At 50.4% G+C, this 60,948-nt stretch overlaps 1 protein-coding gene across 2 annotated transcripts; it reads left to right on the top strand.

Annotated features, from left to right (window-relative positions):
• The first annotated feature begins 13,355 nt into the window (after positions 1–13,355).
• LOC144142294 (pancreatic lipase-related protein 2-like) lies at positions 13,356–45,275 on the top strand. 2 transcript variants are annotated; one of them, XM_077673693.1, is made up of 10 exons: positions 13,405–13,520; positions 24,863–25,030; positions 25,632–25,686; positions 27,203–27,291; positions 30,847–30,984; positions 39,429–39,728; positions 40,378–40,630; positions 42,548–42,742; positions 43,882–44,108; positions 44,172–45,275. In XM_077673693.1, the coding sequence occupies exons 3-10, from the start codon at positions 25,662–25,664 to the stop codon at positions 44,205–44,207; spliced, it is 1,263 nt and encodes a 420-aa protein (XP_077529819.1). In that variant the 5' UTR covers positions 13,405–13,520; positions 24,863–25,030; positions 25,632–25,661; the 3' UTR covers positions 44,208–45,275. The 2 variants fall into 2 exon arrangements, with proteins under 2 accessions (XP_077529826.1, XP_077529819.1); XM_077673700.1 differs by lacking the exon at positions 24,863–25,030 and having other exon boundaries at positions 13,356–13,465; positions 43,882–45,275.
• The last annotated feature ends 15,673 nt before the right edge of the window (positions 45,276–60,948 follow it).

Below are 60,948 nucleotides of genomic sequence, written 5' to 3'. Positions count from 1 at the left end.
AGGTCACTGAAAAAGCAGCTGCGCCTTCGTAGAGCATGCGATCACCTGCAAGATCTACCCGGGGACACGGTTCTGCGCACTTCGTCGCCGCACTTCGGGGCGTTGGCGACGGTAGCAGCACATCACCCCTGTCACCTCCAAATACGTCAGGTACAAATGAATTATACTGTCGCCTCGTTTAGACCTGATACTGGCACAGTGAGAGGTTGGCTTCATTTTGCAGCGTGGACAACGAATGCGGCTTCCTTTCGAATATATACGTCGCAGAAAAATATGTTTCGGGGATGTGATTACCCAATCCCGGACAATAACTTATGCCTTTTATCAGAATATAAACCATGCGAAAATGCTAAGTATATTCGAAGCCTGTACGTCGTTAAATATGTGCCCACACACGCATTATAGCAAGAACCAAGGCAATCTTATATGAAACCACAGAAAAATACATGATGTGCAAGTACGGAAGAAACATAATAGCTCTAACGGAAATATAAACAAAAATGCAGGGCAGCTTCTGACATACGTTCGTCGAAACTGAGGCCAGGTAGGGCCCAACGCAAAATGCACTGCTATTTCGCGAGACATAGGGGGGGGGGGGGGGGGATAGGGAGGGGGACGCTGTGTGCAAATCCAGAGCGGGATCAAGCAACGAACATTTTAGTAATCACACACACAAATCTCGCGTTCACTGTGGTTTTGTTTTTCGACTTCAACGAACAGCTGATCATTCGGCGGACGCATTTTTGGAAGTATACAGGATAGGCAGTTCACAAGTGATGAAAGGTGCTCTTAGATGAGTGTGGTAATAAATAAGGCCCTCTGATTTCAGTTTGTGCTTTATTGTTCAGGCTGCCTGTGCCATGTGACGATATTTCGAAGAAGAGTTTAGTCGCGGATACTGATTATATTCTAAGCCCATCTGCGCGCTGCTTTCATGCTTGCAGAGGATATATGTAGCGGATGAATGTTCGCCGGCGCTCACCTCACGACAAGACAACTCTTTGTCGTGTGCTGATCCCCAAGTATAATTTTGCATTATCTATCGTACTTACGTTGAATATTCCCGAAATTAACACACATTGGCTTCTAAATGGTGTTGATCAATATCTGAAGTTTATTATTGGCAAAAGTAACTGGCGTGCTGTCAGGTATGAGTGTTCCGCTGAATATGTAAGCGCACAAAACTGGTTTACATCGTAGTGTATACCCGTAGCATGAACATCAGAGGAACCGGTGGTTACGGAGACACTGCTAGGAAAATCAGGGCAGTGTAACTACAATCGGCTCCATCATACGCCGGTTCCGCGACGCTGGCCTGTGACACACACCTGGAGCTTATACAGACCGAATATACCACACTAAGATCGCGTCAGAAACATTTACACCCTCGTAAACACACCTTATCTGCGAACAGAGTGACTGCTCCACATAAACATGGATTTCAAACGCCCGCAAACGATAACTCTCGGTCGTGAACGTGGCGCAAAAGCAGCGGCGACAGTGGGGAGCGGGACGCGGACTCCCGCGGCTGCTTTCTGAACGGGCCGCTAGGGGGATTTCAGTGGCGCCCCTACAGGCCGCGCTCGAGGCGTATACTGGAATGCATTCCAAAGACCACCACAACTCGGCGAATATAGCTCAATAAAGGTGGGTCTTGTGAATGCGTTGTGGCCTACGACCGGGAAATCTGTAGGAAACATGTATTCAGGTCTACATGAGTAATTTGAGTATGTTAGTTACGGAAACATAAAATACGCGAGTAGCAACGTGCGGCACTCGCTAAACATTTCCTTCGCTTGGGCATGCCAACACAGGTACATGCCGAGCCATTGTAATAGAAAGATTAATAAATAACCCAAGATGATAATTATAAAGTGGGACCTATTTAATGCGTTATGGCTTTTGACGTAAGCATGTGCGGTAGAGACGTACTGGGGCCTACATGAGTAATTTGACCATCAATCAATCAATCAATCAATCAATCAATCAATCAATCAATCAATCAATCAATCAATCAATCAATCAATCAATCAATCAATCTTTATTTGGTGTCAACAACCGCACAGACACCAGGGGCACAGACAAAAAGCCTGAGAGAGAAGGCTTGACGGGTTCTGTGCCCCTGACGTAGCAATGTGCAGTAAAAATATATATACATGGGAAAGGGTAACAAACTTATACACACAGTTGAAACTTCATCAAGCGAGTATTGTTGATCTGCACAGGCGCGAAGACACGCTTCAAACAGAAAAATGAGGACTCCTCTATGACAGCAATTTCACAAAAATGATATCTACTGACCCAGCGAGTTCAGTAATGACGCCAGTGTAAAGGCGAGCAACTGGCGACCATAATTTGTTCGTGTATGGGGCATCACCCGTGTTTCAGCATGGCGAGTATGATTAACAGGACAGTTTCGTTTCATAATTGGTAATTGATCGATGATAATGTTAATTACAAAAATAGAAACTAGGCTAGTGGCTAGGTACATTCCCGCTAGAAGTCCTTGTTGATTGGCGATACGAATGCGGGTGTGGGCCGAGTACATATAGTGACCAAGAGAAAAAAGGACACAGAAGGCATAGGATGACAGTTATAGTGGAAGGACAGGTGCATGTTCGGCAATGGAACACTCGTGCTTTTGCAGTCTCTACATCATCGTGATGGTTTAGGTGTCCTCGTAATTGTTTGCGCACTTATTGGCCAATGGCGGCGAAAATATCCTGTCGGATCATTTCCCGGCGGCGGCGGCCGCTTTTCTGATGGAGGCGAAAAGCGAAAACGCCCGTGGGTTCGAGATTTCGGCGCACGTTAAAGGGGCACTGACACAAATATTTGAAGGCGAGATAACTTGGGAGGAACACATATACATCATCTGCAAAATATCAGCGGCGAATACAGCCTAGAACATATTTAAAATCGATTTTAAAGTGTGCGAAACGCAACCGAGCAGCCAGCAGAGGACCCCGCGCCATCGACATCCCGAGGATATTGTGTAAATAAACAACGTCCAAACACGTCACGAGTTTGTGTTTGCCGCTTCCGCACTGCCGGCGTTTTTCGCCGGCTCGCCCGGCTCGGCGCTCCAATCGGAGGGCCGGAGGGCGGAGCTTCTGCTCTCGAGAACGAACGACCCGATCGTTGGCGGCGGAGGCGCCGTGATTTCGTCAGCTGTTCGGGCAGCTGGCCGCGACCAAAGTTCTACAGCGATTCCAGGCACTCTGTTTGTATTACTGTTTATTACCATCGGATGCGAAAACGCGCCGGAGGCACGAAAAGCCCACTGAGCTAGCCGCACGGTCGCTGTGCAGGCGGCGGCCACGGCCGCGAAGTGGCCCAGGCCGGCGCAGGTAGCTCGAGTGATAGCTTGTTACCGCTGCACGAAATTGTCCCCAAGTCCCGACCATGGTGGCTTACATGAGAAAGGAGTTAATGATGCGATGGCAGGTTGCATTAAAAATTGTCATCTGCACCGCTTACGAGAGCGGCACTCGAATATCCGCCGCAGTGCTAAGTAGGCGGACCTGTAGGCAGACCGGCCGGCTGCTCCCAGCGCGCGTCTGGCCACCCACCGTCTCGAGCGTCGCGCGTCGTTCTTTACCCGCGGTAGCATTTGCACTCGCAGCGCCTGCGTCACATCCACGGTCGCTTTTTAATTAAGCGCCTCACGAGATCAGTACGTGGGGGCATTCGCAGAAACTGCCGTCGATGCGGATTCGACAGTGCTACGGCGGCTCTGCTCTGTGATATCCCTCCGACGGTCACGTGGTCAGCTTTGTTCACACAAAATCCACAAAATCCATCGTTTCGCGGCACTCGCTGAAACCGAAACTGCGACTGGCCGCATTGAAAATGCCTCTAATTAAACAACCGGCGCACGCTGAAGCAAATGAGGTTTCTACAGGTTATAAGTAGGTCACTAGCTACTTATCGCAACAAAAAAAAACAAGATGCAAAATTTTTGTGTCAGTGCCCCTTTAAAGGTCCCGAGGTGGTGAAAATTAATCCGGAGCCCTCAACCACGGCGCGCCTCCTCGCCTGTGTTGCGTCGGCACGTTAAACCCCCACAATCAATCAAATAAATCAAAATATTCTGTCCTATGGTGACCTCGCCTTGACGCATTTTCGCCAGAAAAGGGTGGTTTGATAAAACACAGATTTTCAATGGTGTTGAGGTCAATCTGTTAGCGCTTTGCGCACGCACCCGGGTATAGAGGTGTGTGGTAGCTCACACGGTTTGGTGGTCTTATTGTTGCAATCCCTCTAATACTTTCCCATGTTGGGTGGACACATTTGTCAGAATGGGGCGAAAATCCAGCCTTTTCTACATATTTTCTTGCTTCCTTTCCTTAGCAGGCTGCTGATAAACGCTGTTCAAATTAACGGTAAATAATTCTGGTACGGTGATTGTCTTTGCTCTACTTTTCATTCGTTTAAATATTCCCAGATAAATCAGAGAACTGGGGGTATAATTTACGACAAAGTCAAGCATTGATATTCGATTAATGCGAATTAGAATCAGAATCAATTTATTATTAATGCAAAAATACATAGCATCTTCAAAATATACAGAAGGAGGTCCCACAGTCGATGACTGTAAGGGGACCTCCTGTACAATGTAGAAGTGAAAAAAAGTTTAATAAACACCGCAGAAAGACAGAGAGAGAATTTGTTTAATTACTGACTGACATTTCTAAGGTGAAGCATGATAATGTTGAAAAGAGAGTTGTTGAAATTCGCGTCTGGTTGGGATTCGAACCAGGGACCTCCGGAAGACCTCCGGTCCTCCGGAAGTCTGTGAGAGTCATGTCTTCCTAAAGTGATACCTATTCTTCGAACAGTTCTACAGGAAAAATGTCTGTCTGTTGGTCTGCCTGTCTGTCTGTCTATCACTATAATCATGTGTCCAAAAAATGTTACTTCTGTTTCTGATGCGAGGAGTAAAACGAAAGCTTCGCTTGCCTGGTCCGTAGCTCAACTGTAACTCGTCAACAGGAGGCTCCGTTCCTTCGTCGATTCTCGGTTGGCCGACCGTCTGAGGTGTACAACTGCACTCGATTAAGACTGACGCGTGGCGAATTTCTTGTCGTCGTCTGGCGGGCTACCACTGCGGAAAAGCCGGACACATCTACCACCCCTAACCCTACAAACGACTCTGGCGGCGTGGCCACCCCGTCAACGCGCTTCCTCCTTTTCCCGGGCAGCTGCCGAACCGGAGTGATCAGTACCTGTCTCACACCAACCTCAACAAAGCGCACGTCAACCGTTCTTCGTAGCCCTATCCGTACGTGTCGCAAAGCCGCCACAGCGCAGGCTAAATCTTTCGATTTCGGGCGCTGCTGCAGTAATCTTGCTCAGGAGCACGGCTCGGTTTTTAGAGCGAAGCTTTCTTTGGCTCTTCAGCAAAGTTTGAAGGGGGCTGCTTCTGTCTGGCATCGTGCGCCGCTGGGTTTTATCTTGTTGCACCCGACAGTGCTACGCCCGCTTCTTATGACCGCCCCTGAGGGCCGTCTGGGGCAGCGACTTGCCGCAAGGGGGTGGGGGAGGAGGGGTGCCTTGGGAAACCGCAGTTCCTGCGTATATCACGTTATCTTCTGTAGTGGCGTCTTCGCCAAGGAGACTGAAATTTTGAACGTTTCCCCCTTACGTCTCTGATTTGTCGGCACAGTCGCCACCGCTAGACGTTTTGAAGTCAGCAACTACGCCAAGCACAATAACGCCCGGAACAATTCCGCGCGGAAGCTCATTTCAATCCAGCTTACCACGGTCAAAGCTTGGCGTTACTTCGATTCCTATCTCTTCGTGGGATCTGCAAACTTTCACACCACCAGATAACGCTCTCCTCCGCCCGCCCAGGCCCTCGCCTACGTGGCAGCATCTCATATCTTACAGACTGCCACGGATTTTTCAGTCGGCCCAGTCGCTTCCCACAAAAAGAAGGTCCAAGCTCCTTCTCGCTCACGGTGTGGGAGACGCGTACGTTGCGCGAGTTAAGTCTGGGGACGTGGACATCGCTTTGGCCACCCTTTATATCAGTCCGGCAGCAACGATTGCGCAAAATAAACACTTCCTTGCCCTGCGCTTCGTTCCGCCTCCTCCAAGTACGCCTCCTCCAAAAGAGATACTCCAATCACTTACATACGTGGTGCATGTACGCCGCAGATTATCCCAACCGACCAGCCCATTGACTACCGTGGATCACTCCTGACATCCGCCACCATCGCTCCTGCCACTACGACCGCTGCTGAGGAAACCCCCATTGCACTGCCACCACAGCCCGGGCGGCTACATCGTTGTTACAACATACTCCCAGCAAGCAAGCTGAAACCACCTTATGGGTCGCTTATCCACACCAGTCATCAAGGGTATCCAAACAATTGCAGCCCTTCCCTACAACTAAATCAAATCATGCGGACTCCAGGACACACCTCCATCCCAGTAAATGAGGCGGATCACGCCGACACCACATTACCGTCGAGTGGTAACGGTTAGGCCGTACTTCCTCCCGTTCATTCCTCCTATCTGCACTGACATTCCCTGCCACTACCGACACAGCCGCCTCCACTATCCGCCACCTCACCCGTTTAACGCTTTTGGCACACACTACAAACCCAAACTTACTTCAACGCCCCCCTTCCACACCCAAATACTGCCCTTCCTATCCGACTGCCTGCCTGCTCATACCACCTATAGGGTGGGATGCCCTTACCACCTCTCCCTTCCCCAACTTCGTAGCAGTGGGAGTGCGTACTCCCCTGTCCGCGTCATAAAGGCCAAGAGCACGTGGTCTGACGGGCCTGAGCAGTGGCTACAGGTCAGGGCTTGCTGGACTGAGAAAAGGGGACCCTCTTTTTTAAAGACAATAGTCATTTTTTGGCTCCTTAAACGCGAATATTTTGGTCTGTCTTCGTACCTGCCCTCGATTCAGCCACCCGGTCAAAAGTTAAAAGTATACGTGAACGAGACGTCTATAGGTAAAACATTTCTAAACTACTTTAATCTCTGGCAATGTTCATACTTGTCAACATTGTTGAACAAAAAGAAAACATTGGGCGTATCTGAGGCAAGATATCAATACATAAGAGGTATTTGTATTGTTTTTTAAAATAAAAATACATGGCTGTTTGATTTTTCTGACTTGAAAACAACGTTTTGAGCTCAAAATACAAAAGGTGCACACGGCGTCTATATACTCGTAGCAACGTTCAAAGTTCAAAAGTAACAAAAGGTCCCAGTAGGTTGCGCGAGCAGTGGAACGCGGCAAAATTGAATTTTGCCGCGACGACATTTACAGCGAAGTGAGTAGATCAGCGGCCAATGTTTTTTAGGGTCGAAGCACTTTAGGGGCTCGGGCTGTCGGCGTCTGATGTATACTCACGGTACTAACACTGGGACACCCGTTTTCGAACACCTCGCGCTAGGACACTTCGTGTTTCAAAGACACGAGACTTACAGCCAAGCTGCATACTTCCACCCCCAAATGGTTTCATCTCCGTTGGCAAAAAATCCAAGGCGCCAAGGCCTAAGACTCCGAGCTCTCAGCATCCAATCCGCATTACATTCTTCATCATAACTTCGAAACTGCATCATACATCGAAACCACATCATGCATATTTCGCCCCTCCTAAGTTTTCACGTTAGTGGAGATGGCCCTTTTTTTTTTGTTTAGTTTTTCTTCGGCTCGAATACGCGTTTTACTACTCGCTGACTCAATCAGAAAACGCAGGTCATGCGGTAGGGCTTCATACAGAGGATAAAGACCCATTAAATCATTTGGGCTTTTGGTATCAGGCCAGGTGGTGCGTTGTGACTTTCTGTTGTTTGCGGATTTTATTCCCAGCCTAGGCAACCGAGTTTCTGACGGATGTAAAGAGTGAGAGCTCACGTGTTTGTTTGTATCTCCCGGCTAAATACTCCCCGATCATTCCTGCGCGGTAAAATCGCATCGTTCCAACCAGGAATCAGGGTTTGAGGAAGGATTAGCCCGGCCTTTAAGTTGACGCACTTGGCGGAAGGCGTTCTTTCTCAATAATTGCCCGAAGACATTTCGGCTGCGAACCCTTTCACACCGCTTTAAATGCTAATGACAGCGGCAGCGCAACTTTAAATTATTATTTCTGTGTGCGTTTCGGCGACATCCGGAAAATATATATACGGGGGCGTACGGCTACGAGCGTCACGGGTTTTCTTTTTCCTCTGGCAGAACTGCAGCTGCCCATTGGAACACGCACCAGAATTGCGCAAGAGTTCTACGTGAGAAAATACCACAAAGTGGAATATACCCCGCGGCAACGACACCGGGGGAGAACCGTAGAGCAAATGCGCACGGCTCGGATTTTCCCGCCTAGTTAAGTGATGGTATCGTGCAAATTACGGTGAAATCACGGAAAGCAAAACGCTGCAAAACTTTCAAGCAGGTGTTATCTTGATAGCGCTGCGACAAAATGTTAATGTCTCCTAAAAGATGGCTAGTGATAACTGCTGTAAGAGTGGTTCCTCCCTGTGATTGACGAAGATAAAAAACCAGGGAAGATCGCACTCACGTCCAAGACTTGAATGACGACGCTGCTGAAGGTGATCACTGCCGTACACACAGTTAAGTTTCAGCATCATTGTTTATTTGCATGGTTGCGGTGCTAGTAATCGTCTTTATATGCACCGAAGAGGTCGTCGTCTGCTTCGCGGCGAGTCGTGGATGCAAGGTCATCCTCAGCATTGTAGACTTCCACCAGGTCTTCGCCATCTACTCGAAGCAGCGGTGGCGGGATCTGCAAGTCTTCTCAGGAAGGAGGGGCATACTCGTAACCATGTCTACAATTATCCGCAATGGCTTCTAGAGAAAGCGGCGGCCGTGGTGACGTCTCCCCAGCAGGGTGTCTTTAAATCTTAGCATTAGCGCAGAAGTGTTTTGTGCGTGTGTGATAAAGGCACTGCAAGAGTTGGGGAATCGGTGTCGCCGCGAGGCACGCGCTTACGAGCGCTCGCCATTTTCTCACTCCTCGGGTTTTTTGTCAGTCTTTTTTTTTTTTTTTTTTGCTAAAGCCACTGCGCGCGTCGAGAACGCTAGGCGGCCGCCGCGAGTCACGCGCTCACGAGCGCTCGGCATTTTCTGTGTATTTTTCCTGCAACGGCGAACTTACGGCTTGTACGAACGCTCCGCTGTTAAATCAACGAAGCAACATCAGCTCATATTGGTTTACAGAGACAACAAAGAGAGACTGGGCTTTCAGCAAAGCTTAAAATATCAGCCCAACTAACGCCAGGGCTTGTTACTCCTTATGTAGGTGAACGAAGACAGGTGAAGACGCACGAAGAAATAAAAAAAATTAAAGCCGTTACACTCAGTGAGATCTGTCGGAAGTGCAGAGCAATGATTCGCCATAATGGGCTGCAGCGCCGTTATCCGCTCACTGCTGCCACCCAATGCATTTCAAATTTCCCGCCTTCGCAGTCCGCGCTCGCCCCCTGCCTGAAGCTGCACCAGCGGGAGCTGTTCTTTTTGTGCTTGCTTTGGAGCAGTTTTACGTTATTTCGAACGCGTAAATTTTTTTCTTGTGCGGCGTGAGCCTTTCTGCGGCATTTCAAACGCGCCATTTCTTTTTTGCGCGGCCGCTTTTTTCGCTTACTATCGTAAAAACCAACCGAACGAGCGTTCCTAACTAAAGGAACGCGGGGCTACCGGTTATATACACAGATTTTGCCTGAAATGTACCTGCAGTTTTCTTTGCGCTAAATAATGGGGAGATGTATGACAAGCGCCAGCAGTTCACGAGGTTTGAACGGTTATGACTATTTAAACCGCGCGGTTTTCGAAGCCTCAGCGTGACTCCCTGACTCCGGTACTGAAGGCTCTACTTGGGTCCGTCATCTCGCTGCGCCGCCTGATTCCGGCAGTCGCATCGAGCGTTAGCAAGCTAAGACGACAAGGAGAGCCCATAAAGTGCTCTGCACTTAAAAAAGCGGTAACAAAATTGTAAAAAAAAAAAAAAAACAGGAAATTTACGTCACACGCTACCACCACAGGAACAATAACTCTTTTTTACAGTATACAACAAACACGCAGTAAAATCCCAGCACGACATATGTACGAGAGTTTATAACGGCACACGTACTCATAAGTAGCAACACATGACGTGTCTACAGAACATTTTGCCGTGATTCAAGCCCTGTGATAGCCCTCACACCGCTCCTGGGCTCCTAGACAAAACTTTTTGATACATTGAGGGCACTAGTATCCAACCTGCATGCCTGAACTTTGCAGGGCCCGGCCCGCTGGCTCGCCGAACAACAGCCTTTCGAATTTACGACTACTGCCGGGTAAAAAAAGTAAGTACCGTATTTACTCGATTCTAAGCACCGCCTTTTAAGGGCGAAGCACCCTAGAGGATCGGGCTGTCGGCGTCTCATGTCGTCGTCATCGTTCGTCGTCGTATTCTCATGTGGTCACGGTACTAAAACACTGGGACACTCGTTCTCAAAGGCCTCGCGCTAGAACGTAACGCGTACTAAAAGAGCACACCGGGACACTTGTTTTCCAACGCTGCGCGCTAGAACACTTCACCTCCATGGGAAAAACGCGCACTAAAAGAACACACCGGGGCACTCGTTCTTAGTTCACGCTTACTTGCTTGCTTGCTTCTATTTCGCTCCGTACTCACTGTAACTTCGCAATTCGCAGTTCCCGTTTCGAATTTCACTTCTCCTCCGTCTTCCTAATTAGGATGTCGCGTATATCAGCGCGCGCCGTGCGGCAAGAGAGAGACTTACAATCTTTGAATACACTTGCACACTGCATGCTTCGCCCATCCCCAGGTTTCAGGTTAGTGGAGACGGCCCCGTTCCTTCCCCGATCGCAATGCCCAAAGTGACGGGGGTGCTTAGATTCGAAAAGCCTAAATTACCCCCCCCCCCCTCCACTCTTTTTCGCGGACCTATCCTCACCAGATGGGTGCAAGGAACAATGTTTTATTTGGCAAACATTCAAAAGAAAAATATGCAAAGACAGTGAATCCACCGCTTACGTCTGATACTCTGTCCACCTCCCTACCGTTCGAGTCCGTACGTTGTGCCATTTTGGGCCGCTGCTCTCAGTATCCCCCAGCAAGTCGTCTTCTCTTCCGTTGAAGTTGTTTGTAATTGACCACTTCATAAACGACCTGGTCACAACATCAACTTTGTAAATTTCTTGGCCACAACGTCATCTCGGGTCTGATTCCACGCGTCTGAAATCCACCTTGCGATGGTCGGTGCTTAGATTCCGATGCAAACTTTTTTTTTAACTTTTTTCCCCAAAGTAGTGGGGGGTGCTTAGAATAGCAAAAATGAAATGCCCTTGCACTTTTCCTAGATTAGCTAACGTTAACTACCAGTCTTCAAATTGGGCCACTCAGCCGAGCCATAGCAGGAGGTGTTGCTGATTGCTCAAGCGGCCTGCGTGCCCAGACGAGTGTTCTTACAAGGAACGTGCAAACTGCATAGCACACGTTCTAAACCGCGTGTCCGCTTGCCGGCGCGTCGGCATCCCAGCGTGGTGGGGCTTGCTAGGATTTTTGAAGATTTACAACGGTGTGCATGTGCGTGCACGCACACGCACACACACGGACACGCACACGCACACGCGTACACACACACGCACTCACACGCACATGCACACGCACACACACACACATACACAAACACACACACAGACACGTACACACACGCACGCGCGTGCGCGCACACACACACGCAGACACACACGCACACGCACACGCACGCACACAGGCACACAAACACGCACACACGCACATACACAAACACACATATACACAAACACACACGCACGCGCGCGCACACACACACACACGCCCACACAAACGCACGCACACACGCGCACACGTACACACACACGCACACACAGACGCACGCACACGCACACACACTGGCTAACGCCACAAGTCTTCCAAAATGATCGAAAAGGTTCGAATGGGGGGTTGACGAGGACTTGTCGCAAGCGTCGCGGGTTTGATTTACCATCACAGGTTGCTGAAAAGAGGGCCGCCTAGATATGTGGCGAACCAAGTTTTGTCGCTTTCTACAATGGAACTGTACGCTGCCGCTTTCCCCACGCACTACGCTGTGGCAGTGTATTCGTGTGGCTGTTATTAACACCGTCAAAAAGGTTAAATCTATAACGCTTTGCACTACACCAGCCTTTGACCGCAGGTTGCTGAGAAAAGTAACATTGAGGAATGTTTCGACATAACAGGAACTGCGATGGCAGAAATGTTCTGCTGTAGCAAAATCAGGCACTGCCCATGAGTTTGTATCATCTAATTAAAGAATTGTAAAGATTTTTTTAACGCCGCAGGAGCTACATAATGCACGCCTTGATGTGATCAGTCACTGTGTATTGCAGGACGCTGGTCAACTGGAGACGACTTCACTGATAGAGAGATCGCAGCAGATACAACTGATCAGAACGTGTGAGTATTCTTTTTCGTTTGGCCTTGACCGCGCACTGCACAGACTCACTGTTCCTACGGTGAACCACCAGTTACGTTGCCAAGACATGCCTTTCGCCAGTTAAACACGAACAAAAGTCTATTATCCATAGTTCTCTCTTCAACCAAAAGACAAATGTGCTTGAAACTGGCTTTGAAGCACGTGTTGCATCATACGAAATTCGTGCATTTCCCGTTAAAGCCACTTAAAATGAAATGTAACCATAAATACCAAATAATGCCTAAAAAAATCACGGCTGTGTATTCCAGGCGTCCTATCAAAAGTGATCTAGTTGGAGCCCGTTTAATTGTAACGACAAAGCACGCGACTCCTTTTAGATCAGAACAATCTAAAGCGCCTAAGTGGGTCAAGGAACGCGCGCACAAAGGTTGTCGCAATTGGTCACCCTTCGCCAATGTTGGCGAGCCTTGAATCGGATGCTGGCGATGAAATGATAACTGTAACCGCCAAGCGGTATGCGTGTGACCAGCGCGTGAACAGACGGCCGCTGGTGCATGCTTGTTCTCCGCGGAAGCCGCAACAGCCCGTCGGTCCATCCGGGAGCACTGCGGCGCCCGGTGGCGTAACAAATTCGCAACGTCCTTTCCCGGGAGCACCCAGTCCGCACACATCCTCTCCAGCCTTGTGATACTCGCGGCATGCTAATCTTTCCTCGACGCCCCCAGATTGAAGGAAATGAAGCCGCCGTCCTGTAATCCGCCCTGAGCGAGGGCTGCCCTTCGGATCGAAGCCAATAAAAAAATTGGACAGAAAGACAAACTGGAGGAATAAAAACGAAACAAAACGTGGCAAGAGAGAGAGGGGGGGATGACGGCAGTTGGTCGCTGCGAGAAAGCGGAGAGGTACGGACAGGAGGGGGGGGGCATCGACAGGAGCATTCGAAGGTGAGTCCAAGTGCGCATATCTGTCCGCCGCAGGGGACCAAGTAGTCATCACAAGCCGGATCACAAGCTTCGCTCAGGTGGGACACACATTCACCTCTTCACCGCCGCACTTCGCCCACTGTCTGCAAAACGGTACTCTGTTTTTCTCTCCCGAGATATTTTTGAACTTCGCTGCCTGCGTATTTCGTCTATACGTTCTAAGTGTACAAGCAATGGTGACAGCACTAGTTGCGACTGTGCAAATGTGGGCCGTTTGTTGTATATCGGCGCGACGAAAAAGCTAGGCAAGGATGGGACAAACAGAAAGATGCAAGGATGAAGCAGCACAGCGTCTCGCCTTGCCTTGTACTTTTGTTCATCCCATCATTGCGCGAAAAGCTGCGCGGGGCAGCAGGACTGCAGGACTGCTCCGGAAGAATTTCACATGGACCAGTTCGCGGCTGCGTCTTCTACATGCCGACGTGCCGGGGAGCTCATTTCCCACCGTGTTACCGGTGAAGTTCCGACCCAGCACAGCTCCTAAGTTGAATTCATGAAGGAAGACGGGAAGCACCCACGGAAACTCTGCAAACTTTGCACACAAACACCCCTGCCCCATGGGTTCTTTTTCGTTCGTGCATTAACGTACTGCCCTAATATGATCCAAGAAGCGTGCTATCGCATCTCCTATCCTAAGTTGCGCAAGCACAGAGGGTACGCTGACGTTTGAAGCAGATGTGTTTCGCGGCATGACGCATGCGCTTTGCTCGATTTCGATGTACTCAGTCTCTACTGAGATAATTAGGAAAGAAAAAAAGAAAAAAGAGCAAGGGGGCACACGGAGGTGACATGCACCTCAGTCTGGCGGCAAAGCCGGCTCGAATGTTACATTGTTCCCCACCACATGCGCACAGATCACAGCGGACTTTACGTCGTTGAATTCACGCATCACAAAAACGGAGATGACAGTTCCCGCGCCTTAAGAGTTGAGGGTCTTGCCGAAGAGTTCCGTTCGTTAAATGCAGCCAAAAGAAGAAAAAAAAAAAGATGCGCCTACAACGTGTTCGCCAAAATAGGAAGGAAATTGGGGTCACATACATTTATAATGGTTTCGCAGAGTTGAAAACGTTCATTTAGAAGGTGGAATTTCTCAGACCTCTGCTTGAAGTCGCGTTCATCGTGTTTTTAAGAATGCGGAAGAATCTCTTGGGTTCATCTGATAAGCCTAATGTGTTGGCGGCTCATCAGTTTAATCTGGCGCCCCGCAGACGAGAGGTACGCTGATCGAAGGAGATTGGTTGGTTGTAGGGTTTAACGCGCCGACGCAACGCAGGCGATGAGGCGCGCCGGAGCGGAGAGCTCCGGATTCATTTTGACCACCTGGGGGTCTTTAACGTGCGCCGAAATCTGGCACACCCGGGCGTTTTCGCATTTCGCCTCCATCAGAAAAGCCGCCGCCGTGGACGGGAATTGAACCCATGACCTCGTGCTCAGCAGCGCAAAACCTTAGCCACTAAGCCACCGCGGCGCGTCGGATCGCAGAAGACAAACAACACAGACCGACGGCTGTCGACGTCTTTGCCTTGTGTGCATGAAAGCCGAAAACGGCGCCGTGAGATATTTCTTCGGTCTGTCTCAACTTTGTTTATGAAGGATTGTCGGAACATCGAGTTGCCATGAAAAAAGGGAAATTTTCATTCCGCCACGCAATGTATACACTTTGAACAAAGGAGTTTGAAGCCTGGCGAAATCGGCAAGTGCCAAACATTCATTTGCCACAGGTGTAATGTGCAAAGGCACGTGTATAAAGCTTGGCTCCGTGTCCGTTTTGCAATACCTTTACGGCAGGGGTTTTCCATGGGGGTTTGGGCTTAAAGGAGGTGATTACTGCGACAGCCACACGGCAAGCACTTTCCCTGCTGCCTGGGAAGCATTCCACAAATGAGGGGGCAGGCACCACACTTACCTCGCGTGATACTATGTTTTACTCTTTTCCGTTGAGTAAACAAGCGTTCCCTCCGCAAAGCTGGTCAGACATCAAGGACGGAGACGTCCGTCTAGGCGGCATCAGGTTTTGACCTACAGCAGGTGTTCCGCGCGATAAAAATATGCCGGTTTCTGCGTTCCGAGCAACTGCAGAAGTCGATATGCAAAATTTTGGTTTTTCATTGTCACATTTTGTAAAAATTTGTCGTACTTTAAAGTTTTTTTTCGTTTTTTTTTACTGGCACAAGGCTGTGGGTTAGAACTTTTGCCTTCCCTTATGTGGCGAGACAGGTGAAAGCTCAATTCGACTTTTTGATTGCAGTATATGCTGTTAATTTTATTGCCCCTGCACAGTTTCTGCCGTAGAAAAAATCTGCAGTTATTCTGCTGCTAATTAGTAAAAAATATAGCCAGTGTAAAAAGTTAGGTGCGGGATACAAAAATTTAGTAAACAAACTTCAAGCATGGCAATAAAACCTGAGCCATGAATAACTCGTTCCATTCCGCGAAGGTAACGAGACAATAAGAATGAATAAAACAGACACGGAAAAATTACCTATACACTGAAAAAGTAACAGAACTACCTGGCCACAAGAAACCGAATATGGCGCCTTCCAATTAGTGCGAGCAGAACTAACTGAACATACACGTGCTTTTCGCATTTTAATGTTTTGTTTACAGCTTCAAATTTTGCAAAACACATACTCGACATGAACACGTGTCGTTAGATCGCTTACAGGCTTTATTCACAGACGCTATTGACTCAGCCACGCTGCACTAACAACTTCAAGGGAAATTTTGTTCAGCACAGGACAGCTCAGGCGGCTCTATTCTTTGCTAGTTGATTTCTTGGTGGGGATCAGCTGGAACAATGACGAAAAAACAGAGAACAAAATCCCGGGCCATCTCCACTAACGGAAACTAGGTGAGGGGCGACGTATGCCGTGTTTAAGTGTATTCTTGGTGCCTTGACTTTTTTACCAACGGATACGAAACCGTTGGGGGGTACGGGTATACAACTTTGCTGTAAAAGTATCTTGTTTTTTAAGCACGGAACGTTCTAGCGCGAGGCGTAAACGAGTGTCCCGGTGTATTTTTAGTACACGTTACTTTCTAGCGCGAGGCGTCAACTAGTTTCCCGGTGTACCGTGACTACATGAGAATAACGACGATTACGGCGACGGCGATGACGACAGAAGACAGCAACAGCCCCAGCCCCTAAGAGCCTCCGCCACTAAAAACAGGAGACACCACTGTCCTGTACAAGACAGCGCCTTGTACTGTCGATTATAAACGATAACGATCATTCCATAGGACCTTAGGCGACGACTAATCGGTTACATCCGAATTCAAATCATCTTTCTTCTATGAGCAGCATCTAAATTGTGTCCGCTGCAAGATGTGCTTCCCCACACCCCCCTCTTCCAACTGCTCCTATCCCGCGCGTATTTTTTCCGTCTAATTCTTTTAAAATACAAAATTGATTTGTCACTCTTACAAAGCTCGAACATTTTCACAAAAAACGGCCATTGCCAAAACATATCGCGGAAATTGCTTTCCCCAGAAATAGTAATACCATGATTTTGATTATGCCCAAGGAGTCTTCTGTGCTTGCGTAAACTTCTACTGAAGTTCTCAATGATCGCTAAGTTATGGTCCTGCTCGTTTTCTGTATACTTGGCAGACTCTAATAAGAATCGGTTCGCGTCGAAATGTCTCAGCAAGTATATATATAGGATCCACAGATTTTGCGCGGTTTGTTTTTCCAAAATTCCGCGCTTCAGAATTTACCGCGCATTGCAATCTCAACCATGCTGCGGATACAAAAGCGACCTTTTCTAGTGTTTCCCTAATCCGACTTACGGCGCGCTCAACCACTTCGTACTCAGGATGGTAGAGAAAGCCAACTTTCGGGTATCCTTCGCTCCCGAAAAATGGGCATCCTCGATTTACCAGTCCTGGACGGTCCGCGGACAGTCCGCGGAGGATCCGGGACTGATAATCAAGGAGGCCCATTATTTTTGGGTCTGCTTCACCACAAGGCCCCTCAACGTGCAGCCATTTCGCGAGCAAAACAGGCCAGTGAGGACCGCATAATGTGTTGCGGAAAACATGGGTCTGCGCTGCGGCATTACGCGATACGCGTATGACGCTTCGCATTGCATTGTGCGATGCCACAATGGTGGAAGCCATTTTGAATGAAAGGGTGCCCGTCCTGATTACTTGTCACGCCCGCCTACTTTGGTTCATGTGCATCGTAGCGAAAAAGGCTGAGGGACATTTGTCAGAGTATTTGGGGAGGAAAACGCGTACGCGTAGCCGAGCAAGGAAATGCGTATGGTTTCAGTAGAGAAATGCAGGAAAGCGCATAAAACGGAACGCATCGAAGTATGATAGCAAAAGGGAGAAGCGACCGCGGTCTAAGGCAATCCCTTGACTCTGCTTCCCCACGACGCATTTGAGGAATCAATTCATGTCGCCAACGAAGGAAATTCGCCGAATTACCGCAGCGCGCATTACGTATGACTGAAAGTAATAGCGTGTGCTGTGTCGCTGTGAAATGCGCAACGTCGTGCTAGCACTGTGCGGCGCCAGAGCCGTCAACTTGTAGGATGGGCATCGTCATTGCCCTAATTTGCTTTGTTGGCGACATATAGATTGGTCGCTCGAGTATGTTGGGGGCAGCTGAGCCAAGGGATCGCCGTAAATGGAGAGCAACACTCTCTGCTTTTATGCATTTCCCCCCCTAAAGCTCAGGAGCCAATTCATACTTTCCGGGAGTTTAGGTGGCGTGGGTCCACTTTATATTTCTTATTACATTGAAACTTGCTTCTTGCCCAATCGCCGCGCACTTCAAGTACACAACAACGAGAGACGTATAGAAAACACCAAAGAAGAATGCCCGAAAGAAAAAAAGTAAATTTATTTCCACCAGGATCCCCTAGTCCGGAGCTCCCGGGATAGTCGACAGGGCCATCTCTGCGAGTTCAATCAGTGTCCTTTGCCCTTCCGCGCTAGAGTCAGCCAGCCTCCTTTCCCATGAGAGAGAGAGAAATGACCTTTATTGCGTTGTCCGGCGGGGGGTGCGGGTCAGGCCACGCAGGGCTTCGCCGTCACCCCTGTCTATCTACCTATTCTAGGTATCGGGCTGACCTCGAAGCAATGGGCCTGGCCTGCGGCTCGGGCTACTAGGGGTGTCCCCGCCCCGCCCCCTGTCACCGTTCCCGAGGGAAGCAACCGGGGGGGAGCGCGGGTCCTCCTTTCGCCGTTGCCGCGCCAGAGCAGCCCCGAGCCGCTGGACGGCCCTGAGCTGGAGTCCGTGCTCCGTAGAGCCGATCATGTCGCGAACGTCCGGTGGGAGGCCGCGGCGTCCGTCACGCGCACAGTGTTCTTCGCAGCCCCACATGAGATGGGCAAGGTCCGCGGGCACTCGCGCACACACACTGCACTCACTTCGTTCGTAGAGGTCCGGGCACACGTGGCGCGCGAGCGCCGGCGTGAGAACCGTTTCTGTCTGCAGTTGCCGCAGGAGCACTGCCTCCCCTCTCGTAAGCCCCGGATGGGGGGGGGGGGGGGGGGGGGGGGCGAGAAGGCTCGTCTCCCGTGCCTGTACCACCGGAGCGTGGCGCCGTAGGCGGTCAGGGGCTCCGCGTCGTCATCGTCGTCTTGCTGTTCTTCTCCGGGCTCGGAGGGGGGTCGGGCTAGGGGGGGGGGGGGGGGGGGGGGGACGTGGCTCGGCACGTGGCGAGTAGGATTGTATATGGGGGGAAGTTTGGAGTTCTGTGTGCCAGTCCAGAGAGTATAATAGACGTTGGCGTAGACCCCGCTGTTAGGACACTTGGGGGTCTCCGGTAGTCGCTGGAATCGGTGTGTAAGGTGTACAGTAGGTAGCGTGTTTGTCTGAATCTGCCTTAGTACACCGGATTCCCGGTGCGTGAGTGTTTCGTGTGGTTTTGGGTGCTTGTGTCTCTTTGGACGGCATTTCGGTAGCAGACCTCTGGTGTCAACTGATTCTTGATATCCTGGTTGCGTCCTACGTTCCCTTGAATGTGGAAGTGCGTGCTCAGGCGCCCGGTGGTTTAACGCTCGGGCGAGTGCGTGTGCGCTCCCATTTCCTGGCATGCCCTCGTGCCCAGGTACCCAGATTATCTTGTAGCACTTCGGACTTGTAGCGAGGAGCTTGTTGAGCATGTGAGCGGTATTTCTGTGCATTCTGTTGGAGAGAAGTTGTCGGCATGCAGCCTCTGAGTCGGTGTAGATGTACACTGTACCTGTGCCTGGCGCAGAATGGCAAGAGTGCTTTATATAACGCGCGATTGCCCTTGTCTCCGTATCGGTAGTTGCGTTGAGGTCAAGTTCTGTGCCTGCTTTGATGAGGGCATGGCTTAGGTGCACGACAACGGTGACACCCGTCCCATCTCGGGGGCTGGCGTCCATGTACTATCGTTCTGGTTGTGGCTCTGTTTTGTTGATCTGCTTCAGGATGGCCTTAATGCAAAGGATTCGTCTTTCTTTGCTCATCTCCGGACGCATATTACGGCTTAAAGGAGCAGTGCAGATTTTACCCCGTACGTTCGGCTCTAGTTGTTCGCGCGTGCTTCCCTCATATTGGCTGGTGTCGTATCCTAGATTGTGAAGGACGCCTATGCCCTGTGTCGGGCTTCGCAGTCGTTGCAGCTGACTGCAGTCCCCCCAAAGAATTTGTTGTGCTGGTGTCTTCCAGTGCCTTTGCTGAGGTACATGTGGGCACCCCGAGTGCGATTTTATAGGTTTTTCTTAAAAGCACCTTTCTGCTTTTGAGTTCAGATTTATTGAAAATTTGGTAGGGCAAATGACAAAGTATACTGCAAGTGATCAGAGCTGTGTTAAGGCGAAGGACATAAGCTTCCCGGAGACCCCGGTGCCTATTCGTGATTCTTCGGAACATGTGTATCCCCTGATTTCCCTGATCAGGGGATACACATGCGCGGTGACGCGGTTTACGAATTGTATGGTTGGCTTTTGGGTTGCTTTGTAATGTTAATCCGAGTATTTTATGTGCGAGCGCTAGGGTATGTCTATACCTTGCAGCTGCACCTTCAGTTGTACTTATTGTTTACTGTTGTGTTTAGTTACCACAAGAAGCTCTGAATTTTCAGCAGAACAGGCGAGGCCACCGCAACTGGCGTAGCGCTCCATCACTTCGGCGGATTGCTGAGGTGCTTCTTCGACTTGTGCTGGGGAGCCTCTTGTTGTCCATATGGTTATATTATCGGCATATATTGCATGTTTGATATCACTGAAGCGGTTCAGTTGCGCTGGTAGGTCCTTCATTGTGATATTAAAAGAAGGGGCGATAGTACGGAACCCTGAAGCGTGCCATGGTTGGAGGCTTTCTTTGCACGGGATTCGAGGGATCCCAGCGTGAGTGTGGTCATCGATCCGGTCACGCAAAAGCTCCGCACATAGTTGTATATTTTTTGGCAGCAGTTAGTTTCTTGCAAGGTGTCAAGTATTACGTTACGTGATCGTTATCAAATGCCTTCGAGAGGTCTAAGGCGAGGACGACTCGAATTTCAGTAGTGCTAAGGTTGTCTAATATATCCTCGTTTTGTTGGAGGAGGCAGTCCTGTGCCGAGATCCTCTCTCTGCAGCCAATGAGTGTGCGCAGTAGCGCGTTCGTGTCCTCGAGGTACTATAGTAACATTACCTCATTAATATTACCTTTCCATGAGTTTACCCAAACAGGATGTTAATGATATGGGCCTTAAATTGTGTAATCAAGTTTTTTTCCTGGTTTAGGTATTACTAGTATGACCCGAGCCGTCTTCTATGTTATCGGGATCCCACCTGGTTCCCAGATATCATTCCTGAAGGCTGCAAGCGGGCATAGTCCCCATCTGAGAGATTCCTGGTGAGCTTGTACTGAATTGTGTCCGGTCCTGGTGTCGTGTTCCGTTTCGTAAAGTCCGGGGCAGCCTGCCTTTCCTCGTGGTAATAAGTCCATTCTATTATTGACGGAGGAAACGCCTTAGTACAAACACAATAAGTATTACCACTCACCAGCCCAAACAACTAAAATGAAACACCAACTGACCCAATGCACCGATCTAATACCCTTGACAACCCGTATATTCGTTTTTGACGTCAATACGCTTATTGCCTATAGCGTTAATCTTTTTTTATCGTAATCTGCATCCCGATACAGGAAAACTGCAAGGACCTCGATACTTGATATAATTAGCCGCTTCATATCTATTGAGTTAATTTGCTGACGCATCCATGCTGTAATAGGTTTTAATACTGGTAGCCTTACCCTCGTATTCTGAAAACCATCTCCACTCGAACCTCCAGTATAGGAGATCCTTGAAAGCTATTATCGCATGTAAAAGCATTGCAGCCTCCTCCACTTAGCCGAATCGAGGAAACACGCGGAGTGGAGGACTGACTCAGAATTCGGCCATTAGTGCGCTTCTTAAGATGGGTCTTCAGTCCGTGTGTGCATCCCAGTCTGCTGCCACCTTCACGATGTGCCGGACGGTGACTCCACGCTCTGTGCTCTTCTTCACCGGCGTAAGTGGCGGGGCCGTACTCACTATTCCGCACGTTACCGGCAGTGCAGGATGACACGTCCCTCACACCAACAGACGTCATCACAAAAAGCCAGTGCAATACTCCCAGCCCTGTGTAGCCATAGAGGTAATGCAAAAACCCAAATTTCTATGCCCGAAACTCATTTTTGAATTCCAGCAGTTCCTCCTTACGAGGAGCGGGAATGATGGTGCCCGTACGTTGTGAGACCTTCAATCTCGATCCCCACGTCAAGGAGGATCCGGCAGCTCGTCTGCAACGACCAAACCCCGCTGCGCACCTCAAGTTCATTGACCAGCATTAATTTTAACGCTTTCAGTATTAAACACGCACACGCACGCGCGCGCTTGCGCACACACACGCACACACACACACACGCACACACACATGCACACGCACGCACGCACACACACACGCGCGCACGCACACACACACACGCGCACGCGTGACGCACGCACGCACGCACACACACACACACGCGCGCGCACGCACGCACACACACACACACACACGCGCGCGCTCGCACACACACACACACGCGCACGCGTGACGCACGCACGCACACACACGCGCGCACACACACACACACACACACACGCACACGCACGCGTGACGCACGCACGCACGCATGCACACACACACACCTGGGCACAAACATCAGCGCACACGCCCACGCAACAGTACCGTGAACATGCACCCACATTCACCGGTGCATAATCACAAAAGATATTTTGGGGAGCTGCACCGCTATTGTCCATGGGACTCCACGGATTCTGTAGCCCTCGCAGCAGTGGCCGCGGTGCCATGGTGCCAGACACTGTGCCGCTTTGACGGCTGGCACAAGACGGCTACACCGGAAACCTACCTGTCACCGCGCAGCTTCAAAATTACGACCGTTCAACATCCCGTAGATCTGACACAGGGAGCCGGAAGGGGTGGGGGATAGAGAGGGACGTATTTTAGGATATTTATCTTGTGTGCGGGCGACGTTAAGGCGCGCACGAGACAGAATAGTCTCACCAGGACTGCGTAGACCACGTGGCGTAGGTCTCTAGAGTACAGTCGGTAAAACGCTTGTCTATAACAGCGATTTCAACTTCAACCAGCTACTACCGAAAACTGCCGAAACATACTCGTTCCAAACATGTCGGAGGCAAAAGCGAAGGGCTAAGACTTCAGAATTCCGGAGTCGTTTTATTCAAATCCCGCTCCGTCGGGGCAGGATAGGGCTGAGAGTACGAAAGCTGTGTTATAGACAAGCCTTTTACCGGCTGTACATGTCTGCATTATCCCATATCAGTGCACCGAGAAAGGCGCGACTAATGCGCAATAAAGAATGCAAGAGAGATGGAATCACTTCCGGTAAGTGGCAGGAGAGTAGTACACTGACTACGAGCGCCAAAAGCTGTCTGGTCGAGATTACATTTTCTGCTACATCACAGTGAGGGCGATGCCACTATAGCACTAGAGCGTGTAGCCTGGATGAGCAGGGAGTGTATTTGAAGGGCAGTGTGGTCTTTTCAGCCTCAGCCAGCACGACGCCACGGATGGTGCAAGGAGCCGGATAAATTTGTGGTGAAGGCACTTTCTGCTTACGTCCCGAAGTGCCTCGTCAACAAAAACCTTATTTGGCTGGTTATACCTACCGCAGTAGTTTACCTGCCGGAAAAGCACTGAACGTTTCCTGGGCATTACGCGACGAAGGCTCAATTTACACTCACGAAGGACGTATTTTTGTTTGACTTTGAATGACGTCTATACAACTGTAAACATTACAAACCAGCAAGCATAAATAGGCGACATGTAAACAGAAAATACAAATATTGAGCCAGTACGGCCGCACGTTACACTGTCGAGCGAAGAGGATGTATGCGTATTACTGTCTCCAGAGCCACACATATCCATACATCCTCCCCTGAGTTAACAAGCGCAACATAAACTGGATCCCACGTACAGGAATCCTCACAAAGATTAGTTTGACGTTGCATCACGCCTTTTACATGCAGCAGAGGGAAAAGCAAGGAATGCTTGTGATCATGTAAATAAAAACTCCTGAATGCGCGGCACATTCCACGGTAACAACAAACTCAGTATTGCTAAAGAAAGTCGCAGCACACAGAAATCAGTACTTCAGGCTAAAATATTCTCGTGATATTCCCCTTGAACAGTTTTTCAGTGCATTTCCCTTAGGTGGCAACCGCAGCCAAGTGGAATATATAAGATCAGAACCCTCGTTCCGGTATTCTCATTACTCGCATTGTTCGTTGTTCGAATCTATATGTGCTATTTTATGCCCTGCTATGTCCTGCTAAGTGCTGTGAATATTAATCATTGTGGACGTCGTGGACAGTTTCAATTGGGTGAGAGCGATTATTCAAAAAATGCACGCAATATCGGAATTTTACATTCAGTTATCTATAATATGCTCCTGTATTAAGGAAGGGATGTTTTAAGGAGTAAGTTAATTTGTGTCATAAACAAAAATGTTCTTTTTTGTGTTACACTATTTTAGCACGTGATTACTAAAACAAACTATTATCTTTAATGATTCACTGGCGATCAATGAGAGCAAAAATCATTTCTTGTCGCATTGTTGAGCCGGCTCCATGAACCTTCTTCTGCGTGAGCAATGCGATTCTTTTCAGCGAAAGCTGCAAAGCAGGTCACATTGCGCAGAAACCTGCGGTGATGCCAAAACAAACGGCGTTATTTTCCCCAACGTCTTCGTCAATGCGGGCAGTTGGCGAAGAAACTAAATGCGAACCCTCGGAATCGGGGTCGTCCACGCGTCAACAGGCAGCCTTTCCCTGCAAACTTTTTTTTAAATCTGGGGGGTTGTATGCGCCGAAACTGCGCCATACGACGCGCAGTAGTGAAAAGATTGAAAGAAGGGTTGTTGTGCGTTTACAAGCCGCTTTTTTTTCTTTTTGTCTTTAAAGGGGGCATTTCTTCATGCCGGAAGACTACCTGAAGACCTTCAGCAGAGTCACCATAAAATATTTAGGGCAACCAACCAGAGTGCACCATTTGTCCAATTGGAAGTCCCTTTATGCGTTAAAATGGCTTGGGAAAATCCGGATGCTGCATAGAATTCGTCAGAGAACGATGTCAGTGATTCGCTACATATATATATAGTACAAGATCGGCTGTTTAAATCACATGCATGATATCAGGGACTGGGTGTGGTTAATCCCGGTCGTCGCGGACGGCTTCGAATTGCAGAGACCTGTAACCGCCTTCAACGGGTTATGTGATACTGGCTGCTGTTCCTTTTGTGCGTTTCCACAATTGACTATAAAAACACATTTGAGTTCGCCAAGCTGGAACAAACTCGTAGACCGTAAACACTTCATAATAATTCCCCAATTCTTCCAGCAACAAATGAATGCTCTCAGCGTATATGAATGTGTGACTCAAGCTACGCTGTATTATATTTTATTGTTCCCTCCTGTAGTGGAATCATGGTATTTCGGCTTTCTCTCCCAGTTGTATGAGCGAGATCAAGGTTGAGTGCGTGTACATGTACGTGTTACACCTGGTCACTTGAATCAATTTGGAGGGCGAGTAAATCTCGGCCTGCCATCAGATTCCTTACGCATTCCTGCCTCTCATTTCTCGATGACTCGCTTGGTAATGAAACATACAAGCGATGCCGTACACTGCATTCTTACTGACTTCTTTTTCTTTGTTATTCCCTCCTCCTTTCAGGCTGCGTTGCCGTAAACAACAATAGAAATCATGGCATTCTGCCACAGATCATGCGGTACGTATAACTTCCCAGTCGTATAACTGCAGCATCTAATGCTTCAATGTTTAACGTAAACAGCAAGTCCCGTGTGGGAGCAGAGCGATCCTTGGCGTGTCACATTGCGGACTTAAATTCAAAAGAACCCTCATGGACATTTCGGAACACAGAGAGTACCTGTAGTGCACGAGAGGGAGGCAGCAACCACTACGGCGTGTTTCATGACACGTCATGTTGATTTACGAATTCGTCACATTGTAGCGATGATACAGAGGCGTTCATTTCTTTAAGATGCCTTCCATCACATACAGATGTTCTCATACACGGGACGATGGAGGCAATTTTGCATTTTCATGCACATGCGTACGCGAAATGAGAGAGTACACGTGTTTTAGCGGCCACCACCCAGCGCGATACCCGCTTTATATTCACAGCGCTTGAAGGAGAGGAGACCGCGGAGGAGAGTCGCGCATGCGCGCACATGCGCACCGGAGCAGCTGTTAACGCAGCGTTAACGCAGCGAAGTGCGCGCCAACCAAGCGCGCCAGCTAACGTTATGCTAATGCGCCCGAGTGAGAGTGTTGCACACAGCTGTGGGAGAGGCGAACGGAGGAGGGCTGCGGACGGACGCCGCCGCCGACGACGACGACGCAGGAGGGACACGCCTCAGAGCAAGAGATGCGCCGCATCTAAAAAAAATCGTGTTATAAAAACGGCGCGTGCCTAGGCAACACCTGGGCAAGACCAGAGCCCAGTGGAAACGCGTGAAGGGCGATGGCGGCCAGTTCACTGCTGACGAATCACGAGGCTATCGCAGCGTAGCGAAACGTGAGAAGCGACCTACTGCAGTGGAAAAACGTTTACCCACTACGCGGCGCTGCACTAAACTTACCGACAAGTAGTGCTCTCGAATTTACACCTCAAGAATTGTTGAGGTGTTCCGTAGCCTCATAAATGGTGATGCGGACGTAAAACTGTATGAGAATTATATTATTTCTCGTAGAAACTGTATTAGACGGTACGACATCTCATGTGAGATGTCATACATATGACTGAGACATGCGAATTATCATATAAGGTATAAGATACCGAAGTGAGAACACGTTATGTACCATATGAGATGTCCTATCTAATAATGAGGCAGAATGATGTAAAATATGGGACCTCGTTCGTTTTAGTGACGTCATACAGCATTTAAAGTGAGACCTCATAGATTATTCATTAGATGTATCCAGTGCCACAGGAATAAAAATGCACTGTCACTACCTCATCTCGCTCTTCAAGTAGCTAACAATATGCTATGAGCTAATATTGTATTGTACCTTTTTTGTTCGTTTTGCTTGCATTTTAACAACGCTCCCCTCTGTAATGACTCTCGCCCTGAGTGTACATGAACAAATGAAATAAGAATAAACATATTGGTACCTGGAAAGTTACTTTTAACGATCACTACAAACTTCGGGCATGTACATTTGTAAAAAAAAATGAACTGATAAATTGGACACCTCTCTTTTTTTTTTCATCCTCTAAACAGCGCTTCTGCTACTGATGGCGACTCTCACCACTCGTAGCATGCTGGTCAGCGCCGCACCACAGGAAGGGCGATTGGGATTAGGCTCACTGGTGAGAAAAGCAGTACTTTCCTGACATCATTCGCCTAAAAAGACCCTGTATGCCACGGTCCAATGTGTAGTTGCTTAGCGCGCATGCAGTGTGTCACATTTTGCTAGACCACACCCTCTAAAAGATGTCACAGCCATTCCGTAGCCAGAGAGCACTGATCACGTATTTGGTTTGAGCATGAGCTATGGGCGTTAACGTTTTCGGTGACAACGTTTCGCGATGAATGGCTGAAAGCAAAGGTTCGTTTGAGAAATTTCCCAAAACATTTTTTGCGGGGTCCTGTTTTGCGTGATTTAGCGACGGGATGAAATGCCGTTACTTAAGAACAAATGGTAGAACAATTTTGCTTCATTGCTTCCTTACCGACTTGTTTCGACGGCTGAAATGTAGCAGTTCAGGTAAGGCCATTGCTCCATCTTGTATACTAACTGCTTTCAGAAACACGCGGCAGCCTATAATCTAACGTATGCGTTAAATTCCCTGTAAAAGCAATGTCTCTAACAAAACAAAAATTTTTGTAGCGGTAAGCTCATTTTTCTTTTGTCATGCAAGTAATATACTTTTGTTTGCTCAGTAGCACGGAACTATAGCTCGTTTCAGAAGCTGCGTGCAGTACTGTTGAGGCTACATTGTTGCCAACAGTCCGCCCACTGTGGGCGCCTAATTCACTGTGAAGGAAAACAACAAAAGGCGCCGGGGCCTTGCGGTTCCACCTCCCCACAGGGGAGATGGGAATGTCCTTTCGGGGTCCCCTTCACGGTGAGTTACGCGTGCTCAGTGGGCGAACTGTTGACAGTAATGTAGCGTCTACAGTGCTGCACGCAGCTTCATAAATGGACCATAGTTAAGGAACATGTAACTTTGAACGCTACTCACCAGAAAACGCTACAAAAACACGAGCAAATTAATCATCCGCTGCTGAGTAAAAGCAGCAACGGGTAAACTCTGAGCCCGCATGCTATATTGGTCCAACTGTTCTGCACCAAACGCCAACTTCATCATAACACAAGCACACCACGTCGAAGTGGAATGACGTGCTCTTGCGTTGACGAGAATCGCCCACCAACTAACCCAGCGACGTATCCATCAAAAATGAACCCGTCTGCCATACAGAGGGAAGACGTGAGCGCTCGTGTTTTCACACCACCCGGCGCCTGCAGCTAGGTTGATTCCCATCTCAGATTCTTCACATTTGATCCTCACCCCGCGAAAGAACCGTTATCAAGGCGAAAGACTGAAGTGCCCCATTGTGCGGAAAAGCGTTACTGTCCGGCACAGAAAATGGCCTCCGCTGAAAAGGGCAAAAATACTCACAAAAATGTCGAAATTTGTGTCAAAGTGCGTGCCTAGATTAATTCCTATGGATTAAATCAATTACTTTGGAAGGAAAATTGTATGCATTGGAGTTCATGTGAGAATTGAACACTGTCTCCAGAGAAGGAGCTGGATGCGTGACCACCACGCTACATCAGCATCTTGCCAGTGACGAAGCAAGAGTTAGCCCAGTGCGAGCCGCGCTGACGTCATTTCACATGACAGGTGCACGTGACCCACGTGATTAGAACAGATGGACCCCAGCCACGGACAACTCTGATATCGTCCTGACCGCCCCTGTCCAAAGGCTTCGTAGGCGTCTGCAGTTATCACTGCGAGGCATAGAAAACCAAGCATTCGCCTCTTCCCTCTTAGGGCGACGCAAACAATGCAGACAATTCCCGCACAAATGTTGTTCTTTTATGTTTAATGTTGTCCTTGACGCCTTTTAGTGCCGTCGAATGTTCCAGTTAAACTGCTAGCTGAACTTTAAGGCATTTGCTTCCGTAACTATAGGTACAAGCAAGCCCGACACTTTCGCTTGTTGCAAGCACACGAGGCGACGGCGGCAGGATAGCCTGAAACCTGCCGGGGCCCGCTCGTCGCATCTATGGAGCCATGCAGTCCCATCGAATCGACGCCTCCATTTCCTCGTCATGCATCGGCAGCATTTCTCACCTTCAGGGCGTCATAGCCAATCGTCCCCTGCCGTGACTGTGCTGTCCTGTCTGTAACCTGTGTCGTCATGTGCTGTCTTGTCTCTTGTTCTGTTCAGGCTCATGCGTTGCGCGCCTTTCGTCAGCTGCCATTCCTGTCCACGGGAACGCTGCAAGCGGTGTGACAAACCTTCCTTACCTCCTTCCTTCCATGCTTCCTTTTTTTTATAGCATTCGGTAAACGGGACACCGTGTTACTGTTTGTTTATTTGTGTGCTTCTGTGATTGTACAAAGTTGCTGCTTTGACCTTCTGTCAATTAATTCCAATTTCCTTCTAAGACCCGCTTTACACCCTTTGTTCATCCCCCCTCCCCCTCCGCCCTCCCTTTTTGTTTCTGAATATGGTATCGCGCACAGGGACGTTATGCAGCGAGCCAAACCACAACTCAGGAGCTTATTCCACCCACCCGAAACACAAAAAGGAAAGGCTCGTAAGTGCACCTGGTGTAAATGTCCTTGGGCCTGGCAAGCACTGGCAACGTGCGCTTGGATGGTGCGTTCGATATTTCGGGATGCACAGTGTGACATAAAAGGCTGTTTGGCGGGGCCACCCTGCTGTGTGGCGTAGCACAACCGTCACCGCCAACGGGGAGGCGTTCGGGAGGCGCACAAACGCCCGCATAGCTAGGTGGTGTTGACTTTTATTCTACTTTACGATACAGCGCTCTGTGTTCTGTTTATGACTTCTGTTTCGGGCATGGGAATACCCAGCATTTTCGTCATGCCTCACAGCGACGTGCACAGCCTCAGACGCCTAAGTTTTAAGCTTCGAATAAGGGTGTCCGCTCAAGAAGATACTTGATTTACCAAGTCTTCCTGCAAAGTAGCCAAGGTCAAGAGCGCACGGGAAAGTGTGCTGCTACTTGCATTGTTTTTGTCCGGTGTTCACGGTCATCGAAGTATTGGCGTAAGCACCCAAGCATGTTACCTGCGCCACTGTGGTACCTGAGCGTGTTACACCCTAAAATGGCGTGTACAGTGGTAGCCGAAACAACCCCGCCACTTGAAATTTGCGTATTGAAAGCATGCGCTCAGCATAAATGTGCGGCAGTTGCCCGTACTTTTGCAGCCAGAGTTTTTTTTTGTGGGAAAAACCAGGTGAGTTGCCAGCTTAGGCGTCAGCATTAGGGAGAAGCCAGCAGCCTTTGCAAAAGATCAAACGCCTTCGTAGTAAGTGGCACGCCCCCCTTTCCCAAATAAGCCTCACCTTTATTTATCTCCTTATTTTTCCTCACTTCACCTCACATTAAACTAAACGGACAAATGCAAATAGTTTAAGCAAACCGCACGGTCGGGTTAACACGTATAGATGCCGATTCCGACAGCTTGCTTGGAATGAATTGGGGCAAGTGGCAAAAGTTGGATCCAGAACCAAGGTTGGTGCTTTGGTATGGCTCTATTAAAAAGGTCAGATTGAAATAAAGAAAGCCTTGCATTCACGTCCTCGGGGTTGCTCCTATCCGCCGTTGAGGGCTTTCAAAGAGCCCGGTCGTGTAAGCGAGCTCATGACGAACTTGCTTGCAGCTTCGACCCAAGCAGCCTTCCAGACCCGAGCTATCCACAAGCTCACCTGCGGGCGACGCCGCTCGCTACCTGGACTCATCGGCCAAGGTTTTCGATTCGGTCGTTCCCGGGAATTTCGCCGAAAAGCTGCTTCCCAAGGTGAGCACTCAGTGAAGAAAGAGCGTTCCCTGTGTGCAGCGCGTACGAAATAGAATCGCTGCCACTGTTGGCAAGCGCCGCTTAAGAAACCGCCCATGCACAGTTACGAACCCTAAAAAGAACAGCTAATCGGGAGCAATAGGTAAGGACGGCGAGATAATCTGACAAAACGAGAGATGCGCATCGCTGGAAAAAGGCTGGTTTCTCTATATAGACAAACAACACGATTGTAAAGGACTCTAAAGGGTATAGGTAAAAGCCACGCGTACTGAGGCGCGATGCCATTGAAATTCAGTTGGCGTAATTCGGGAGACATTCTTGAATTACGCCATGTACGCATTAACACGAAGGAAAAACCCTCGGAACAGTCGTATGTGGCGTTTTCAGCAACTTTTAATGAATGCAAGAGGCATACAAAAATACAGGGGCATCTGCCGCGAGCGAGCGGCGTGTTGGCTCTTCGCTAGCCGCAGCCTTCCGCTCGCCGCAGCCTCGCATTACTTAGGCCACAGCATTTTTTTCTCCAGTAAACTGCGGTTAAGCGCCGCCCCTCAGATACCACAAGTCAGCGCGAACGGGCAGCCGCGGAGTAGCCCGCAAGGCAACACATCTAATTGATTAATGCGAAAGCATTACTATGTCGGCATACCAAAAATCCGGCGTTGTGCCAAAAAAGACTCACCACAAAATGCCCGGCGGATGGCCCAGGAAATGGCGGACAGGTCCAGAGCAGAAAAAAAACGGCGTAATTAAGCTCTAAAGAAAACAGTATAAATTTATATATGGGACTAGAAGGCGGGGCGGGGCATCCGGAATTCGAGACGAGCTGTGTCTCTAAATTACTAAAAGTGCCTGTGTGTCGCTTCCTGACCCAGTGAATGCCTTGTGAGCTTTGGTTCGGAAGCGTGTGTTAGATACATGTACTGAGGCAGTACATGAGTGATTTGGGCATATTTCCGTATTTACTCGATTCTAAGCATCCCCTTTTTTTCCACGATCGTGATGCCCAAAGTGAGGGGGGTGCTTAGATACAAAAAACATAAATTAACCCCCCCTTCTCCCCTCCCCCCTCCGTACACACTTTTTTTGCGGCGGTATCTCGACGATATAGGCGCAAGGAATAATGTTTCATTTGGAAAACGTTCCAAGGAAAACCTTGTACAGGCAGTGAAACGACTGCTTACGTCTGGTACTCAGTCACCCTCACTACCACTCGAGTACGTTGCGTCATTTGAACCGCCGCTCCCCGTATCCCACAGCAGGTCGTCTTCACTTCCGTCGAAGTGGTTTGTAATTGAACATTTCATGAATGACCTGGTCACAACATCAACTTGGACCCGCTAACACGCGTCCGAAATCCGCTTTGCGATGGTTGATTAGATAAGGGGGTGCTAAGATGCGCATGCAGACTTTTTTTCCGCGATTTCTTTCTGAAAGTAGGAGAGGGTGCCTAGAATCGCAAAGATACGGTAACTGCAGAAGTAGAAGTTAGGCGGGCAGACAGGTATGTTCGCGCCACATGTCCTTTTTGCTTGGCGATACCACCGCCGCCATGTGCCCAGTCACAGCAACGAGAGAAGAAAAGACGCAAAGTGAAAAGGATAAAGGAAAACCTAGTTAATTCGTTGTGGCCTTCGGCTTAGAAACGTGTTAGAGACGTCAGAAGTGCCAACTACGGCGGGGGGGGGGGGGCAGTGGGGCTCGTGCCCCTCCCGGACGGCTTTAGGGGGGGGCAGAGCCTCCTCCGGCCCCGGCTGAGGATTTTTTTAAAGGGCTTGGCTCGGCTCTGCGCCCGTCGACATCGGACTGTTGGCCGTCCTGTCTGCCAACTATTGTTTACAATAGGAGTTGGGATCTTGAAAGACAGTTCCGTCCTCCCTATGGGCAGGGGGAAACGCAGGGCCGTGTCGCTTTTCTTCACGGTGAGTTAGATGTGCTCAGTGTGCGGATTGTTGACAACAATGTAGCGCTGCGCTTGGCTATGGTGGCTAGAAGGGTGGCCCTTCTAGCCACCATAGCTTAGCTTCAGCAGCACGCCAGCAAAGCGACATTTTGTCGGGAGCATAAAGGCCCGTTCACACTAGCGACGAAGCGACGCGAAAGCGATGAAAGTGACGGAAATTTCTGTCGCTTTCGCCGCCTTTCATCGCTTTCGTCGCGCGACGAAAGCGATCGGTCTCGACCAAATTTTGTCGCCTCCGTCGCGCCGTCGCTTTTGAAGCGGAAGCAGGAGGCGAGACTTCCTGACGTCATATCCTGCCAAAGCACCCGGATGCTGTGTTTCCAGAAGCGGGGAAGCTCCCGTGAAGTCTCACTCCGAGCGCGAGACAATAACAAGAAAAGCAAAAAATAGTCGTCGCCCGTCGCTCGATGTCGCGTGCAAGTGTGAACAGCAAAGGTGGCGATCGCTTTCGCTTTCGTCGCTTTGTCGCGTCGCTTCGTCGCAAGTGTGAACGGGCCTTAAGTCGGCGCACTCACTCGTGAGTACACTTATTTGTACTCATTTGTACTCACACTCACGAGTGAGTACGATGATGAGTGAGTACACACCCAGATTAAAAAAGTTAGTATGATGACGATTGAGTATAGGGGTAAGTCCACTACTCGTGAGTACAGAACTCATGAGTACACTACTCATGAGTATGAGTGCTCATGAGTACAATACTTATGAGCATGAGTACTGGTGAGTATGGTACTCATGAGTAAACAGTACTCATGATTACAATACTCATGAATACTGTATTTTCGAGTGCTTGCACTCGTGAGTACATGCACTCGTGAGTAGAGCAGTGCAAACAAGTTCTATCACAAACTCAAGTCTGGACGCACGTGTACGAGTTTCAGACATTTAGCGGTGGCGCTGTGCTGCTTAGCTCTCAAGGATGGTAAAATCAGGCAACGAAAACTGCGCCTCCCTCCTTTGCCTGTCCTTGTTTGGCGCTGTTAGCGTTTTTCGGCGGTCGCTCGCTAGGGGGTCGCGGTGAAAAGGGAAAAACTAGGGGGTTAGGTCCCGGTGGGAAGCGCGGCCACAGTCGCGCTGTTTCTACGGCACCTGTTGATTGGAACAGTTATTTTTGTTTACAAATGCGCGGCCTGGGAACGCGTAGCTGCTTCGTTCAAATTGTTTTAGGGGAAGCGGTGGAGGCTGCTCACAATGCATGCACTACGCGCACCGAAGTCGCTCTTTTCCGGTCTTAAGCAGTTTCCATAGATGCATGTCATGCTCTGGAGTCGTTTCGTGAGCGGAACCGCTTATTTAAACAGACGCAGTTAGTTTACGTGATTCGCGTCAAATTGGCTGCATGGTTTGTGTCAACCACATGATTTTATTAGGCTCCCGTTTTGAAACTTTTTGCTCAGGTTTGGTACGACTATGTCCTCGTGCTGTCCATTTAAAAGTGAGCATATAGCCCCACCGTGCAGGTTGTGGGTTGTTAATCAGACATCATAATGCCCAGTCGAACGCGTGTGACGCCTTATTTCGCCTCGCATATTTTGTCGAATAGCGCTGGCATCTTGCTGCTGGAGGAGCGTTATGCTTTCGAATGGCAACCCGACGCGCTGCTTCTCGTTTATGCCACCGTGTAATGATGAAGCTGACGACGACGGTGAATTTCGGTGGTTGTTCTTCCTCCACCTTCATGTACTGTTTACTGGCGGCGCGACAACTCCTCGCTAGCAACTTGTGCCGAGTATAAGCTCGCACTGTGGAAGGCCTCGTGAAAGGGCCGTTCTATATGATGAACACCAACGCCAGACGTTGGGTTTTTACCTTTAGCTCGCGTCTTGGAACGTCTCGTAAAACATGTTGCTTGCCCATAAGGACGCCACCGCACTTTTTTATCGATAGCTCTCAGCTTCATCAGCGCTTCTCGAACCAAGAGCTGCAGATTTCCACTGTGCAACCAACGCACCAACACGGGAATACAGTGACGTCAGTGCAAGCTATCACGCCTCCGGAAAGCTTGTCTTCAAACTTTGTTTTCGAGGTAACAAAGCACGCCAGAGCAGTTGGACAGTGCTGTAACGGCTGCCAAGCACCGGCAGCAACTGGGTGCACTGCGGCCGTCGAGTGCGAGCGATACCCGCTCCAAGCCTCACACACATACACTGTTGGGACTGGGCCATCCCAGCTCAGTCACTAGTGTTGCGACGTTGCCCTGCCCAGTCCGCTATCGACGCGGAACAGACCATAGCGACGAAGTAGCCGAGCGGACGGTTATTTGAAGCAGCATTTATATACAATATATACAAAGGTAGCAAGAGCGTTACATGGCTAAGACCAGCGCGATAGCACTTCTCAACTTAGGGCCTTCGATGAGATGCTGCCGTACCACCGCTGCTTCCGGGCTGCTTTTACACCCCCAGGGTTCCGTTGCAGCCGCGTGCAGTTCCGATGCCTCCAGTCGGAGCTATCACTGGCCGCATTATGAATCTGGCGAATGGAGGCGAAGCGATTGCGTCAGCCGAGCCGCCACGACCGGGAAAGGGAAGGCGACTCTGCGGCGGCGTCTCCAGGCGCTACTTGCTGCGTGTCTGCGGGGATTAGTTCGTCCCAGGCATGATTTGGTCCAGCCATCGCGATGGGAAAGGGAGAGCAGACTCAGCGGCGCCTTTCCCGCCAAGTCGCGGCACGTCTGACGCGGGCGGTTTGACCTAGGCGCGAATCAACCCCGCCATCGGCACGTCGCCAGGTGCAGCGAATTTGTGTCGGGCGCTATGGCACAACACACTCACGGATACAAAAATGAGTGGTCAAAGTCAGACCCGTTTCGGGGGCTCTTAACGGAAATGAACAGAGCAGCGCGTAGCGCCCCTGTCGTGTCCCTTTCCTTTTACCCACGAACTGCCCATTAAAAGAAAAACAAATCGACTCGTTTTTTTGTGCTGATGGTTCAGTCATGCAATATTTTTGAATAAATGTGACCAGTAAAACACGTATTCAAAGAAATTTCTGCCGGATGCGTCAAACCGCTGAAGTTCACGGTTCATAGATTTGCGGGACGTCTTATTTGGGGACACCTAGTAGTTAGCCGACACAATGTAAAAGGCCCTCACTGCTGCAGGTGCCCCTTATGATGATGATGATGATGATGATGATGATTAGTGGTAGCCTCTTTGTAGCGGGGTGATGACGTGTCACCTCATAGGGACACCCCACCGCTTCCTCCCCCCCCTACATTCGCCGCTTCGAGACGCACTCCAGGTCTGCCCCCCCCCCCCCCCCCCCCCCGGAAAAATAAGAAGTCTACGCCACTGAGAGACGTGTACTATAACATACATGGGTAATTTGAGCGTGCTAATAAATGCAGTTGTACCAATTAGGCGACTATACATATTCCCGCTAAATGTCCTTTTTGCTTGGCGATACGAGCACGGGTATGCGGCGCCACATATTAACCGAGTGAAGAAGACGCAAAATGAAATGGATAATCGTATTGTGAAGAGACGATCGGAGATTACATACCAATGTTTTCGCCATGGCTACACCATAAGTGCTTAGGTGTCCTCGTAATTGTTTGGAGACGGTAGTTGGGACTACAGAAATTCTTGGGCTCCCTTAAAGGGGCACTGACACAAAATTTTGAAGGCGAGATAACTTCGGAGATAGATTGGTGGGAACACATATACATCATCTGCAAAATATCAGCGGTGAATACAGCCTAGAACATATTTAAAATCAATTTTGAAGTGTGCGAAACGCAACCGAGCGGCCAGCAGAGGACCACGCGCAAGTGTAAATAAACAACATCCAAACACGTCACGAGTTTGTGTTTGCCGCTTCCGCACTGCCGGCTCGCCGCTCCAATCGGAGGGCCGGAGGGCGGAGCTTCTGCTCTCGAGAACGAACGACCCGATCGTTGGCGGCGGAGGCGCCGTGATTTCGTCAGCTCATCGGGCAGCTGGCGGCGACCAAAGTTCTACAGCGATTCCAGGCACTCTGTTTCTATTACTGTTTATTACCATTGGATGCGGAAACGCGCCGGAGGCACGAAAAGGCCACTGAGCAAGCCGCACGGTCGCTGTGCAAGCGGCGGCCACGGCCGCGAAGTGGCCCACGCCGGCGCAGGTAGCTCGAGTGATAGCTTGTTACCGCTGCACGAAATTGTCCCCAAGTCCCGACCATGGTGGCTTACATGAGAAAGGAGTTAATGATGCCATGGCGGGTTGCATTAAAAATTGTCATCTGCACCGCTTACGAGAGCGGCACTCGAATATCCGCCGCAGTGCTAAGCCGAACACATCTGTAGGCGGACCTGTAGGCAGACCGGCCGGCTGCTCCCAGCGCGCGTCTTGCCACCCACCGTCTCGAGCGTCGCGCGTCGTTCGTTAGCCGCGGTAGCATTTGCACTCGCAGCGCCTGCGTCACATCCACGGTCGCTTTTTAATTAGGCGCCTCACGAGATCAGTACGGGGGGGTATTCGCAGAAACTGCCGTCGATGCGGATTCGACAGTGCTACGGCGGCTCTCCTCTGTAACTGTGATATCCCTCCCACGGTCACGTGGTCAGCTTTGTTCACACAAAATCCATCGTTTCGCGGCACTCGCTGAAACCGAAACTGCGACTGGCCGCATTGAAAATGCCTCTAATTAAACAACCGTCGCACGCTGAAGCAAATGAGGTTTCTATAGGTTATAAGTAGGTCACTAGCTACTTATCGCAACAAAAAAAACAAGATGCAAAATTTTTGTGTCAGTGCCCCTTTAAAGCAAAAAATTTTAAGCGAAGCTTATGACTGCAGCTCAAACGCAGAAAACGGCTTGTTCCTGGTACCGTCAATGTGACCTTCAAGCTCAATCAAGGTCAAGCCAGCGCCTCGTGCGGCTGAGCAGTGAAATCATCTAATTTCTCGTTTGTCCCAAGGATACGGGTGCGTAGAGGAAGATGGGGGGACAGAGCAGAAGCGCATGCCATCAGAAAATGATGCAAGGAGGCGTATCCAAGTTCAGTTCCCGTTCACGCCTGCGCGCGTTCACTGTGCGTGTTCGCTTGGCTTGCTTGGGAGACGATGATGATAAGCTGCGAAGCGAAAAGGACCGGTCCAGCAGCAGCTAAGAGACAAGGATGATGCTGGCGCTTACATGTTATATTACCGTAATTACCCGATTCTAACGCGCCCCCGATTCTAACGCGCACCCTATTTTCCTGGCAAAAAAAAAAAAACGAAAAAACTTGCACTTCCGATTGTAACGCGCACGGAACTTTGAGCAAGAAAAACGAATGCGACATAAACGGGTGATTTATTTCTCGAAGTAATCTCACCCATCTCCCTCCTCGTCGCTCTCCGCTGACCACAACATCTCGTCCTTGGTGCCGTCAAGCGCGTTCGCGATGTCACACTTCATAACGAACGTGCAACCATGATCGATGGGATTGTGGCCCACGCCTCGCACGCCCTTCCTGCGATCTTCTCCAGAGGCGCACGCTTCAGCCGACCACTCGTTTTGAACGCTCGAAAGCCGCTGCTGCCATTGCTGTTATCAAGTGCGCAAGTGGAACGATTTGACGATTTGTGTGAACGCCGATAGAAAAGCCTGGGCGCCTATGCTTCGTGCGTCCGAAAAATTGTTGCTAAAAGCTTTGGCGCCATCTTGAGATGGCGATGGGCGAGACGAAATTTCCGTTGTTTCGGCAGTTTCGGTTTCGTATCCGATTCTAACGCGCATGCGATTTTTCGACCTATTTTTCCGGAAAAAAGGTGCGCGTTAGAATATACAAAGGTAGCAAGGAATCAAGGTCTCGTTCAAGCAAGGAATCAAGGAAGGAATCAAGGAATCAAGGTAATTGGAATCAAGGTCTCGTTGAATGAACATAGATATTCTCACGAGAAGACGACAATAGTAAGAAGTAAGAGTAAAGTAAGAGAAGTAAGAGTAACAGTAAGAAAGGATAACAGCCAAGAACGCCAATGTGGCCACAGTGGAGGTCTTTCATTTCTTTTCTGCCACTCTATTTTCGTTTGTGCTAATGTGCAGGTAAGTGTTTCCTGCGTTTAGGGGTGGTAGCCAGCGCCACTTCGACAACTTCGGAATGAAGGCGAGGTTCTCTTTGCTCCCCGCGGCACTGACTCAATTGTCTAACGGCGTGTGTGTTCGGATGGCGAAGGCCACATGTTCCGAGAATGTGTCTTCGAGTACCTGAAAACTTCCTATCCAGGCTCAATTACCTCGATAAACGACAACATCAGAACCAATCGATCGATAACCTAATTTTTTTGTCCCACTCCTGAGGGGCCCGGTTCTTTCTTTTGGTGCCCGTTATCCCGAAAGCGACGGAAGGGTGGCCTGTGAGAACAGAAGCGCCTCCTCAAGAAATACCACATAAACATTCTAGTGTCCGGTGAGGTCTGTCAAGTAAATCTGAGAATGAGGGAAGCTTACATCGCTTCATACGCCGATATCCGGCAATACTTGCGCGATAATATCCTGCTGTTCCCTGCAGTTCGACAACAATGGCAAGGACAAGGTCTGCTACGAGCACGTGGGCTGCTTCAGCAACCAAGACAGGCTCACAGTGCCCACCTCGTTCCCTAGCGAGCCGGAAGATGTGAAAACCAAGTTCCTGCTCTACTCGCGCTCCAACCGGGATTCCCCCGTGAGGCTCGACTACCGGCCCAGCAGCCCTCTGGGTCGCCTCACCCAGTTCCAGCAGCGCAAGCCGCTCAAGCTGCTCGTGCACGGATTCTTCGAGAGCGGAGACATCGATTGGATCAAGGACATCAAGAATGCCCTCTTGGATGTGGTACGCAAGCCCATTAGCGACCACACTTGTGTTTGTTTGTTTTTTTTGTCTTGCGTTAAGGCTTTCGCACTGCGTGCACGGAGTGAAACCCGGTGTATACGCAGTTATTGGAGGTTTTCTAATGAACGTAGGTTAAAAATACCTGCTAAATGCCACAGGTGTACCTTTGGTGCGCATGGCGGCGGAAACGACTTCCATACATCACTACAGCAAAGTCCGTCTATATTTTTAATACGAATTGATTACGTAAAATGATGTGAGTGTGGTCCTCATGGAACATTCACGCTCGCAGGCTTTGGTTCACGGAAGCCTACGTGCGTGCATTACTACCAAGGTCACAGATGCGTCAACTTGGTGATATGATATATGCTAGGTCCAGTAGAAGCGAGAGGCACGTTACAACTTGGACTGCCGACCACACGGAAGGCCGAGTAACTGACTTGTTCGTGGAGAAACGAATTTGTCGTTACATCGCAACCGTGCCACAGTTCGTCTTGCGAAATTCTTGACTCTACAAACGTTTTTTTTTTTTTTTTCATACCCAGACGACTTTGTAGAATAAGGGCCAGTAAAGAACGGGGGATGAGAAATGAGTTGTGTCCACCGTGTAGGCTTGTCGCGATATAATACCCGACCTCTCCCTGGGCAGGAGGACTGCAACGTCATAATCATCGACTGGAGTGGCGGCGCGAAGCAGCTCAGCTACATCAAGGCGGCCGGCAACACAGCGCTCGTGGGCCGCCAGGCGTCGCTTCTCGTGCAGCGACTCATCGAGAACAGCCGCGGTGCTCTCGGGCCAGACTTGGTGCACATGGTGGGCTTCAGCTTGGGCGGCCAGATCGCCGGCTTCTTTGCTCGGCACTTCAAGGAGACCACGGGAAAGGTCATCGGGCGCATCACACGTACGTGCATTCGCCGCAGGGCGTTCGCTGGTTGTGCGCACTTCCAAGGTTAAATTTCTACGGCCCTCTGCGAGACAGCCAGGAGAATAGTTTTGCTCGTACGTTTGGCGCGCGTACACTAATGCGTCCTGCTCTACCCAATGAACCCGACGGGAAGTGTCCATATAGGGAGAGAGAGAAACAAACATTTATTGTACTAATGAGCAGGGGGAAAGGTAGCCCCAAACTCAGCGTCACTACCTAATCCAAGTCAACGCTGTGCATTGGCTTGGATTGGAAAAATTGTCTCCTCGACGCACAGACTGACGAGTTAAAGCCGTTAGCACTGACTTAAAGTGACGAAGTATGATAAACAAGCCCTCTTACCTCGAATCATACTATTGCTGTAGTAATATCACATCCCCGGCGCAATTGCTTTGCTCAAACACACAATGCTAAGTTCTAAATCAAAAGGCAGTGCTCAGCATACTGGTTTAATTCAGCATAGAAGTAATGCAGGACTATGCGGCCTAAACAAAGCATGACATGCACGACGAAAGGAACGCGCAAAATTAGACAGCTAATATCCTGCCGCAGGCGGTGCAGTAAATCACCTCACTGTTATGTCGTAACGCAGCGAATTATACGTAGTTCGTCCGATTTGTGGGCTCCGATTTGAGCCGCCAACAGGAGTAATTTCAGCATGCTGATTTCAAAAGTAGCAATTAAACGACCGGGGAAGCACGTTTCTGCTAATAGAGATAACAAGCTTCTCAGCCGTAGTAACGAAGAGAAGAAGAAAATAAAACTCAGACAGAAAAGAGTGGTGACAATATTGAGCGGACACAGTCGCAGACATGTATACCATCGCACCAGTTTGGCGCTAATGTAGGCACTACCGCATCCCTTTAGTCATACTGAGCGCTCTACAATGCCCGCGATAGTAGGAGGTGCAACCAGGCGGTGTGAAAGCGAAGAAGCTGAAGCTGTACCGCAATAGACTGCGGCGAGGCGTCTATCTAAACGGCAGCTGTGAAAGAAGTGCGATGGTACGGCGCTGCTCTAACACTTGGCAAACATGCAGTGCCATGTACAACGGGAATGAAACACGCCACAGGGTCAACCCAAAATACAAAATGGCTGCGCACACAATCCCGGCATATGCGTTCGACAGTTCAACACCAATTCTTGGAGGAATCGCGCCTTAATCGTTACTTAAAGGGACCCAGAAAATCCTTTTGTAAAAGTTACAAAAGGCCTGTATTGTCGCGTAGTACTAATATAGCGATGCAATGCCGTTGGAATTATTGATGTACGTTCAGTATTAGCTGCGCGAGAAGCAATTAAGTGCACCTCTCCCCCCTTGCCGATCGATTCCTCCTTCCTCTCTGCTTCTTTCAAAGCAGCTGGAAACACTGGGAATAGCCATGCGACATCGCAACGCTCGACTTCCGTTCTTTGCTAGCTACATTCCTGCGCCTAGGCACGCGTCAATCGCTGCGGACCCGCCTTTGCCTCGGAATCGCGCAGGAAGGAGGAAGAGCAGCCGCAAGCCAATGGCAGTGACGTTGCCGGCAGCCGACCTCACCGGCGATTGGGCGAATCAGGGGGGCGGTTCGCCGTTGCGTCAGCCGCGATCGCCGTTGCGTCAACCGTGACCGGCGTTACGTCAGCCGCGATCGGTGTTACGTCAGCCGCGGTCGGCTCGCTGCGGCGTCGCGCTGATCGGCTGAGAAAGACGATCTTCAAAAATCGTTTACAAATTATCCGTACAACGTATGGGGCTCACACTTCGCTCAAAAATCCCCTATTATGTGTTCTACCACCTGAATGCATTGAATTGCCACCTTCGCAAAGCTTTTCTGGGTCCCTTTAAGCTCGACACTTGCCGGATGCTTGTGGCCAGTTGTTCACCCTGACATGTTCACGGCGGTGCAGCCCTGGACCCTGCCGCGCCGCTGTTTGACAACACGAGCTCGAGCGTGTCCGACAAGGACGCAGCCTACGTGGACGTCATCCACACGAGTGGAGGCGATATGATTGTGGTGGGCCAGCTGGGCATCGAGAAGCCCGTCGGCCACGTGGACTTCTACCCCAACGGTGGAAAGATGCAGCCCGGGTGCAAGCCGCTTGGTGAGCGAACTGTCTTGTTTCCTGCCCCTAAACTCGCCTCACTGGCCCCACGTTGTGCATGCAGGCAAAAAGGAAACACAACGTACGTGATGTAAGGAAGCCATTCAGGCATGTTTGTTAGCGCACGCGGGTAGTCATCACTTCCTCGCCGCCCTAATTGTGCGCATTAAAATACGATGCATTAGCTACGCAAGCCAGCGTATTATCTAAGAAACTCGGTCAGGGTGTATGCAATGCCTGGACTCCAGTTTCATCGTTACCCAGACATAATCCTCTTTTAGGGCTATCAAGCCGAAGCCTCACTGGGATTTTACGCACTGAAGCGGCAGCTGTGCTGGGAAACGTGGTGCAGTGGATGGCAACGAATTAATATGGTGATCTCTCACACAAGGCTGAGGCTGATCAAGTATCGTAATAGATTTACCGAAGGCAAAAACAGATGGACGTCGGAACAGCTGCCGAAGAGGAACCACGGAGATTGCAATGCACGGGAAGGACAATCAGCGTGCGCACTTAGGAGGTTCAGCATTGTAAAACTTGGGATGATATCTTGGTGCCAGCATTTAACGCTAATAATGAATAATGAAGCAGCAACCAATATAAGTAAAAGCCTTCGACAACGTGAACCGATCTCGAATTTCAAAGCAGCCCAGAGAAAAATACGAAGGATGCACCACGTTGTGCGAACAGGAGCTGTCAGTGGCCGTGGTGTTGAGCGGCTGAGCCCAGAGGCGCGGGTTCCCTTCTGGCCACGACGGCTGCTTCTGTGAATGGGGCCTGAAACTAAAACACCCTTGTGCCTCGGTGCACGTCGAGATTTTGACCCCAAGGCGGTTTAAGTTACCCCGTAGCCCTCCACTACTAAGTGTCTCATGGCTCTCGTGTTACTGGCATGTAAAAGTTCTAAAATTTGAAACTTTTTCCCCTTGAATATAAATAAGACAACCCGGACGCTCTTATATGATTGAATTGCATGGGCAGATGATCCGCATTCACTTCTCACCCCCCTTCACCCCCCCCCCCCCCCCCCCCAAAGTATTTATGAATAATAGTGCACTGCGACTGCAATAGGCGGTCGACATTGGCGAGCTCTGCCGTAGGCCAGTGTGACGACGCTGTGCTTTGGTGTTACGCTGCAGATATTGCCTGCGACCATCTCCGGGCGCCAGCCTTCTTCCTCGAGTCCATCCGCAACAAGCAATGCCTCTTCCAGTCCACACAGTGCCAGGGCGGCTACAGGGCCTTCGAGAAGGGACAGTGCCAGAAGGGTGGACAGTCGGGCCTTATGGGTTACTTTAGCAACACGGCGGTGGGCCGCGGCATCCAGACACTTGTCACTAACGCGAAGCCGAATTACTGCCAGCAGTAGTCAAGTGGGCGCGAGCAGCAGTCAAGTGGACGCCAGCAGCAGTCAAGTGGGCGCCAGCAACAGTCAAGTGGGCGCCAGCAGCAGTCAAGGGGGTGATCCCAGTGCGTCACCTTGGCAAACTCCACAATACTGCTCGATCTGTATGCCATTCTTCACCACTGCTCCCGGATGCAGTATATTTTGGCGGCACAGCTTTCGCCAAATCCGGACAATTCCGCCCCTTCGCTACCACCACCGTGCAGAAAGAGTTGGAATTTAATTATGCCAGCTTGCACGGCTTGCAACAACTTTTCCCTCAAACAGTGTATAAAAATTCCCGCGTACTCTTTCCTGCATTTACATGAACCACGAGGTGTTGTCATGAACTGCCGGAAGGTGCTAACGAAAGTCTGTGTTTATTGTCAGCATGCTAATAACAGCCCGAATTTCTCTATATATACTGCGCTCATTCTCAAGTATAGATAAGACAGGAACATGAGGTGACGCTCCCCGATAATTAACAAACCTTGCGGGATCAGTTTCTTGTTTGTTAGCACAATGCTGTGTGCAAAAAGTTCGTATTGTATGCATGTAAATTAAAGCTATGATAATTTGTATTTCGTATTGCAACGATATATGAGTGCAAATTTTTTGAACATTTATTGTGTTATTTTTCGCATACAAGAATGGGCGGAGACCAAATGTGAAATTGTCGGAATATCAGCAGGAAAAGATATTCGCTACTCTGCAAAGGCTGAGAGGTGATTAAGGGTCTCTAATATTTGCACGCGTATGAATCATAAAACAGTGCTACGTAGGTAGTGTACACAAGGAACTGAAATAATGCTTAAATAAGGTGTGCTACCGGATTATAATCCTATACGACACTCTATCACTTAGAAATCTTCACAGACATTTTATCTGGTTCGTGTTGAATTTTGGAGCTGTCGATATGCAACTTCTTTCTAAACTACATTTTTACTAACGCATAGATCATGAAGTACTGGGCAGACACGCCCGTGCACACATCTGACGCAGGAAAGGCGAATTCAACCTGGAAGAAAGACCAAAGCATCATAATTTTTGTTTGTGTGTTTGCTTGCTCACTGATTTGTACTTGGTTTCAGAGCTTGGAAAAAATAACAGTGTGAGGCTGAAATAAAATTGTTGTCTTTGTTTACCATATTCAGGCTCAAAAACAACGGAGTGCATTTATCTGTTTCAATGAGCTTCTTCGCCTGCTTGATGATTACGTTTCCGCCTCAAATCTGGGGTTTCTGCATTCCACTGGCTTGCCACATTCAGAGTTAAGTGAGAAGCAAAGCCAAAGTCCAAGTTTGATGTTTAAGCTCTGCCCTATTTCGCATCGTTGGCATCACCACAAATTCTACGCTGCCCTAATCCGCAGATCTGCTCATGGGTGTGTGTTCATGCATGCAGTGGGACTGGATAACGTGCAGTGAGAGCGTGTAGGCTCACGAAAACCGTTTAACTTTGATTTATTCGAAGAAAAAAACGCGTATTTAATCTTTTCATACTTGCCTCTATCCTTGCTGCACGAGAAACCTTCTGCAGCCGCCGATCAACTTGTGGCGAGCAGGGCGAATTGGTGACATTCGTGGGAACATGCAAGAACTGTCTCCATGCCAAAAGGTTCCCTGTAACAGATCTTGTAGGCGGGGCTAATGCCGGTATAAACTTGGTGAAATTTAGTCGGCCCTATTGCCTGCGTGATGGTGCGGCCGATTGTTTTGTTGTTTACTTTGGGCAAGAAGCAGTCGTTTCAGGGATAACTTGGTTTAATCCAGCCAACAGTAGCTCAGCCTAACGCTCAGTGCCCCTGACGACGGGTGGCCGGAGTTTTGGGGGTCTTAAAACGACGAGCTCATGCAACACAATGTAATACAACCATTCCGAGGTGGCCCCACAACCCTGTCTTCTAGGGTTTCCGGCTGCCGTTAAAGAAGCACCGAATAGAATTCATGTCTTATTCACCGCTGCATGGTGCAGTTCAACCAATGTAACGCATTATCTGATTGTTTAGCTGTGACCCGCCGCGATGGCTCAGAGGCTAAGGCGTTGCGCTGCTGAGCACGAAGACGCGGGTTCGATTCCCGGCCGCGGCGGCCGCTTTTCTGATGGAGGCGAAAAGCGAAAACGCCCGTGTGTACGAGATTTCGGCGCACGTTAAAGATCCCCAGGTGGTCAAAATTAATCCGGAGCCCTCCACTACGGCGCGCCTCATCGTCTGCGCTGCGTCGGTGCGTTAAAACCCGTAATCAAACAATAAATCAATCAATTGTTTAGCTGTACTATATAGCCTTAGTTTGCCTGTACTGAACAGCTGAAGAGAAAACACCCTGCGCCTTTCGTGGCTGCGGCAACAACTACGTGATGACGTTGAACTGGTTTTCCATGTGCTGTCATGGTATCTAAGCCTAAAAAAAATTGATTTTCATTAGCTGCGTGGTAATGTCGACTTTTAATATTTGCGCCCGCGTTTCGTAGGTGAAACACAATAACAAGTCGCGAAATTTAACCCTGTGGAGGTATCCCTGTGTCGTTACAGATGACGTCAAAATATTGGCGAAAGGGATACCGCGAGGAAAACCGCAATGCCGAATGCACCTTTCTAGCTAAAAATGTGTATGAATCGCGGCCGCAATAATTCAGAGCATGACCTCCGACCCCCTACTTTTAATAAACCTTTGGTCGGTGACCACCAGTTTTTAACTATGATCCTTTTACCCGACCAGACGAGATTTCCTCAAACCTTGGATTTCAAAGATTAGCTATACCAGTGAACAGGTAGCCCGTGAAAACGAGTTGCAAGAAAAAGCTCCGTATTGACATTTATCAAAAATACGCAGCAAAAAAAAAAAAATTCAGGGAAGCTTGCACTCACGCGTAAGACTTGAATGGCGAAGCTGTTGTAGATGGGCATTGCCGGACACATAGTTAAGTTCATATGCATCGAAGAGGTCATCGTCTTTTTCGCGGCGAGTGGTGGATGCAAAGTCATCCTCAGCTTTGCAGACTTCCACCAGCTCTTCAGACTCCGGCAGGCGCCGAAGTAGAGCCCTCCATCTTTCCAGCCCATCACATGACACATATTACACAGACGCCCCGTTTACCGACAACATAGCCACAACTGTCGCGGTAGGTCCACGTGAAGAAATCATCCGTCAACACTGTAATGTACCTTCTTCTACAGCTGCTGAAATTCAAGCCAATGCCGATTCGATGATGCTGCAAACCCATTCAACTGACCAAATTATTAACCGCACGGATAGTCAATCTGCCCTCAGAGCATTCGCAACTAACTCCTTACCTGCGCACATTCATCACGAGCTGACATGCTACATGGCAGCCCACTGTCCCCTGCACGTATTTCTAGAATGGGTCCCTGGACACCAGGGAATTGTAGGGAATGAAAGGGCTCACGCCCTTGCTCGTGCAAATCGAAACCCGAGCGACCCTCAACCCTGGCCCCAGGACTACAGCCGTAAGGAAGAACGCGCCGCCCGTCGCAAGGCCCGGAGGCAACAGCTGAAGGACCTTCGCAATTCCCGCCGCAATCTTCCACCTCCCACTTCTGACCTCACACGCCGCGAAGGCACTTACATCCGCCAGGCTCAGACTCTCTCCCTCCCTTGTGACCTCGTTCTTCACTATATCATGACCCGAGATGGCACTCTCCACTGTCATGTGTGGTGCCTATCCCGACGTTAAACACACCTACTGAACTTGTCCTCGCGCAAGGCGATCCCCTCACTTTCTTCATTCACACCTTTAACCATCCCACATTCCATACTCATGAAAAAGCTGGGCCGCTCGCCCCATCCTTTGGCTTCGCCTCGCCCAGCACATTGCCCACTTGCGGGGCCCTGACACCTGCGGAATTCACGCCTGAAGTATTCCAGGCCCACCAGAACCACATTTTCGGCAGCCCGGACATGGGCCGCTTTAAATAAAGTTTGATCTCTCTCTCTCTCTCTTGGTCATCGACTCGATGCAGCGGCGGCGGGATCTGCAATCCATCTCGGGAAGGATTAGCACACTCGTAGCGATGTCTCCGATTATCCATAATGTCTTCTAGAAAATGCGGCGGCCGCGGTGACCTCTCCCCAAACAGGGTGTCTTTTCATCTTTACCATTATCGCTGGAGCCTTTTGTTTTACATGCGCGTTAGAGCTTGACGACAGCGCCGGAGTTTTCTTTTTTTTTTCTTCTGGAGCAAATGAGTAAGCCGGGGCCTCAGCGGTCGCCGAGAGGAACGCGCCAACGAGCCATTGGCATTTGCTTTGTGTTTTTTCGTGCAACAGCCAACTTGCGGCCAGTAACAACAGCTCCGCTGGTAAAATGAACTACATAGCTCAGCTGATAGAATACAGATGATTTAGGCGTCTTTTAAATTCATCCAGGTTGTCGGTAAGCGCCACTAGTTGCGGTAGGGGATTCCACTCTGAGTTGATGTAGGAATAAATTAATTCGAATATGCAGCCATGTGACCAAGTGGAGTGCCACTTCTTACGCGAATAAAACCCGTTGGAAGATAAAAACTATAAAAACGATGGAAAGAGATAAATCGTGCCTGACGCGGCGTAATGCAAGATAACACAGCACGTAAGAGAGCACTTAATTTACACACAGCGTTCACCAACTCCCGTTTGGCCCTGACTTCAACCTACAAACCCACAATCTCCCATACCAACACACGGGAATGGATCAATGGCGATAACCGCTGCTGCGAGAAGCCCTTGGACAATTCTCAAATTCCAATGGGACTGCGACGAAGACACATTCACATATTCATATTCATGGGAATCGGCCAGTGACGATGACAGCAGCCTTGGGGGGCTTATGCGTGATTCACCAACTGCCATGGGCAGTAGAGTCAACTTGTCCGCCTACACATATGCTTTCACAACTCAACGTGATGCTCACGCACTCGTGCACCAGGAAAAAAAAATTCTCAAGTGCTCCTATATCTTTTTCTCTCCTCAAACTGCCACGCCCTTTTTACCCACCCAAACCCCACTGCGTGTACAGGCTTTCGAACCACAACAAACATCATCATCTCCATCACAAGCCTAAGATATGCCCGCCCAATCCCCCTTTGTGGGTGCACGCCAAAAACCTATCAACGAGAAGAGGAAGAAGAAGCATGCTAGCCCGTTGCAGTTGCACGTGCTTGGGTGTTATCTATGACAGTACGCTTGATTGGCGCCCGCACATAAATCACATTTCGACAAAAGGGGAAAGAGCTCTAGAATTGTTGCGTAGAGTTGGCAACAGAAAAATTGGCATGCGGAGGGACACCCTACTCTTTATATACGGTGGTTATGTAAGACCCATTTTAGAATTTGGGTGTGTCCTCTTTTCGGGTGCAGCAGCGTACAAACTCCGTCCTCTTATTCTTTTGGAGCGACTAGCACTGAGATCGTGCCTCGGCCTTCCGCGATATGTGGCAAACAACATTCTGTATTTAGAGGCCCGCTCGCCGTGTCTAGAGTCTCGATTTAAACTTTTAACAGTGCAGACTATGAAGGGAACCTTCAAGTCTGAAACGAACACGCCGGGGCAGTGGCTGGGCCAAGACAAAGCGTTACTTGCGATAGCGCGGGTTAATGTAGCGTTGTGCGAGAGGGGTTAAGAGAGAAGGAAGGAGAAGCAGCAGTGGTGATAACGGCGGCTTCGGCTGGCGTGACGTCACAGATACATCAAAGCCTCCTCTGAGCAAATCTTTGTCATTGATGGTGGCTCAGCCAGCATTGCTTTTTAACTATCCATGGCCTCGATACAATCGTCTTCAATGTGTGTATGCCCAAAGCTTGCTTTCACCGCTCAAGATCAGTCTTTCGGAAATTCTTCCGATGTTACCTGAAGTTGTACCTGCTCCTATGTCCCTCAATAACGTATTCCCCCATAACGCCGAACTGCTATACACACGGATACTAATGGGTTTGCTGGATGAGCATCTGGGGAACTTGCGCTCACATGTGGTAGTGGCAACGGATGCATCGCAACGTGCGGAGAGGGCGGGCATGGGAATTTTCAGCCCACAACTTAATTGGTCATTTTCTTATCGTTTACCTGATTTTACTCGTATATTCGTAGCTGACTTTTTATATGCGACGCTGAGAGGAGCGTCTCTTGCCGTCGGCCCCGTCCATCCTGCGCCGTCGTTGTCCGCGTCCGCACAGCTGCGTCTCTCCTCCGCTCACCCCCTCTCCTCTCGCCGTGATAGCGCGTCGTCTCCCCCAACATCTGTGGCGCGCGCAGTGCGGCGTGCTCTCTCACTCCGCCGGTGGGCGGCGCTGCGCGCGGCGCAAGCGCGCTGTGCGCATGTGCAGCGCCCTCTCTCTCAGCGGTCTCCTCTCCTTCGGGCGCGCTGCGCATTGCCGCGCTCCGGCCGGTCTCTCAGTCGACGGTCGTCCGCGCTACGCTTGCTCTCTCTCTCTCTCTCTCTCTCTCTCTCGCATTACCCGAGACGATTGCTCCCGCAATTCGAGTAATCGACCCAACGGAAACGCACAATGGAACCCCCTTCAGCGTCGCATCACACCAGGGTTCCCGCGAGGGGAGGTTGGCGTAATTTTTGCAATAGTTATGGCCTTCAAAAATTACCTCCCAAATATTTAAATGTTGCTATTATTTCTGATTCCCTGTCGGTTTGTACCGCGCTAACATCTCCGAAAAATTCATTACTTATCCGTACCTTCAGAACCTTGTGCCTCCCCATTTACGCGACATCCGGCTCATCTGGGTCCCAGGGCACAGGGGCCTATATGGCTCAATGAAACGGCTGACTCTTTGACCGGTTCAGCTTTAGATGGCCCTACGGTGGACTTCAGCCCTACCCCATTTCTCCTGGCGCGAGCAAGGTTCCGCAGATATCTACGGCTAGGGATGACACAGGAAGGTACGATCACAGGCTTGGATGACTATGCCCATCTTGCTCACACTTGGAATGCGAGATTTTGCGAGTCCCGCCAGTGTGAGGTCACTTTAACCAGCATCCGATGCAGATAACCACAGCTTAATTTTTATTTGCGTCGCGCTGGTCTCACCTCCTCCGGTCTTTGTGCTGCTTGCGATGAAATTGATATAATTGAACACTTTTTCCTGTCCTACCGCGGTTTTCTTTCATTCGGAAACGGTATCTAGCCGCCCCAATTCAACGTATTGGCCTTCCTCTGTTGATGTCGGTGCTTCTTTCGTTCAGGGCCACATCAGTGGGGTTTTGTCATAGATGGATTATTGCGGCCATTCACGCGTGCATATCAGAGACCAGACGCATGTCCTGCTAACACGGTCAAAATTTCTTAGCCTTCTCTCCCAAAAATGACGTCATTCACTGATTCTTCTTTAGATCTATTATATAATTCGGTAACCGTTTCCCAAATTCCTACAGGCTGATAATATAGGGCCATGAAGTGGGTGTTTTAGCCCCGAAACGCCACCCAGTTTCTTGGCCAATCCCCCACGTGGGTATGTGCCACTAGAAGAGGAACAACAACAACAACAAATTATGCGCCACCACCGCCACGTCCACTGCGTTTGCAGGCTCGTGTTCGAACAAGGCAGGACTCGACGGAATCGGCCGCTACCACACCCGCGACAGTCGTCATGGCGCGATCTGAGGATGAAGGCCAACCCACAACGCCTCCGAGATCGCAATGTTCGGAAACGGGGAGCAGCCAGCGTCAAAGGCGAACCGACGTCGACACCCTCCTAGAGGTGCGTTTTGCACGACATAAACTCCGCCTCCAGAGGAGTGAGCCGAGCCTAGAGACAGTGACGGACTGGCCAGCATGCGTGGCAATTTAATTGTTTTCGGCGACAAGAAACCGGCGTGCATAGAGTTCTTAGTGCGTAGATCCGGATCGAAGGTATAAATGTCCTCTAGGCACCAATGCCTACATTTATTTCCTGAAGAGATTCGATGGCAATAGGAGCCTGCGAGCCCGCGAGGACCGTCCGTAGGTTGCCGCCGAGCAGCCCAGAAGCCGTGTTTTTTGTTGTTGTTTTTGTGGTTTTTCCTTTAGTTGTTATCTGGCGCGTAACCTGAACTGAGCGCGGAGGCCACGTGCTGATGACGATATTGGCAGCAGCCCATGGTGGTGATGGTAACGGAAATACTTGGGATTTCTCGTGGTGTCATCATTCTAGGGACAGGCGAAAAGTATTAGGCGAATACGTTTATTGCTTCCAGGGCAAATCGAGAGCACGGCTCGTTCCATGTAGCGTCAATCTGACCTTCAGGCTTAGCCAAGGTCAAGACAGTGGCTGCTCGTGTCATTGCGCAGTTAAAGTGTCAAATCGTTCGTTTGTTCCAAGGGGAGGGGTACGGAGACGGAGGTAGGAGGAAACACTAAGGGCGGGTGCTGCATCAAAAAAATAATGCATGGAAGGGCTTCAGTAGCGGTCCCAGATATTGGTTTTAGGAAGGGCGATTTTTTTTTTTTTTTTTTTTGGGGGGGGGGCGATTTTTTTTATTTTTTTTTGGGGGGGCGAATAAGAACCGCTCCTCTCCTTGAGCCAGTTCTGCGGAGGAGGTGATAACCATGCCGGCGTGTGCATGTATGTTGTGTAACCCGCTTGCGCACAAATCACTTAGCGACACAGTGGTTTTTGACTCCCCGTAGGCGGTGCTACGGCTGACTCGAGCCCGCATTTCTGACGGTCGCAACACGTTTGAGACCTCACACAAGTGGGATTGAACCTCGCGCAAGTAGAATATGCTTCGAAAAAAAACAAAAAATAAGAAGCTGAGGACCTTTTTGGGGGGGGCGATCGCCCCCTTCGCCCCCCCCTTGGGACCGCCACTGAAGGGCTTGCTGCGTCCAAGTTCCCTGCGCATTCGTGCCTACAGTGCCGACTTTGGAGAGAAGCATCCGTGTTTTGTCCTCAAGTGCAATTGTGTGCATGCTCACTGCGGCGCGCTCCCGGCTCAAAAACCGGGCAATCTCTCTACAAACTACGTTCACCCGTGTTCAACCATGGCAAATTTATACGTAAATCCTGCAGCGTCTCTTTGTCTCCTAAAAAGCTTCGCTGGCCATCCGCCTACACAGAGTGGAATGGCTCATCATTTTTTCCCGCCAGCGCCAATTTCTCGTCCAATTGTTCTTGATGCTTCCAAATCACGTTTGTATAGGCAAGCGAAAAGGCAAAACACACTCCGCAGACTGCGCTGCCTTTCTGGCTTGCCCTGAGATAACGCAGGCACTTCTCACTCGTCGTATACCTTAGAGGAAATTGTTCTAGTGCAATCACAACATAAGCATTCACTGAAGCACCCGCATCCTTGATTAATGTTGCACGCGATCATACGCAACAAAAGGCCGCTAATTCCACACTGCTTTCCTCCACAAGTAATCAGTAGATATCCATACAAAATCGACACAAGAGAAATATCAATTAGAATCCCAATTTACGCAAATTTTAGTGGTCACTTAAGTTTGCGTCAGCCAACAAGAATCAATGTTGATTATTATCATTGTTGCAGGCCTCTCCTGCGCCGCCCGCAAGGACTGAATCAACCAGGACGGAGACGCGCTGCAGCTCGTACCCAAGTCCACAGCGCAACGCATGCAATGAGGGCGGCGTTGAGTTCGGGAAGCCTCTCCCGTCGTCAACAAGAATGCACACCGCAGAACATGACCACCCTAAATCCCATCCGCCTGCCCCAACGGTTAAACACCCTCCCTGCCCAGGAAAACACGAGTTCGAGCCGCTAGGGGCTTCCCTCGTAACGGCGGCCATTTCCCGTCTCCGAAAACTGACACCCATGTACAACGAGTGGGTCGACATGTGCTTGCAAATGGTGGATTACCACACCCCTACCTACACCTTTCAGAGCAAGCGCCTTCGAACCGTAACCGCGCTTGTCAAGGAGTCTCCGCAATCCTTCATAAGAAGCCTCAATGCGGCGAAACTTCCTCCACTTGTGACGCTCCTGCTCTGTATTATAGCAGACGGTCTTGAACAATCGGCCATGTCCGGGAAGCCCCATTCCGGAAAGGACTCAGCTATTGCCAAAGTAGCCCTTCTTCGCTTGGTCCTTTTCTCAGAAGGCACCACGCTGATCTCCCTAGCCGCCGAAAGGACGTGTGCTATGATCAGGAGCAAAGACTGGAGGCAATGGTACAGAGGTCTGACAGCGCTCATTATGTCATGCGCCGATGCATCAGTGCCTGCGCCCACACGCAGTGATGAGCTCCGCTGGGTTCTTATCTGTAAAACCTTTGATTCCGTATTTCGGTTTTTTTACGAGCCGGAGATGAAGATCTGCCGCATGCCAACAATGGTTCTCGAACAAATGGTCGTCACTCTTTCTCCAGGTTACGTGCCCTACTCGCACGAGAAGTTAATACCCCAGCTCCTGGCGATTCTCACTCCCGACTCGCCGGCTGAACTGCTTAGCTTCGCGACGAAGACGCTTATACGGTACTTTTCGTCCTGCCCGGAAGAGAGGGTCGTGTACGACGAAGTAGTGCTCCATTGCAAGATCGACGCACTCGTCACGCACGTTCTCTGCGAAGCAACCTACCGGGCATATGCGCGTGAAGACTATATACTCAGTGGAAGATGTCTGCAGGACAATTTTAGTGAATTGTGTGACATGTTCGTGCCGTCCTTAACAGAGCTGGTCACCATGTCAGGTGAAAGACCATATTTATGGTGGTTCGCAATAAATTGTGTTGTTCTCACCAGAACAGCCGTAGCCTACCATCAGTTTAGCGCTGATTCACCAATCATTACGACGGGAGTGCCGACCTCGCTTGCTGACAAGCGCACATGTCGTACCAACGTCTTGGCCTTGAATAAACGCGTGATGGCATGCTTGCATAGAGTCTAACGCTTGAATCTTTACCACATGAGTCAGCAGGTGCTTCAAAGATTTTCGGTCTTTACTACAGAAGCTGCAACAAAGCACCATGACCACTGAGCACTTAAGTAGCGTTGCCAAACAACGCGTTTATACGTGAGTTAACATGACAAAACGGACGTATGATTGTCGTGTTCCGGCGACGCAGTTTCGCCCCAAGCTTCAGGAAGGCTAAGTCCTCTGTGATCAGGGTGAGGAGCCACAGGCGCGACTGGGCGCCTTCTCTATCTGAACACACGGGCAGTACCGTTGTAGTTTAGCTGGACCATAACGTGGCAAAACATTTACAGACGATCACCCCAAGGTGATGGCATCAGCAGGGAAAGCAGTGGGCGTGCATCCATGCGATTTCGGCAGTTTTTCAGAAAATTTGATAAACGGTACGTTCTAAATTCGCTGCTGTAATACAATACACAAGTATCTTTTTCAGTACTTCATCGTGAGTCTCAAAGAATTCCCTGTCATTAAAAATACAACCTCGTAGTGGCTTCTGCATGAAGATTGATGGCCGTTATTGATAGAAAAGAGGCCTCAGTACCGTCAGGGGAAGGAAGGGGGAAAGGACGGGTACTGGAAGGGAGGCTCTCTTGGTGCAATCAGTTCGGAACAGCTGGAGACAAGACGGGACTCGCTGTGGACATACAGCTGCCGAGCTGAAGAGGGCAAGCCCAACTTATCTAGGTAGTGTTGGAAGGCTCCGCATCGAGCAACTCCTGCCAGGTGGCTCGCTTCACAACTTGTACCATTGGAGGGCGTAATGGTACATTTCTCCGAAAGCACCATTTCCTCCTACTACTAAGAAAGGAATACCTGCTACACAAAGCAAGAAACGCTTAGGAGGATTCGGGACCCTGAATCACAGGGCCCCCCGTGATCCGCGCAGAGGGAGCCTGCCCTCTGTCATTGCTGTTCTTCTTCTTTTATTATTATTCTTGCTGTTGTTAGTTCGAAGCGACAGCTAGAGTGCAGTTCTTGCGCCCACATGATACAAAGGGGATAGCCACATCACCATCGTCATCTTGGGGACGGCCTCAACTCCTACTGTCACCCACCAATGGCGCCGCACTTGCGAGGTGTTTTCCCGCGCCAAGGACAGTGGCGTGATATCTACGTCACAGACGAAGGACAGAGAGAGAGAGAGAGAGAGAGAGAGAGAGAGAGAGAGAAGGCTTTTTTATTGAAAAGGCAGAGAGTTTTGCCGGCGTTTACAATCACCTGCATGCTTGTGCGCTGAGGACTGGGGATGTAGACAAAAAGGCCCTAGAAAGAGGTGGGCAGGAAGGGGAAGGGGGGGAACTAACTGGAGTAGCTTGACGTGATTCACGGACTATTTTTCAGATCGCGTCCAGAATTCACAATTTTGAAATGTGACCATTGACCTCCAAATAGGAAAACAAACTTTTCAGAGCCTGGCGCTGCTTTGAGGGGCACGTTGGTGGCCCTAGCATAGTCTTCAGAGTTACCAGCCCCTGTTCTAGGCGCTCAATGTTCTGAAAGAAGCGCGACCATGGTGTCATGTAGGCCACACATTCTAGTAAAACATCTTCAACTGTTTCTATAAAAGAACATGTAAGGGTTGGGTGAGTTGGTTTTGATGTATCTCTAAAAACAAACTGGCTGACTTTAAGAGACGGGCACGTGTCCTACAAGTACTCTCCGAGGTCTGTTAAAGCACTTTTAAGCTTTGAGTCGGCACACTCCAAAGTGGTGAAGCATGGCATTGCCCTTTCCTGCCCGAAGTCGGCCATATCCAAATCCTGCGAGCATTCAATGGCCACCGGCGTCTTAGAGCAGGTGGAGAAGCTAACAAAATCTGGGTAAACTTATCATGTAATTTCCAGGGGCAGTGAAGTGGGTAAAGTCTGACAAGGAGGCCGAAATACCAAAAGAAAAACCCAAGAACTTCGCCGTAGTGCCCTATGTTCATAAGATGTCTCACGGAATAAAAAAAAGTGACAGGACGGTATGACGTGAGCGTAGTATTTTCGGTTCCTAATAAGTTGGGTAAGATCTGTCCAAGAGCGAACAAAAAGGCAAAAAACCGTCAGGGGACATGTGGTATTTATCACCAAAAGAAGCTCGTACCGTGTGCTACGGGGGTAGTTTATTCGATCTCACTTGCCTGTGGGAAAGTATACATTGGCCAAACGGGACGGTGTTTAAATGTCAGGCTTAACTATTTCCAGGAGGGTGGTCACCCCAGGTAACCACCTTTTCTCGATTTTTTCCTCTTGAAGCAAGCGACTCCCGCGAATCGACTTTCAAACAGCGTGCCTTTTTAAGCTTTCGCCATTCTAGCAGAGATGGCGCTACCTTTTTCCTGTTCCTAGAGTTCTTGTATATAGCTCCCCTTGGGGAGCAGAGTTACGCGATATACAGGAACTCTATACAGGAACTCTACCTGTTCCGAAATCACGTGTTTTGTTTGTTTTCTTCCGGCTGCCATCGTCCCAAAGGCGCGCTACACGATGGACCCGAGATATTTATTTACAACATCTTTATTTGCCTGCTAAAAGGTTACGGTGGCTCTCACTCCCTCGCTAGGAGGGGGGTGCCGGCCGCGACTGCTGGCGTGTGATGGCCGCCAGCGCAAACTGCGCGGCGGCTTTCTGTGCGTCCTTGTCCGTCTCGCGCACAGCACGCGCGAGATGGGGCGGTAGTATGTTCGTTTCCGCGTCCGCGTCGTTGCACTCCCACATCATGTGGGTCATGGTCGCCCTCGCGGCCCTGCACACCGCGCACTGGTCCGTGATGAATTGTTCGGGCGTGACATGCACGGCCCACACCGGGGTCCACGTCGCCCCCACTTGGAGTTGTCGGAGGAGCGCCGCCTCCTGCCGGCTGAGGTCCGGGTGCGGCGCAGGGTAGCGTTTACGTTGCTCCCTGTGCCACTCCAGGACCCCTCCGTACGTTGTAATCGGGGCGGGCTCCTGTTCTTCCACCCCTCGTCTTCTTCGTTGTCGTTGTCGTTGTCTCTGGCGTCGATGTTTTCCTTGGCCGCACGAGGTGACGCGGCGCGCGGGCCGACGGGGCGTCCGGTTAGCGCCCTCGCCGCCCTGTCCGCGTCCTCGTTGCGGTTGCGAACGGGTCCCACGCTGCCCATGTGGGCCGTAAGGTTATCGGCGTCCGCGAGTCCAGGGCTCCACACACCCTCACTGCGTTCGCACACACTTGGTTCCTTGCGAAGTTGGTGATTGCCTCCCTCGAGTCACTTAGCACCGTCGTGCATCCTCTGGCGGTTGCCGCCAGAGCTATGGCCGTTTCCTCCGCTTCCGTGGCCGTCTCGACGCGCACGCTGCGCGCCGCGACGACTCTGCCGGTGGTTGCCTGCACGACCGCCGCCGTGTAGGCACGTCGGCGGTTGTCGGGGTATCGGGCCACGTCGACGTACATGGCGCCGGCGTCGTCGTCGTACGTCGCTGCCAGGGTGCGAGCCCTCGCCAGGCGACGCTCATGGTTCTCTGTTGGATCCATGTGCCGTGGGATCGGTGCGACGCGGATGCTGTCGCGGGCCTCGCGCGCCAGCGGCAGCCGTCTCTTTCTCTCCCGCAGCCTCGTTTCGTGTCCTACCGCGACAAGGATGGCCCTGCCCGTGCGCGTGGTTTCCAGTCTGGCTATCTGCGCCGTTGCTTGCGCCTCTATGATCTCGCTCAGCGTGTTGTGCAAGCCTAAGTCGAGCATGTTCTGTGTGTTTGTGTGGGTGTATAAGCCCAGCGCAGCTTTGTATGCCCGGCGTATGAAAGCGTCGAGCTTATTGCGTTCGGCCGTGGTCTAGTTGTGAAAGGCGGCCACGTACGCCAGGTGGCTTATGACGAACGACTGGACCAGCCTGAGCGTGCTGCATTCCTTCATGCCGGCGTGCCTGTTGGCGATATTCTTGACGAGGCCGAGTGCTCGGCTTGCTTTGATTTGCAGTTGCTTGACGGTGTGAGCGTTGCGTCGGTGTTCGTGGATGTGTAGTCCGAGGACTCTGATGGTCTCTACCTCGGGTATGGCCGAGCCGTCGCCCGTGCGCACTTGGATGTTTGCCGCCTTCCCGTTCGTGGGGCTTCGCGGGGCCTTCAGGATTAATAGTTCTGACTTGGCGGGGGAGCATTGCAGCCCCGTTCCCTCGAGCTGGTCTTCGACCGCTTTCACCGCGCCCTGGAGCGAGTCTTCGGTCTCTCCGTCGCTGCCGCCCGGCACCCAGATGGTGATGTCGTCGGCGTAGATTGTGTGGTTGACGTTTGGGGTGGTGCCGAGGCGTTCCGAAACCCCGATCATCACCAGGTTGAACAGCGTCGGAGAGATCACCTCTCCTTGCGGCGTGCCCACGCTGCCCAACGTTTTCGTTGGTAGTTCTAAGTCTCCGGCCACGATGGTCGTTGTGCGTGCCGTGAGGAAGTCTCTGGTGTAGGCAAACGTCCCCCTTCCCATGTTGAGGCGGGACACCTGCCGTAGTATGGCGTCGTGGCGAACGTTGTCGAAGGCGCCTTTTAGGTCCAGGCCCAGGACGGCGGCGTTGTCGACGGATCTCTTATTATCAATAATATCGTGCTTGAGAAGCAGCATGGCGTCTTGCGTGCTGAGGCCCGCACGGAAGCCGAGCATCGTGTTGGGATAGTGCTCGCCGTCCTCGAGATACCTTTGCCATCGGTTGAGTAGTACGTGCTCCAGCACCTTGCCCACGCACGACGTGAGCGAGATGGGACGCAGGTTCTCGATGTCTGGCGGCTTGCCAGGATTGGGTATTAGCACCGTGCGAGCCTCCTTCCACTTGGGGGGTAGGGTGCCGCTCCGCCAGCACGCGTTGTAGAACGTCGTGAGCGCGGTGATGGCCTCGTCGCTCAGGTTTCATAGTTCCTTGTTGGACACGCCGTCCGGGCCAGCCGCCGACTTGCCGTTGAGCTTTTGCAGGACCGCACGCACCTCCCACTCTTCGATGTCGGCGTCGAGCGCCTCATTGGGCTCGCCCTCGTAGTCCGGTAGCGGAGTCGGCGGCGTGGCCGGCAGGTACTTAGCGTCCAGTCTGCGCCGCACCTCGTCGTCCCCTAGCTCCCTGCGAGCCTTGAGGAGGGTGCGGGCCAGGACGTGCTGCTGCTCCCCTTTGGTCTTACTCTCGTCGAGGAGGTGGCGCAGCAGCTTCCAAGTCCTACTTTGTGTAACTGTCCGTCGGCCTCTTGGCATACGGCGTGCCAACGGTGGCGGTTGAGCGCTGCGCAGTGCTTTTCGATTTCCTTGTTAAGGAGCGCCACGCGCTTGCGAAGCGTTCAGTTGCGTTTCTGAGTTCGCCATCGGCGTTTCAACGAGTCGCGCGCCTCGATGAGGTGCGCGAGCCGACTGTCTACCTCGTTGACTTCGTCCTCGGCTTCGAGCTCCGTGGTGGCCCTCTTTGCTTCCCGGCGGATCGCCTCCGTCCACCTCTCTATGTCGTCTATGACGTTGGGTACGTTCGCGAGGTTGGTCCGGAATGCGTTCCAGTCTGTGTGCTTGTGTGTGCGTTTGGGGCTCGCCCTGCCTTTTAACGGAACGGTTAGCTCGAGGAGACAGTGGTCGCTGCCTAGCGTCTCGGTGGTGTTTCTCCACTTCACCTTCCCGTTGTTACTGAAGGCGAGGTCCGGGTTGGTGTCCCGGTGCACCGACGTCGGGGCGTGTCTGGTCGGGATCGAAACGTCGTTGAAGCGAGGTGATTCAGGTAGGCGAAATCGCAGGTTGCGATACCTACTACCCCGCGATCAAATTGGCAGAGATGCCGTGGAGTCCGTACAGATGCTTTACTGGGGCTGCTCGTGGCGTAGAATGTAAATAATTGTTTTTTTGAGGGCATAGAGCTCAGCCGCTGTAGATGACGATGGTCGCTCCAGACGAAATAAAAACATTTCTCCAGTAAGTGGCACGTACAACCCAGATGAAGAACTTTGCGGGGATGATGATCCATCCTTAAGTATGTGTTCTAGGCGGGCTCATTTTATACATGTATTC

The sequence above is a fragment of the Haemaphysalis longicornis genome, unplaced genomic scaffold, assembly GCF_048455015.1.
Source record: "Haemaphysalis longicornis isolate Haplotype H1 unplaced genomic scaffold, Haemaphysalis longicornis Haplotype H1 scaffold_1, whole genome shotgun sequence".
Lineage (NCBI taxonomy): Eukaryota > Metazoa > Arthropoda > Arachnida > Ixodida > Ixodidae > Haemaphysalis > Haemaphysalis longicornis.
The sequence above is the reverse complement of the archived record's forward strand: the minus strand, read 5'-3'. Positions and strand labels throughout refer to the sequence as shown.

Coding starts and splice junctions, on each gene's coding strand:
- LOC144142294 (XM_077673693.1), top strand. CDS start 25,662: ATGGCATTCTGCCACAGATCATGCG. Junction 27,292..30,846: donor GATTGGGATTAGGCTCACTG/GTGAGAAAAGCA, acceptor ACTTGCTTGCAG/CTTCGACCCAAGCAGCCTTC. Junction 42,743..43,881: donor GCCCGGGTGCAAGCCGCTTG/GTGAGCGAACTG, acceptor GTTACGCTGCAG/ATATTGCCTGCGACCATCTC.